Source organism: Heterodontus francisci, chromosome 35 (genome assembly GCF_036365525.1).
Source record: "Heterodontus francisci isolate sHetFra1 chromosome 35, sHetFra1.hap1, whole genome shotgun sequence".
Lineage (NCBI taxonomy): Eukaryota > Metazoa > Chordata > Chondrichthyes > Heterodontiformes > Heterodontidae > Heterodontus > Heterodontus francisci.
In genome coordinates, this window is record NC_090405.1 from 4,811,820 (window position 1) to 4,883,908 (window position 72,089).

Sequence of the window (72,089 nt, forward strand, 5' to 3'; positions counted from 1 at the left end):
CACACACACTGAAACCCTTCCCCACACACTGAAACACCTTCCCAACACTCTGAAAGCAACTTCCCACACATTGAAACCCCTTCCGCACACTCTGAAACACCTTCCCCACACACTAAAACAACTTCCCCACACACTAAAATACTTCCCCACACACTGAAACACCTTCCCCACACAATGAAACCCATCCCCACACACAATGAAACACCGTCCCCACACAATGAAACCCCTTCCCCGCACACAGAAACCCATTCCTCATACACTGAACCACCTTCCCCGCACACTGAAACCCCTTCCCCACACACTGAAACCCCTTCCGCACACACTGAAACACCTTCCCCAATCACTGAAACCCATCCCCACACACACTGAAACACCTTCGCAACACACTGAAACCCATTCCCTACAGACTGAAACCCCTTCCCCACACACTGAAACACTTCCCCACACACTGAAACCCTTCCCCACTCACTGAAACCCATACCCACAAACTGAAACACCTTCCCCACACACTGAAACCCATACCCACACACTGAAACACCTTCCCCACACACTGAAACCCTTCCCCACACACTGAAACCCTTCCCCACACACTGAAACACATCCCCACACACTGAAAGCCTTCCCCACACACTGAAACACCTTCCCCACACACTGAAACACCTTCCCCACACACTGAAACCCCTAATCCACGCACTGAAACACTTCCCCACACACTGAAGCACCTTCTCCATTCACTGAAAACCGTCCCCTCACACTGAAACCATTCCCCACACAATGAAACGCATCACCACACACTGAAACCTCTTCCCCACACACTGAAACCCCTTCTCCACACACTGAAACCTTTTCCCCACACACTGAAACCACTTCTCCACATACTGAAACCCCTTCCCCACACTCTGCAACCTCTTCCCCACACACTGAAACCTCTTCACCACTACTGAAACCACTTCCCCACACACTGAAACCCCTTCCCCAAACACTGAAACCTCTTCCCCACACACTGAAACCCCTTCCCCACAGACTGAATCCCCTTAACCACACACTGAAACCCATCCCCACACACAGAAATCTCTTCCCCACACACTGAAACCCCTTCCCCACACACTGAAACCCCTTCCCCACACACTGAAACACATCCCCAAACACTGAAACATTTTCCCCACACACTGAAACCTCTTCCCCACACACTGAAACCCCTTCCGCAATCACTGAAACCCTTCCCCACACTCTGAAACCCATCCCCACACACTGGAACCTCTTCCCCACACACTGAAAGCTCTTCCCCAAAGACTGAAACACTTCCCCACACACTGAAACCTCTTCCCCACACACTGAAACCCCTTCCCCACGCAATGAAACCTCTTCCACACATACTGAAACCTCTTCCCCACACACTGAAACTCCTTCCACACGCACCGAAACCTCTTCTACACACACTGAAACCTCTTCCCCACACACTGAAAACTCTTCCCCACACGCTTAAACTTATTCCACACGCACTGAAACCCATCCCCACACAGTGAAACCTCTTCCACACACACTGAAACCTCTTCCCCACACAATGAAACACCTTCCCCGCACACAGAAACCCATTCCCCATACACTGAACCACCTTCCCCCGACACTGAAACCCCTTCCCCACACACTGAAATCCTTCCCCACACACTGAAACACCTTCCCCACACACTGAAACCCCTTCCCCACATACTGAAACACCTTCCCCACACACTGAAACACCTTCACCACACACTGAAACACATTCCCCACACACTGACACCCATTCCGCACACACTGAAACACATTCCCCACACACTGAAACAACATCCCCACACACTGAAACACCTTCCACACACACTGAAAAACGTTCCCCAAACACTGAAACCCCTTCCTCACACACTGAAACCCCTTCCCCACACACTGAAACACCTTCCCCACACATTGAAACACCTTCCCCACACTCTGAAACCCTTCCCCAAACACTGAAACACCTTCCCCACACACTGAAACCCATCCCCACACACTGAAACCCCTTCCCCACACACTGAAACAACTTCCCCACACACTGAAACACCTTCCACACACACTGAAAAACGTTCCCCAAACATTGAAACCCCTTCCTCACACACTGAAACCCCTTCCCCACACACTGAAACACCTTCCCCACACATTGAAACACCTTCCCCACACAGTGAAACCCATTCCCTACACACTGAAACACCTTCCCCACACACTGAAACCCTTCCCCACACACTGAAACACATCCCCACACACTGAAACACCTTCCCCACACAGTGAAACCCATTCCCTACACACTGAAACACATTCCCCACACACTGAAACCCTTCCCCAAACAATGAAACACCTTCCCCACACACTGAATCCCCTTCCCCACACACTGAAACCACTTGCCCACACACTGAAACACCTTCCCAACACACTGAAACACATCCCCACACACTGAAGCACCTTACCCACACACTGAAACCCAATCCCCACACACTGAAACACCTTCCCCACACACTGAAACACCTTCCCCACACACTGAAACACATCCCCACACACTGGGACACCTTCCCCACACACTGAAACCCCTTCCCCACACACTGAAACCCTTCCCCACACACACTGAAACCGTTCCCCACACACTGAAACACCTTCCCCACACTCTGAAACCCACTTCCCACACACTGAAACCCCTTCCGCAAACTCTGAAACACCTTCCCCACACACTGAAAGCCATCCCCACACACACTGAAACAACATCCCACACACTGAAACACCTTCCCCACACACTGAAACCCATCCCCACACACACTGAAACCCATCCCCACACACACTGAAACACCGTCCCCACACAATGAAACCCCTTCCCCGCACACAGAAACCCATTTCCCACACTCTGAAAAACGTTCCCCAAACACTGAAACCCCTTCCTCACACACTGAAACCCCTTCACCACACACTGAAACACCTTCCCCACACATTGAAGCACCTTCCCCATACACTGAAACCCATCCCCACACACACTGAAGCACCTTCCCCACACTCTGAAAAACGTTCCCCAAACACTGAAACCCCTTCCTCACACACTGAAACCCCTTCTCCACACACTGAAACACCTTCCCCATACATTGAAACACCTTCCCCACACACTGAAACCCATCCCCACACACACTGAAGCACCTTCCCCACACACTGAAACCCATTCCCTGCACACTGAAACACCTTCCCCACACACTGAAACCCTTCCCCACACACTGAAACACATCCCCACATACTGAAACAACTTCGCCACACACTGAATCACATTCCCCACACACTGAAGCAACATCCCCACACACTGAAACACCTTCCACACACACTGAAAAACGTTCCCCAAACACTGAAACCCCTTCCTCACACACTGAAACCCATTCCCCACACACTGAAACACCTTCCCCACACATTGAAACACCTTCCCCACACACTGAAACCCTTCCCCAAACACTGAAACACCTTCCCCACACACTGAAACCCATCCCCACACACTGAAACCCCTTCCCCACACACTGAAACAACTTCCCCACACACTGAAACACCTTCCACACACACTGAAAAACGTTCCCCAAACATTGAAACCCCTTCCTCACACACTGAAACCCCTTCCCCACACACTGGAACACCTTCCCCACACATTGAAACACCTTCCCCACACACTGAAACCCATTCCCTACACACTGAAACACCTTCCCCACACACTGAAACCCTTCCCCACACACTGAAACACATCCCCACACACTGAAACACCTTCCCCACACACTGAAACACATTCCCCACACACTGAAACCCTTCCCCAAACACTGAAACACCTTCCCCACACACTGAATCCCCTTCCCCACACACTGAAACCACTTGCCCACACACTGAAACACCTCCCCACACACTGAAGCACCTTCCCCACACACTGTAACCCCTTCCCCACACACTGAAACACCTTCCCCACACACTGAAACACCTTCCCCACACACTGAAACACATCCCCACACACTGGGACACCTTCCCCACACACTGAAACCCCTTCCCCACACACTGAAACCCTTCCCCACACACACTGAAACCGTTCCCCACACACTGAAACACCTTCCCCACACTCTGAAACCCACTTCCCACACACTGAAACCCCTTCCGCAAACTCTGAAACACCTTCCCCACACACTGAAAGCCATCCCCACACACACTGAAACAACTTCCCACACACTGAAACACCTTCCCCACACACTGAAACCCATCCCCACACACACTGAAACCCATCCCCACACACACTGAAACACCGTCCCCACACAATGAAACCCCTTCCCCAAACACTGAAACCCCTTCCTCACACACTGAAACCCCTTCTCCACACACTGAAACACCTTCCCCACACATTGAAACACCTTCCCCATACACTGAAACCCATCCCCACACACACTGAAGCACCTTCCCCACACTCTGAAAAACGTTCCCCAAACACTGAAACCCCTTCCTCGCACACTGAAACCCCTTCTCCACACACTGAAACACCTTCCCCATACATTGAAACACCTTCCCCACACACTGAAACCCATCCCCACACACACTGAAGCACCTTCCCCACACACTGAAACCCATTCCCTACACACTGAAACACCTTCCCCACACACTGAAACCCTTCCCCACACACTGAAACACATCCCCACATACTGAAACACCTTCGCCACACACTGAAACACATTCCCCACACACTGAAACCCTTCCCCAAACACTGAAACACCTTCCCCACACACTGAATCCCCTTCCCCACACACTGAAACTCCTTCCCAACACACTGAAAGACATCCCCACACACTGAAGCACCTTCCCCACACACTGAAACACCTTCCCCACACACTGAAACACCTTCCCCACACACTGAAACACATCCCCACACACTGGGACACCTTCCCCACACACTGAAACCCCTTCCCCACGCACTGAAACCCTTCCCCACACACTGAAACCCTTCCCAACACACTGAAACACCTTCCCCACACTCTGAAAGCAACTTCCCACACACTGAAACCCCTTCCGCACACTCTGAAACACCTTCCCCACATACTAAAACAACTTCCCCACACTCACTAAAACAACTTCCCCACACACTGAAACATTGGGCGGCACAGTGGCGCAGTGGTTAGCACCGCAGCCTCACAGCTCCAGGGACCCGGGTTCGATTCCGGGTATTGTCTGTGTGGAGTTTGCAAGTTCTCCCTATGTCTGCGTGGGTTTTCTCCGGGTGCTCCGGTTTCCTCCCACAAGACAAAAGACTTGCAGGTTGATAGGTAAATTGGCCATTATAAACTGTCACTAGTATAGGTAGGTGGTAGGGAAATATAGGGACAGGTGGGGATGTTTGGTAGGAATATGGGATTAGTGTAGGATTAGTATAAATGGGTGGTTGATGTTCGGCACAGACTCGGTGGGCTGAAGGGCCTGTTTCAGTGCTGTATCTCTAATCTAAACCTCCCACACACAATGAAACACCGTCCCCACACAATGAAACCCCTTCCCCGCACACAGAAACCCATTCCCCATACACTGAACCACCTTCCCCGCACACTGAAACCCTTTCCCCACACACTGAAACCCCTTCCGCACACACTGAAACACCTTCCCCACTCACTGAAACACCTTCGCCACGCACTGAAACCCATTCCCTACAGACTGAAACCCATTCCCTACAGACAGAAACCCCTTCCCCACACACTGAAACACTTCCCCACACACTGAAACCCTTCCCCACTCACTGAAACCCATACCCACAAACTGAAACACCTTCCCCACACACTGAAACCCATACCCACACACTGAAACACCTTCCCCACACACTTAAGCCCTTCCCCACACACTGAAACACATCCCCACACACTGAAAGCCTTCCCCACACACTGAAACACCTTCCCCACACACTGAAACACCTTCCCCATACACTGAAAACCATCCCCTCACACTGAAACCATTCCCCAGACAATGAAACGCATCACCACACACTCAAACCCCTTCTCCACACACTGAAACACCTTCCCCACTCACTGAAACCCATCCCCACACACACTGAAACACCTTCGCAACATACTGAAACCCATTCCCTACAGACTGAAACCCCTTCCCCACACACTGAAACCCTTCCCCACACACTGAAACCCATACCCACACACTGAAACACTTTCCCAACTCACTGAAACCCTTCCCCACAAACTGAAACCCTTCCCCACACACTGAAACACATCCCCACACACTGAAAGCCTTCCCCACACACTGAAACACCTTCCCCACACACTGAAACACCATCCCCACACACTGAAACCCCTAATCCACGCACTGAAAACACTTCCCCACATACTGAAACCCCTTCCCCACACTCTGCAACCTCTTCCCCACACACTGAAACCTCTTCACCACGACTGAAACCACTTCCCCACACACTGAAACCCCTTCCCCAAACACTGAAACCTCTTCCCCAAACACTGAAACCCCTTCCCCACAGACTGAAACCCCTTAACCACACACTGAAACCCATTCCCACACACAGAAATCTCTTCCCCACACACTGAAACCCCTTCCCCACACACTGAAACCCCTTCCCCACACACTGAAACAAATCCCCAAACACTGAAACATTTTCCCCACACACTGAAACCTCTTCCCCACACACTGAAACCCCTTCCGCAATCACTGAAACCCTTCCCCACACTCTGAAACCCATCCCCACACACTGGAACCTCTTCCCCAAACACTGAAAGCTCTTCCCAAAAGACTGAAACCCTTCCCCACACACTGAAACCTCTTCCCCACACACTGAAACCCCTTCCCCACACACTGAAACCCTTCCCCACACACACTGAAACCGTTCCCCACACACTGAAACACCTTCCCCACACTCTGAAACCCACTTCCCACACACTGAAACCCCTTCCGCAAACTCTGAAACACCTTCCCCACACACTGAAAGCCATCCCCACACACACTGAAACAACTTCCCACACACTGAAACACCTTCCCCACACACTGAAACACATCCCCACACACACTGAAACCCATCCCCACACACACTGAAACACCGTCCCCACACAATGAAACCCCTTCCCCAAACACTGAAACCCCTTCCTCACACACTGAAACCCCTTCTCCACACACTGAAACACCTTCCCCACACATTGAAACACCTTCCCCATACACTGAAACCCATCCCCACACACACTGAAGCACCTTCCCCACACTCTGAAAAACGTTCCCCAAACACTGAAACCCCTTCCTCGCACACTGAAACCCCTTCTCCGCACACTGAAACACCTTCCCCATACATTGAAACACCTTCCCCACACACTGAAACCCATCCCCACACACACTGAAGCACCTTCCCCACACACTGAAACCCATTCCCTACACACTGAAACACCTTCCCCACACACTGAAACCCTTCCCCACACACTGAAACACATCCCCACATACTGAAACACCTTCGCCACACACTGAAACACATTCCCCACACACTGAAACCCTTCCCCAAACACTGAAACACCTTCCCCACACACTGAATCCCCTTCCCCACACACTGAAACTCCTTCCCAACACACTGAAAGACATCCCCACACACTGAAGCACCTTCCCCACACACTGAAACACCTTCCCCACACACTGAAACACCTTCCCCACACACTGAAACACATCCCCACACACTGGGACACCTTCCCCACACACTGAAACCCCTTCCCCACGCACTGAAACCCTTCCCCACACACTGAAACCCTTCCCCACACACTGAAACACCTTCCCCACACTCTGAAAGCAACTTCCCACACACTGAAACCCCTTCCGCACACTCTGAAACACCTTCCCCACATACTAAAACAACTTCCCCACACTCACTAAAACAACTTCCCCACACACTGAAACATTGGGCGGCACAGTGGCGCAGTGGTTAGCACCGCAGCCTCACAGCTCCAGGGACCCGGGTTCGATTCCGGGTATTGTCTGTGTGGAGTTTGCAAGTTCTCCCTGTGTCTGCGTGGGTTTTCTCCGGGTGCTCCGGTTTCCTCCCACAAGCCAAAAGACTTGCAGGTTGATAGGTAAATTGGCCATTATAAACTGTCACTAGTATAGGTAGGTGGTAGGGAAATATAGGGACAGGTGGGGATGTTTGGTAGGAATATGGGATTAGTGTAGGATTAGTATAAATGGGTGGTTGATGTTCAGCACAGACTCGGTGGGCTGAAGGGCCTGTTTCAGTGCTGTATCTCTAATCTAAACCTCCCACACACAATGAAACACCGTCCCCACACAATGAAACCCATTCCCCATACACTGAACCACCTTCCCCGCACACTGAAACCCTTTCCCCACACACTGAAACCCCTTCCGCACACACTGAAACACCTTCCCCACTCACTGAAACCCATCCCCACACACACTGAAACACCTTCGCCACGCACTGAAACCCATTCCCTACAGACTGAAACCCATTCCCTACAGACAGAAACACCTTCCCCACACACTTAAACCCTTCCCCACACACTTAAACCCTTCCCCACACACTGAAACACATCCCCACACACTGAAAGCCTTCCCCACACACTGAAACACCTTCCCCACACACTGAAACACATTCCCCATACACTGAAAACCATCCCCTCACACTGAAACCATTCCCCAGACAATGAAACGCATCACCACACACTCAAACCCCTTCTCCACACACTGAAACACCTTCCCCACTCACTGAAACCCATCCCCACACACACTGAAACACCTTCGCAACATACTGAAACCCATTCCCTACAGACTGAAACCCCTTCCCCACACACTGAAACCCTTCCCCACACACTGAAACCCATACCCACACACTGAAACACCTTCCCCACTCACTGAAACCCTTCCCCACAAACTGAAACCCTTCCCCACACACTGAAACACATCCCCACACACTGAAAGCCTTCCCCACACACTGAAACACCTTCCCCACACACTGAAACACCTTCCCCACACACTGAAACACCATCCCCACACACTGAAACCCCTAATCCACGCACTGAAACACTTCCCCACACACTGAAACACCTTCCCCATACACTGAAAACCATCCCCTCACACTGAAACCCCTTCCGCACACACTGAAACACCTTCCCCACTCACTGAAACCCATCCCCACACACACTGAAACACCTTCGCCACGCACTGAAACCCATTCCCTACAGACTGAAACCCATTCCCTACAGACAGAAACACCTTCCCCACACACTTAAACCCTTCCCCACACACTGAAACACATCCCCACACACTGAAAGCCTTCCCCACACACTGAAACACCTTCCCCACACACTGAAACACATTCCCCATACACTGAAAACCATCCCCTCACACTGAAACCATTCCCCAGACAATGAAACGCATCACCACACACTCAAACCCCTTCTCCACACACTGAAACACCTTCCCCACTCACTGAAACCCATCCCCACACACACTGAAACACCTTCGCAACATACTGAAACCCATTCCCTACAGACTGAAACCCCTTCCCCACACACTGAAACCCTTCCCCACACACTGAAACCCATACCCACACACTGAAACACCTTCCCCACTCACTGAAACCCTTCCCCACAAACTGAAACCCTTCCCCACACACTGAAACACATCCCCACACACTGAAAGCCTTCCCCACACACTGAAACACCTTCCCCACACACTGAAACACCTTCCCCACACACTGAAACACCTTCCCCATACACTGAAAACCATCCCCTCACACTGAAACCATTCCCCAGACAATGAAACGCATCACCACACACTCAAACCCCTTCTCCACACACTGAAACACCTTCCCCACTCACTGAAACCCATCCCCACACACACTGAAACACCTTCGCAACATACTGAAACCCATTCCCTACAGACTGAAACCCCTTCCCCACACACTGAAACCCTTCCCCACACACTGAAACCCATACCCACACACTGAAACACTTTCCCAACTCACTGAAACCCTTCCCCACAAACTGAAACCCTTCCCCACACACTGAAACACATCCCCACACACTGAAAGCCTTCCCCACACACTGAAACACCTTCCCCACACACTGAAACACCATCCCCACACACTGAAACCCCTAATCCACGCACTGAAAACACTTCCCCACATACTGAAACCCCTTCCCCACACTCTGCAACCTCTTCCCCACACACTGAAACCTCTTCACCACGACTGAAACCACTTCCCCACACACTGAAACCCCTTCCCCAAACACTGAAACCTCTTCCCCAAACACTGAAACCCCTTCCCCACAGACTGAAACCCCTTAACCACACACTGAAACCCATTCCCACACACAGAAATCTCTTCCCCACACACTGAAACCCCTTCCCCACACACTGAAACCCCTTCCGCAATCACTGAAACCCTTCCCCACACTCTGAAACCCATCCCCACACACTGGAACCTCTTCCCCAAACACTGAAAGCTCTTCCCAAAAGACTGAAACCCTTCCCCACACACTGAAACCTCTTCCCCACACACTGAAACCCCTTCCCCACACACTGAAACCCTTCCCCACACACACTGAAACCGTTCCCCACACACTGAAACACCTTCCCCACACTCTGAAACCCACTTCCCACACACTGAAACCCCTTCCGCAAACTCTGAAACACCTTCCCCACACACTGAAAGCCATCCCCACACACACTGAAACAACTTCCCACACACTGAAACACCTTCCCCACACACTGAAACCCATCCCCACACACACTGAAACCCATCCCCACACACACTGAAACACCGTCCCCACACAATGAAACCCCTTCCCCAAACACTGAAACCCCTTCCTCACACACTGAAACCCCTTCTCCACACACTGAAACACCTTCCCCACACATTGAAACACCTTCCCCATACACTGAAACCCATCCCCACACACACTGAAGCACCTTCCCCACACTCTGAAAAACGTTCCCCAAACACTGAAACCCCTTCCTCGCACACTGAAACCCCTTCTCCACACACTGAAACACCTTCCCCATACATTGAAACACCTTCCCCACACACTGAAACCCATCCCCACACACACTGAAGCACCTTCCCCACACACTGAAACCCATTCCCTACACACTGAAACACCTTCCCCACACACTGAAACCCTTCCCCACACACTGAAACACATCCCCACATACTGAAACACCTTCGCCACACACTGAAACACATTCCCCACACACTGAAACCCTTCCCCAAACACTGAAACACCTTCCCCACACACTGAATCCCCTTCCCCACACACTGAAACTCCTTCCCAACACACTGAAAGACATCCCCACACACTGAAGCACCTTCCCCACACACTGAAACCCCTTCCCCACACACTGAAACACCTTCCCCACACACTGAAACACATCCCCACACACTGGGACACCTTCCCCACACACTGAAACCCCTTCCCCACGCACTGAAACCCTTCCCCACACACTGAAACCCTTCCCCACACACTGAAACACCTTCCCCACACTCTGAAAGCAACTTCCCACACACTGAAACCCCTTCCGCACACTCTGAAACACCTTCCCCACATACTAAAACAACTTCCCCACACTCACTAAAACAACTTCCCCACACACTGAAACATTGGGCGGCACAGTGGCGCAGTGGTTAGCACCGCAGCCTCACAGCTCCAGGGACCCGGGTTCGATTCCGGGTATTGTCTGTGTGGAGTTTGCAAGTTCTCCCTGTGTCTGCGTGGGTTTTCTCCGGGTGCTCCGGTTTCCTCCCACAAGCCAAAAGACTTGCAGGTTGATAGGTAAATTGGCCATTATAAACTGTCACTAGTATAGGTAGGTGGTAGGGAAATATAGGGACAGGTGGGGATGTTTGGTAGGAATATGGGATTAGTGTAGGATTAGTATAAATGGGTGGTTGATGTTCGGCACAGACTCGGTGGGCTGAAGGGCCTGTTTCAGTGCTGTATCTCTAATCTAAACCTCCCACACACAATGAAACACCGTCCCCACACAATGAAACCCCTTCCCCGCACACAGAAACCTATTCCCCATACACTGAACCACCTTCCCCGCACACTGAAACCCTTTCCCCACACACTGAAACCCCTTCCGCACACACTGAAACACCTTCCCCACTCACTGAAACCCATCCCCACACACACTGAAACACCTTCGCCACGCACTGAAACCCATTCCCTACAGACTGAAACCCATTCCCTACAGACAGAAACCCCTTCCCCACACACTGAAACACTTCCCCACACACTGAAACCCTTCCCCACTCACTGAAACCCATACCCACAAACTGAAACACCTTCCCCACACACTGAAACCCATACCCACACACTGAAACACCTTCCCCACACACTTAAACCCTTCCCCACACACTGAAACACATCCCCACACACTGAAAGCCTTCCCCACACACTGAAACACCTTCCCCACACACTGAAACACCTTCCCCATACACTGAAAACCATCCCCTCACACTGAAACCATTCCCCAGACAATGAAACGCATCACCACACACTCAAACCCCTTCTCCACACACTGAAACACCTTCCCCACTCACTGAAACCCATCCCCACACACACTGAAACACCTTCGCAACATACTGAAACCCATTCCCTACAGACTGAAACCCCTTCCCCACACACTGAAACCCTTCCCCACACACTGAAACCCATACCCACACACTGAAACACTTTCCCAACTCACTGAAACCCTTCCCCACAAACTGAAACCCTTCCCCACACACTGAAGCACATCCCCACACACTGAAAGACTTCCCCACACACTGAAACACCTTCCCCACACACTGAAACACCATCCCCACACACTGAAACCCCTAATCCACGCACTGAAAACACTTCCCCACATACTGAAACCCCTTCCCCACACTCTGCAACCTCTTCCCCACACACTGAAACCTCTTCACCACGACTGAAACCACTTCCCCACACACTGAAACCCCTTCCCCAAACACTGAAACCTCTTCCCCAAACACTGAAACCCCTTCCCCACAGACTGAAACCCCTTAACCACACACTGAAACCCATTCCCACACACAGAAATCTCTTCCCCACACACTGAAACCCCTTCCCCACACACTGAAACCCCTTCCCCACACACTGAAACAAATCCCCAAACACTGAAACATTTTCCCCACACACTGAAACCTCTTCCCCACACACTGAAACCCCTTCCGCAATCACTGAAACCCTTCCCCACACTCTGAAACCCATCCCCACACACTGGAACCTCTTCCCCACACACTGAAAGCTCTTCCCAAAAGACTGAAACCCTTCCCCACACACTGAAACCTCTTCCCCACACACTGAAATCCCTTCCCCACACACTGAAACCCTTCCCCACACACACTGAAACCGTTCCCCACACACTGAAACACCTTCCCCACACTCTGAAACCCACTTCCCACACACTGAAACCCCTTCCGCAAACTCTGAAACACCTTCCCCACACACTGAAAGCCATCCCCACACACACTGAAACAACTTCCCACACACTGAAACACCTTCCCCACACACTGAAACCCATCCCCACACACACTGAAACCCATCCCCACACACACTGAAACACCGTCCCCACACAATGAAACCCCTTCCCCAAACACTGAAACCCCTTCCTCACACACTGAAACCCCTTCTCCACACACTGAAACACCTTCCCCACACATTGAAACACCTTCCCCATACACTGAAACCCATCCCCACACACACTGAAGCACCTTCCCCACACTCTGAAAAACGTTCCCCAAACACTGAAACCCCTTCCTCACACACTGAAACCCCTTCTCCACACACTGAAACACCTTCCCCATACATTGAAACACCTTCCCCACACACTGAAACCCATCCCCACACACACTGAAGCACCTTCCCCACACACTGAAACCCATTCCCTACACACTGAAACACCTTCCCCACACACTGAAACCCTTCCCCACACACTGAAACACATCCCCACATACTGAAACACCTTCGCCACACACTGAAACACATTCCCCACACACTGAAACCCTTCCCCAAACACTGAAACACCTTCCCAACACACTGAAAGACATCCCCACACACTGAAGCACCTTCCCCACACACTGAAACCCCTTCCCCACACACTGAAACACCTTCCCCACACACTGAAACACATCCCCACACACTGGGACACCTTCCCCACACACTGAAACCCCTTCCCCACGCACTGAAACCCTTCCCCACACACTGAAACCCTTCCCCACACACTGAAACACCTTCCCCACACTCTGAAAGCAACTTCCCACACACTGAAACCCCTTCCGCACACTCTGAAACACCTTCCCCACATACTAAAACAACTTCCCCACACTCACTAAAACAACTTCCCCACACACTGAAACTTTGGGCGGCACAGTGGCGCAGTGGTTAGCACCGCAGCCTCACAGCTCCAGGGACCCGGGTTCGATTCCGGGTATTGTCTGTGTGGAGTTTGCAAGTTCTCCCTGTGTCTGCGTGGGTTTTCTCCGGGTGCTCCGGTTTCCTCCCACAAGCCAAAAGACTTGCAGGTTGATAGGTAAATTGGCCATTATAAATTGTCACTAGTATAGGTAGGTGGTAGGGAAATATAGGGACAGGTGGGGATGTTTGGTAGGAATATGGGATTAGTGTAGGATTAGTATAAATGGGTGGTTGATGTTCGGCACAGACTCGGTGGGCTGAAGGGCCTGTTTCAGTGCTGTATCTCTAATCTAAACCTTCCCCACACACTGAAACCCATCCCCACACACAATGAAACCCCTTCCCCGCACACAGAAACCCATTCCCCATACACTGAACCACCTTCCCCGCACACTGAAACCCCTTCCGCACACACTGAAACACCTTCCCCACTCACTGAAACCCATCCCCACACACACTGAAACACCTTCGCCACGCACTGAAACCCATTCCCTACAGACAGAAACCCCTTCCCCACACACTGAAACACTTCCCCACACACTGAAACCCTTCCCCACTCACTGAAACACCTTCCCCACACACTGAAACCCATACCCACACACTGAAACACCTTCCCCACACACTTAAACCCTTCCCCACACACTTAAACCCTTCCCCACACACTGAAACACATCCCCACACACTGAAAGCCTTCCCCACACACTGAAACACCTTCCCCACACACTGAAAACCATCCCCTCACACTGAAACCATTCCCCAGACAATGAAACGTATCACCACACACTCAAACCCCTTCTCCACACACTGAAACACCTTCCCCACTCACTGAAACCCATCCCCACACACACTGAAACACCTTCGCAACATACTGAAACCCATTCCCTACAGACTGAAACCCCTTCCCCACACACTGAAACCCTTCCCCACACACTGAAACCCATACCCACACACTGAAACACCTTCCCCACTCACTGAAACCCTTCCCCACACACTGAAACACATCCCCACACACTGAAAGCCTTCCCCACACACTGAAACACCTTCCCCACACACTGAAACACCATCCCCACACACTGAAACCCCTAATCCACGCACTGAAACACTTCCCCACACACTGAAACACCTTCCCCACACAATGAAACCCCTTCCCCAAACACTGAAACCCCTTCCTCACACACTGAAACCCCTTCTCCACACACTGAAACACCTTCCCCACACATTGAAACACCTTCCCCATACACTGAAACCCATCCCCACACACACTGAAGCACCTTCCCCACACTCTGAAAAACGTTCCCCAAACACTGAAACCCCTTCCTCGCACACTGAAACCCCTTCTCCACACACTGAAACACCTTCCCCATACATTGAAACACCTTCCCCACACACTGAAACCCATCCCCACACACACTGAAGCACCTTCCCCACACACTGAAACCCATTCCCTACACACTGAAACACCTTCCCCACACACTGAAACCCTTCCCCACACACTGAAACACATCCCCACATACTGAAACACCTTCGCCACACACTGAAACACATTCCCCACACACTGAAACCCTTCCCCAAACACTGAAACACCTTCCCCACACACTGAATCCCCTTCCCCACACACTGAAACTCCTTCCCAACACACTGAAAGACATCCCCACACACTGAAGCACCTTCCCCACACACTGAAACCCCTTCCCCACACACTGAAACACCTTCCCCACACACTGAAACACATCCCCACACACTGGGACACCTTCCCCACACACTGAAACCCCTTCCCCACGCACTGAAACCCTTCCCCACACACTGAAACCCTTCCCCACACACTGAAACACCTTCCCCACACTCTGAAAGCAACTTCCCACACACTGAAACCCCTTCCGCACACTCTGAAACACCTTCCCCACATACTAAAACAACTTCCCCACACTCACTAAAACAACTTCCCCACACACTGAAACATTGGGCGGCACAGTGGCGCAGTGGTTAGCACCGCAGCCTCACAGCTCCAGGGACCCGGGTTCGATTCCGGGTATTGTCTGTGTGGAGTTTGCAAGTTCTCCCTGTGTCTGCGTGGGTTTTCTCCGGGTGCTCCGGTTTCCTCCCACAAGCCAAAAGACTTGCAGGTTGATAGGTAAATTGGCCATTATAAACTGTCACTAGTATAGGTAGGTGGTAGGGAAATATAGGGACAGGTGGGGATGTTTGGTAGGAATATGGGATTAGTGTAGGATTAGTATAAATGGGTGGTTGATGTTCGGCACAGACTCGGTGGGCTGAAGGGCCTGTTTCAGTGCTGTATCTCTAATCTAAACCTCCCACACACAATGAAACACCGTCCCCACACAATGAAACCCATTCCCCATACACTGAACCACCTTCCCCGCACACTGAAACCCTTTCCCCACACACTGAAACCCCTTCCGCACACACTGAAACACCTTCCCCACTCACTGAAACCCATCCCCACACACACTGAAACACCTTCGCCACGCACTGAAACCCATTCCCTACAGACTGAAACCCATTCCCTACAGACAGAAACCCCTTCCCCACACACTGAAACACTTCCCCACACACTGAAACCCTTCCCCACTCACTGAAACCCATACCCACAAACTGAAACACCTTCCCCACACACTGAAACCCATACCCACACACTGAAACACCTTCCCCACACACTTAAACCCTTCCCCACACACTGAAACACATCCCCACAAACTGAAAGCCTTCCCCACACACTGAAACACCTTCCCCACACACTGAAACACCTTCCCCATACACTGAAAACCATCCCCTCACACTGAAACCATTCCCCAGACAATGAAACGCATCACCACACACTCAAACCCCTTCTCCACACACTGAAACACCTTCCCCACTCACTGAAACCCATTCCCTACAGACTGAAACCCCTTCCCCACACACTGAAACCCTTCCCCACACACTGAAACCCATACCCACACACTGAAACACTTTCCCAACTCACTGAAACCCTTCCCCACAAACTGAAACCCTTCCCCACACACTGAAACACATCCCCACACACTGAAAGCCTTCCCCACACACTGAAACACCTTCCCCACACACTGAAACACCATCCCCACACACTGAAACCCCTAATCCACGCACTGAAAACACTTCCCCACATACTGAAACCCCTTCCCCACACTCTGCAACCTCTTCCCCACACACTAAAACCTCTTCACCACGACTGAAACCACTTCCCCACACACTGAAACCCCTTCCCCAAACACTGAAACCTCTTCCCCAAACACTGAAACCCCTTCCCCACAGACTGAAACCCCTTAACCACACACTGAAACCCATTCCCACACACAGAAATCTCTTCCCCACACACTAAAACAACTTCCCCACACACTGAAACATTGGGCGGCACAGTGGCGCAGTGGTTAGCACCGCAGCCTCACAGCTCCAGGGACCCGGGTTCGATTCCGGGTATTGTCTGTGTGGAGTTTGCAAGTTCTCCCTGTGTCTGCGTGGGTTTTCTCCGGGTGCTCCGGTTTCCTCCCACAAGCCAAAAGACTTGCAGGTTGATAGGTAAATTGGCCATTATAAACTGTCACTAGTATAGGTAGGTGGTAGGGAAATATAGGGACAGGTGGGGATGTTTGGTAGGAATATGGGATTAGTGTAGGATTAGTATAAATGGGTGGTTGATGTTCGGCACAGACTCGGTGGGCTGAAGGGCCTGTTTCAGTGCTGTATCTCTAATCTAAACCTCCCACACACAATGAAACACCGTCCCCACACAATGAAACCCCTTCCCCGCACACAGAAACCCATTCCCCATACACTGAACCACCTTCCCCGCACACTGAAACCCTTTCCCCACACACTGAAACCCCTTCCGCACACACTGAAACACCTTCCCCACTCACTGAAACCCATCCCCACACACACTGAAACACCTTCGCCACGCACTGAAACCCATTCCCTACAGACTGAAACCCATTCCCTACAGACAGAAACCCCTTCCCCACACACTGAAACACTTCCCCACACACTGAAACCCTTCCCCACTCACTGAAACCCATACCCACAAACTGAAACACCTTCCCCACACACTGAAACCCATACCCACACACTGAAACACCTTCCCCACACACTTAAACCCTTCCCCACACACTGAAACACATCCCCACAAACTGAAAGCCTTCCCCACACACTGAAACACCTTCCCCACACACTGAAACACCTTCCCCATACACTGAAAACCATCCCCTCACACTGAAACCATTCCCCAGACAATGAAACGCATCACCACACACTCAAACCCCTTCTCCACACACTGAAACACCTTCCCCACTCACTGAAACCCATTCCCTACAGACTGAAACCCCTTCCCCACACACTGAAACCCTTCCCCACACACTGAAACCCATACCCACACACTGAAACACTTTCCCAACTCACTGAAACCCTTCCCCACAAACTGAAACCCTTCCCCACACACTGAAACACATCCCCACACACTGAAAGCCTTCCCCACACACTGAAACACCTTCCCCACACACTGAAACACCATCCCCACACACTGAAACCCCTAATCCACGCACTGAAAACACTTCCCCACATACTGAAACCCCTTCCCCACACTCTGCAACCTCTTCCCCACACACTGAAACCTCTTCACCACGACTGAAACCACTTCCCCACACACTGAAACCCCTTCCCCAAACACTGAAACCTCTTCCCCAAACACTGAAACCCCTTCCCCACAGACTGAAACCCCTTAACCACACACTGAAACCCATTCCCACACACAGAAATCTCTTCCCCACACACTGAAACCCCTTCCCCACACACTGAAACCCCTTCCCCACACACTGAAACAAATCCCCAAACACTGAAACATTTTCCCCACACACTGAAACCTCTTCCCCACACACTGAAACCCCTTCCGCAATCACTGAAACCCTTCCCCACACTCTGAAACCCATCCCCACACACTGGAACCTCTTCCCCACACACTGAAAGCTCTTCCCAAAAGACTGAAACCCTTCCCCACACACTGAAACACATCCCCACACACTGGGACACCTTCCCCACACACTGAAACCCCTTCCCCACGCACTGAAACCCTTCCCCACACACACTGAAACCCTTCCCCACACACTGAAACACCTTCCCCACACTCTGAAAGCAACTTCCCACACACTGAAACCCCTTCCGCACACTCTGAAACACCTTCCCCACATACTAAAACAACTTCCCCACACTCACTAAAACAACTTCCCCACACACTGAAACATTGGGCGGCACAGTGGCGCAGTGGTTAGCACCGCAGCCTCACAGCTCCAGGGACCCGGGTTCGATTCCGGGTATTGTCTGTGTGGAGTTTGCAAGTTCTCCCTGTGTCTGCGTGGGTTTTCTCCGGGTGCTCCGGTTTCCTCCCACAAGCCAAAAGACTTGCAGGTTGATAGGTAAATTGGCCATTATAAATTGTCACTAGTATAGGTAGGTGGTAGGGAAATATAGGGACAGGTGGGGATGTTTGGTAGGAATATGGGATTAGTGTAGGATTAGTATAAATGGGTGGTTGATGTTCGGCACAGACTCGGTGGGCTGAAGGGCCTGTTTCAGTGCTGTATCTCTAATCTAAACCTTCCCCACACACTGAAACCCATCCCCACACACAATGAAACACCGTCCCCACACAATGAACCCCTTCCCCGCACACAGAAACCCATTCCCCATACACTGAACCACCTTCCCCGCACACTGAAACCCTTTCCCCACACACTGAAACCCCTTCGCCACGCACTGAAACCCATTCCCTACAGACAGAAACCCCTTCCCCACACACTGAAACACTTCCCCACACACTGAAACCCTTCCCCACTCACTGAAACCCATACCCACAAACTGAAACACCTTCCCCACACACTGAAACCCATACCCACACACTGAAACACCTTCCCCACACACTTAAACCCTTCCCCACACACCTAAACCCTTCCCCACACACTGAAACACATCCCCACACACTGAAAGCCTTCCCCACACTCTGAAACACCTTCCCCACATACTAAAACAACTTCCCCACACTCACTAAAACAACTTCCCCACACACTGAAACACCTTCCCCACACACTGAAACCCATCCCCACACACAATGAAACACCGTCCCCACACAATGAAACCCCTTCCCCGCACACAGAAACCCCTTCCCCACACACTGAAACACTTCCCCACACACTGAAACCCTTCCCCACTCACTGAAACCCATACCCACAAACTGAAACACCTTCCCCACACACTGAAACCCCTTCCCCAAACACTGAAACCTCTTCCCCAAACACTGAAACCCCTTCCCCACAGACTGAAACCCCTTAACCACACACTGAAACCCATTCCCACACACAGAAATCTCTTCCCCACACACTGAAACCCCTTCCCCACACACTGAAACAAATCCCGAAACACTGAAACATTTTCCCCACACACTGAAACCCCTTCCCCACACACTGAAACAAATCCCCAAACACTGAAACATTTTCCCCACACACTGAAAGCCTTCCCCACACACTGAAACACCTTCCCCACACACTGAAACACCTTCCCCATACACTGAAAACCATCCCCTCACACTGAAACCATTCCCCACACACTGAAACCCCTTCCGCACACACTGAAACACCTTCCCCACTCACTGAAACCCATCCCCACACACACTGAAACACCTTCGCCACGCACTGAAACCCATTCCCTACAGACAGAAACCCCTTCCCCACACACTGAAACACTTCCCCACACACTGAAACCCTTCCCCACTCACTGAAACCCATACCCACAAACTGAAACACCTTCCCCACACACTGAAACCCATACCCACACACTGAAACACCTTCCCCACACACTTAAACCCTTCCCCACACACTTAAACCCTTCCCCACACACTGAAACACATCCCCACACACTGAAAGCCTTCCCCACACACTGAAACACCTTCCCCACACACTGAAACACCTTCCCCATACACTGAAAACCATCCCCTCACACTGAAACCATTCCCCAGACAATGAAACGCATCACCACACACTCAAACCCCTTCTCCACACACTGAAACACCTTCCCCACTCACTGAAACCCATCCCCACACACACTGAATCACCTTCGCAACATACTGTAACCCATTCCCTACAGACTGAAACCCCTTCCCCACACACTGAAACCCTTCCCCACACACTGAAACCCATACCCACACACTGAAACACCTTCCCCACTCACTGAAACCCTTCCCCACAAACTGAAACCCTTCCCCACACACTGAAACACATCCCCACACACTGAAAGCCTTCCCCACACACTGAAACACCTTCCCCACACACTGAAACACCTTCCCCACACACTGAAACACCATCCCCACACACTGAAACCCCTAATCCACGCACTGAAACACTTCCCCACACACTGAAACACCTTCCCCATACACTGAAAACCATCCCCTCACACTGAAACCATTCCCCACACAATGAAACGCATCACCACACACTGAAGCCCCTTCTCCACACACTGAAACATTTTCCCCACACACTGAAAACACTTCCCCACATACTGAAACCCCTTCCCCACACTCTGCAACCTCTTCCCCACACACTGAAACCTCTTCACCACGACTGAAACCACTTCCCCACACACTGAAACCCCTTCCCCAAACACTGAAACCTCTTCCCCAAACACTGAAACCCCTTCCCCACAGACTGAAACCCCTTAACCACACACTGAAACCCATTCCCACACACAGAAATCTCTTCCCCACACACTGAAACCCCTTCCCCACACACTGAAACCCCTTCCCCACACACTGAAACAAATCCCCAAACACTGAAACATTTTCCCCACACACTGAAACCTCTTCCCCACACACTGAAACCCCTTCCGCAATCACTGAAACCCTTCCCCACACTCTGAAACCCATCCCCACACACTGGAACCTCTTCCCCACACACTGAAAGCTCTTCCCAAAAGACTGAAACCCTTCCCCACACACTGAAACCTCTTCCCCACACACTGAAACCCCTTCCCCACACACTGAAACCCTTCCCCACACACACTGAAACCGTTCCCCACACACTGAAACACCTTCCCCACACTCTGAAACCCACTTCCCACACACTGAAACCCCTTCCGCAAACTCTGAAACACCTTCCCCACACACTGAAAGCCATCCCCACACACACTGAAACAACTTCCCACACACTGAAACACCTTCCCCACACACTGAAACCCATCCCCACACACACTGAAACCCATCCCCACACACACTGAAACACCGTCCCCACACAATGAAACCCCTTCCCCAAACACTGAAACCCCTTCCTCACACACTGAAACCCCTTCTCCACACACTGAAACACCTTCCCCACACATTGAAACACCTTCCCCATACACTGAAACCCATCCCCACACACACTGAAGCACCTTCCCCACACTCTGAAAAACGTTCCCCAAACACTGAAACCCCTTCCTCACACACTGAAACCCCTTCTCCACACACTGAAACACCTTCCCCATACATTGAAACACCTTCCCCACACACTGAAACCCATCCCCACACACACTGAAGCACCTTCCCCACACACTGAAACCCATTCCCTACACACTGAAACACCTTCCCCACACACTGAAACCCTTCCCCACACACTGAAACACATCCCCACATACTGAAACACCTTCGCCACACACTGAAACACATTCCCCACACACTGAAACCCTTCCCCAAACACTGAAACACCTTCCCCACACACTGAATCCCCTTCCCCACACACTGAAACTCCTTCCCAACACACTGAAAGACATCCCCACACACTGAAGCACCTTCCCCACACACTGAAACCCCTTCCCCACACACTGAAACACCTTCCCCACACACTGAAACACATCCCCACACACTGGGACACCTTCCCCACAGACTGAAACCCCTTCCCCACGCACTGAAACCCTTCCCCACACACACTGAAACCCTTCCCCACACACTGAAACACCTTCCCCACACTCTGAAAGCAACTTCCCACACACTGAAACCCCTTCCGCACACTCTGAAACACCTTCCCCACATACTAAAACAACTTCCCCACACTCACTAAAACAACTTCCCCACACACTGAAACATTGGGCGGCACAGTGGCGCAGTGGTTAGCACCGCAGCCTCACAGCTCCAGGGACCCGGGTTCGATTCCGGGTATTGTCTGTGTGGAGTTTGCAAGTTCTCCCTGTGTCTGCGTGGGTTTTCTCCGGGTGCTCCGGTTTCCTCCCACAAGCCAAAAGACTTGCAGGTTGATAGGTAAATTGGCCATTATAAATTGTCACTAGTATAGGCAGGTGGTAGGGAAATATAGGGACAGGTGGGGATGTTTGGTAGGAATATGGGATTAGTGTAGGATTAGTATAAATGGGTGGTTGATGTTCGGCACAGACTCGGTGGGCTGAAGGGCCTGTTTCAGTGCTGTATCTCTAATCTAAACCTTCCCCACACACTGAAACCCATCCCCACACACAATGAAACACCGTCCCCACACAATGAACCCCTTCCCCGCACACAGAAACCCATTCCCCATACACTGAACCACCTTCCCCGCACACTGAAACCCTTTCCCCACACACTGAAACCCCTTCCGCACACACTGAAACACCTTCCCCACTCACTGAAACACATCCCCACACACACTGAAACACCTTCGCCACGCACTGAAACCCATTCCCTACAGACAGAAACCCCTTCCCCACACACTGAAACACTTCCCCACACACTGAAACCCTTCCCCACTCACTGAAACCCATACCCACAAACTGAAACACCTTCCCCACACACTGAAACCCATACCCACACACTGAAACACCTTCCCCACACACTTAAACCCTTCCCCACACACCTAAACCCTTCCCCACACACTGAAACACTTCCCCACACTCTGAAACACCTTCCCCACATACTAAAACAACTTCCCCACACTCACTAAAACAACTTCCCCACACACTGAAACACCTTCCCCACACACTGAAACCCATCCCCACACACAATGAAACACCGTCCCCACACAATGAAACCCCTTCCCCGCACACAGAAACCCCTTCCCCACACACTGAAACACTTCCCCACACACTGAAACCCTTCCCCACTCACTGAAACCCATACCCACAAACTGAAACACCTTCCCCACACACTGAAACCCCTTCCCCAAACACTGAAACCTCTTCCCCAAACACTGAAACCCCTTCCCCACAGACTGAAACCCCTTAACCACACACTGAAACCCATTCCCACACACAGAAATCTCTTCCCCACACACTGAAACCCCTTCCCCACACACTGAAACAAATCCCCAAACACTGAAACATTTTCCCCACACACTGAAACCCCTTCCCCACACACTGAAACAAATCCCCAAACACTGAAACATTTTCCCCACACACTGAAAGCCTTCCCCACACACTGAAACACCTTCCCCACACACTGAAACACCTTCCCCATACACTGAAAACCATCCCCTCACACTGAAACCATTCCCCACACACTGAAACCCCTTCCGCACACACTGAAACACCTTCCCCACTCACTGAAACCCATCCCCACACACACTGAAACACCTTCGCCACGCACTGAAACCCATTCCCTACAGACAGAAACCCCTTCCCCACACACTGAAACACTTCCCCACACACTGAAACCCTTCCCCACTCACTGAAACCCATACCCACAAACTGAAACACCTTCCCCACACACTGAAACCCATACCCACACACTGAAACACCTTCCCCACACACTTAAACCCTTCCCCACACACTTAAACCCTTCCCCACACACTGAAACACATCCCCACACACTGAAAGCCTTCCCCACACACTGAAACACCTTCCCCACACACTGAAACACCTTCCCCATACACTGAAAACCATCCCCTCACACTGAAACCATTCCCCAGACAATGAAACGCATCACCACACACTCAAACCCCTTCTCCACACACTGAAACACCTTCCCCACTCACTGAAACCCATCCCCACACACACTGAAACACCTTCGCAACATACTGTAACCCATTCCCTACAGACTGAAACCCCTTCCCCACACACTGAAACCCTTCCCCACACACTGAAACCCATACCCACACACTGAAACACCTTCCCCACTCACTGAAACCCTTCCCCACACACTGAAACACATCCCCACACACTGAAAGCCTTCCCCACACACTGAAACACCTTCCCCACACACTGAAACACCTTCCCCACACACTGAAACACCATCCCCACACACTGAAACCCCTAATCCACGCACTGAAACACTTCCCCACACACTGAAACACCTTCCCCATACACTGAAAACCATCCCCTCACACTGAAACCATTCCCCACACAATGAAACGCATCACCACACACTGAAGCCCCTTCTCCACACACTGAAACATTTTCCCCACACACTGAAAACACTTCCCCACAGACTGAAACCCCTTCCCCACACTCTGCAACCTCTTCCCCACACACTGAAACCTCTTCACCACGACTGAAACCACTTCCCCACACACTGAAACCCCTTCCCCAAACACTGAAACCTCTTCCCCAAACACTGAAACCCCTTCCCCACAGACTGAAACCCCTTAACCACACACTGAAACCCATTCCCACACACAGAAATCTCTTCCCCACACACTGAAACCCCTTCCCCACACACTGAAACCCCTTCCCCACACACTGAAACAAATCCCCAAACACTGAAACATTTTCCCCACACACTGAAACCTCTTCCCCACACACTGAAACCCCTTCCGCAATCACTGAAACCCTTCCCCACACTCTGAAACCCATCCCCACACACTGGAACCTCTTCCCCACACACTGAAAGCTCTTCCCAAAAGACTGAAACCCTTCCCCACACACTGAAACCTCTTCCCCACACACTGAAACCCCTTCCCCACACACTGAAACCCTTCCCCACACACACTGAAACCGTTCCCCACACACTGAAACACCTTCCCCACACTCTGAAACCCACTTCCCACACACTGAAACCCCTTCCGCAAACTCTGAAACACCTTCCCCACACACTGAAAGCCATCCCCACACACACTGAAACAACTTCCCACACACTGAAACACCTTCCCCACACACTGAAACCCATCCCCACACACACTGAAACCCATCCCCACACACACTGAAACACCGTCCCCACACAATGAAACCCCTTCCCCAAACACTGAAACCCCTTCCTCACACACTGAAACCCCTTCTCCACACACTGAAACACCTTCCCCACACATTGAAACACCTTCCCCATACACTGAAACCCATCCCCACACACACTGAAGCACCTTCCCCACACTCTGAAAAACGTTCCCCAAACACTGAAACCCCTTCCTCACACACTGAAACCCCTTCTCCACACACTGAAACACCTTCCCCATACATTGAAACACCTTCCCCACACACTGAAACCCATCCCCACACACACTGAAGCACCTTCCCCACACACTGAAACCCATTCCCTACACACTGAAACACCTTCCCCACACACTGAAACCCTTCCCCACACACTGAAACACATCCCCACATACTGAAACACCTTCGCCACACACTGAAACACATTCCCCACACACTGAAACCCTTCCCCAAACACTGAAACACCTTCCCCACACACTGAATCCCCTTCCCCACACACTGAAACTCCTTCCCAACACACTGAAAGACATCCCCACACACTGAAGCACCTTCCCCACACACTGAAACCCCTTCCCCACACACTGAAACACCTTCCCCACACACTGAAACACATCCCCACACACTGGGACACCTTCCCCACAGACTGAAACCCCTTCCCCACGCACTGAAACCCTTCCCCACACACACTGAAACCCTTCCCCACACACTGAAACACCTTCCCCACACTCTGAAAGCAACTTCCCACACACTGAAACCCCTTCCGCACACTCTGAAACACCTTCCCCACATACTAAAACAACTTCCCCACACTCACTAAAACAACTTCCCCACACACTGAAACATTGGGCGGCACAGTGGCGCAGTGGTTAGCACCGCAGCCTCACAGCTCCAGGGACCCGGGTTCGATTCCGGGTATTGTCTGTGTGGAGTTTGCAAGTTCTCCCTGTGTCTGCGTGGGTTTTCTCCGGGTGCTCCGGTTTCCTCCCACAAGCCAAAAGACTTGCAGGTTGATAGGTAAATTGGCCATTATAAATTGTCACTAGTATAGGCAGGTGGTAGGGAAATATAGGGACAGGTGGGGATGTTTGGTAGGAATATGGGATTAGTGTAGGATTAGTATAAATGGGTGGTTGATGTTCGGCACAGACTCGGTGGGCTGAAGGGCCTGCTTCAGTGCTGTATCTCTAATCTAAACCTTCCCCACACACTGAAACCCATCCCCACACACAATGAAACAACGTCCCCACACAATGAAACCCCTTCCCCGCACACAGAAACCCATTCCCCATACACTGAACCACCTTCCCCGCACACTGAAACCCTTTCCCCACACACTGAAACCCCTTCCGCACACACTGAAACACCTTCCCCACTCACTGAAACCCATCCCCACACACACTGAAACACCTTCGCCACGCACTGAAACCCATTCCCTACAGACAGAAACCCCTTCCCCACACACTGAAACACTTCCCCACACACTGAAACCCATACCCACAAACTGAAACACCTTCCCCACACACTGAAACCCATACCCACACACTGAAACACCTTCCCCACACACTTAAACCCTTCCCCACACACTTAAACCCTTCCCCACACACTGAAACACATCCCCACACACTGAAAGCCTTCCCCACACACTGAAACACCTTCCCCACACACTGAAACACCTTCCCCATACACTGAAAACCATCCCCTCACACTGAAACCATTCCCCAGACAATGAAACGCATCACCACACACTCAAACCCCTTCTCCACACACTGAAACACCTTCCCCACTGACTGAAACCCATCCCCACACACACTGAAACACCTTCGCAACATACTGAAACCCATTCCCTACAGACAGAAACCCCTTCCCCACACACTGAAACACTTCCCCACACACTGAAACCCTTCCCCACTCACTGAAACCCATACCCACAAACTGAAACACCTTCCCCACACACTGAAACCCATACCCACACACTGAAACACCTTCCCCACACACTTAAACCCTTCCCCACACACCTAAACCCTTCCCCACACACTGAAACACTTCCCCACACACTGAAACCCTTCCCCACTCACTGAAACCCATACCCACAAACTGAAACACCTTCCCCACACACTGAAACCCCTTCCCCAAACACTGAAACCTCTTCCCCAAACACTGAAACCCCTTCCCCACAGACTGAAACCCCTTAACCACACACTGAAACCCATTCCCACACACAGAAATCTCTTCCCCACACACTGAAACCCCTTCCCCACACACTGAAACAAATCCCCAAACACTGAAACATTTTCCCCACACACTGAAACCCCTTCCCCACACACTGAAACAAATCCCCAAACACTGAAACATTTTCCCCACACACTGAAAGCCTTCCCCACACACTGAAACACCTTCCCCACACACTGAAACACCTTCCCCATACACTGAAAACCATCCCCTCACACTGAAACCATTCCCCACACACTGAAACCCCTTCCGCACACACTGAAACACCTTCCCCACTCACTGAAACCCATCCCCACACACACTGAAACACCTTCGCCACGCACTGAAACCCATTCCCTACAGACAGAAACCCCTTCCCCACACACTGAAACACTTCCCCACACACTGAAACCCTTCCCCACTCACTGAAACCCATACCCACAAACTGAAACACCTTCCCCACACACTGAAACCCATACCCACACACTGAAACACCTTCCCCACACACTTAAACCCTTCCCCACACACTTAAACCCTTCCCCACACACTGAAACACATCCCCACACACTGAAAGCCTTCCCCACACACTGAAACACCTTCCCCACACACTGAAACACCTTCCCCATACACTGAAAACCATCCCCTCACACTGAAACCATTCCCCAGACAATGAAACGCATCACCACACACTCAAACCCCTTCTCCACACACTGAAACACCTTCCCCACTCACTGAAACCCATCCCCACACACACTGAAACACCTTCGCAACATACTGTAACCCATTCCCTACAGACTGAAACCCCTTCCCCACACACTGAAACCCTTCCCCACACACTGAAACCCATACCCACACACTGAAACACCTTCCCCACTCACTGAAACCCTTCCCCACAAACTGAAACCCTTCCCCACACACTGAAACACATCCCCACACACTGAAAGCCTTCCCCACACACTGAAACACCTTCCCCACACACTGAAACACCTTCCCCACACACTGAAACACCATCCCCACACACTGAAACCCCTAATCCACGCACTGAAACACTTCCCCACACACTGAAACACCTTCCCCATACACTGAAAACCATCCCCTCACACTGAAACCATTCCCCACACAATGAAACGCATCACCACACACTGAAGCCCCTTCTCCACACACTGAAACATTTTCCCCACACACTGAAAACACTTCCCCACATACTGAAACCCCTTCCCCACACTCTGCAACCTCTTCCCCACACACTGAAACCTCTTCACCACGACTGAAACCACTTCCCCACACACTGAAACCCCTTCCCCAAACACTGAAACCTCTTCCCCAAACACTGAAACCCCTTCCCCACAGACTGAAACCCCTTAACCACACACTGAAACCCATTCCCACACACAGAAATCTCTTCCCCACACACTGAAACCCCTTCCCCACACACTGAAACCCCTTCCCCACACACTGAAACAAATCCCCAAACACTGAAACATTTTCCCCACACACTGAAACCTCTTCCCCACACACTGAAACCCCTTCCGCAATCACTGAAACCCTTCCCCACACTCTGAAACCCATCCCCACACACTGGAACCTCTTCCCCACACACTGAAAGCTCTTCCCAAAAGACTGAAACCCTTCCCCACACACTGGAACCTCTTCCCCACACACTGAAACCCCTTCCCCACACACTGAAACCCTTCCCCACACACACTGAAACCGTTCCCCACACACTGAAACACCTTCCCCACACTCTGAAACCCACTTCCCACACACTGAAACCCCTTCCGCAAACTCTGAAACACCTTCCCCACACACTGAAAGCCATCCCCACACACACTGAAACAACTTCCCACACACTGAAACACCTTCCCCACACACTGAAACCCATCCCCACACACACTGAAACCCATCCCCACACACACTGAAACACCGTCCCCACACAATGAAACCCCTTCCCCAAACACTGAAACCCCTTCCTCACACACTGAAACCCCTTCTCCACACACTGAAACACCTTCCCCACACATTGAAACACCTTCCCCATACACTGAAACCCATCCCCACACACACTGAAGCACCTTCCCCACACTCTGAAAAACGTTCCCCAAACACTGAAACCCCTTCCTCACACACTGAAACCCCTTCTCCACACACTGAAACACCTTCCCCATACATTGAAACACCTTCCCCACACACTGAAACCCATCCCCACACACACTGAAGCACCTTCCCCACACACTGAAACCCATTCCCTACACACTGAAACACCTTCCCCACACACTGAAACCCTTCCCCACACACTGAAACACATCCCCACATACTGAAACACCTTCGCCACACACTGAAACACATTCCCCACACACTGAAACCCTTCCCCAAACACTGAAACACCTTCCCCACACACTGAATCCCCTTCCCCACACACTGAAACTCCTTCCCAACACACTGAAAGACATCCCCACACACTGAAGCACCTTCCCCACACACTGAAACCCCTTCCCCACACACTGAAACACCTTCCCCACACACTGAAACACATCCCCACACACTGGGACACCTTCCCCACAGACTGAAACCCCTTCCCCACGCACTGAAACCCTTCCCCACACACACTGAAACCCTTCCCCACACACTGAAACACCTTCCCCACACTCTGAAAGCAACTTCCCACACACTGAAACCCCTTCCGCACACTCTGAAACACCTTCCCCACATACTAAAACAACTTCCCCACACTCACTAAAACAACTTCCCCACACACTGAAACATTGGGCGGCACAGTGGCGCAGTGGTTAGCACCGCAGCCTCACAGCTCCAGGGACCCGGGTTCGATTCCGGGTATTGTCTGTGTGGAGTTTGCAAGTTCTCCCTGTGTCTGCGTGGGTTTTCTCCGGGTGCTCCGGTTTCCTCCCACAAGCCAAAAGACTTGCAGGTTGATAGGTAAATTGGCCATTATAAATTGTCACTAGTATAGGCAGGTGGTAGGGAAATATAGGGACAGGTGGGGATGTTTGGTAGGAATATGGGATTAGTGTAGGATTAGTATAAATGGGTGGTTGATGTTCGGCACAGACTCGGTGGGCTGAAGGGCCTGCTTCAGTGCTGTATCTCTAATCTAAACCTTCCCCACACACTGAAACCCATCCCCACACACAATGAAACAACGTCCCCACACAATGAAACCCCTTCCCCGCACACAGAAACCCATTCCCCATACACTGAACCACCTTCCCCGCACACTGAAACCCTTTCCCCACACACTGAAACCCCTTCCGCACACACTGAAACACCTTCCCCACTCACTGAAACCCATCCCCACACACACTGAAACACCTTCGCCACGCACTGAAACCCATTCCCTACAGACAGAAACCCCTTCCCCACACACTGAAACACTTCCCCACACACTGAAACCCATACCCACAAACTGAAACACCTTCCCCACACACTGAAACCCATACCCACACACTGAAACACCTTCCCCACACACTTAAACCCTTCCCCACACACTGAAACACATCCCCACACACTTAAACCCTTCCCCACACACTGAAACACATCCCCACACACTGAAAGCCTTCCCCACACACTGAAACACCTTCCCCACACACTGAAACACCTTCCCCATACACTGAAAACCATCCCCTCACACTGAAACCATTCCCCAGACAATGAAACGCATCACCACACACTCAAACCCCTTCTCCACACACTGAAACACCTTCCCCACTGACTGAAACCCATCCCCACACACACTGAAACACCTTCGCAACATACTGAAACCCATTCCCTCCAGACTGAAACCCCTTCCCCACTCACTGAAACCCTTCCCCACAAACTGAAACCCTTCCCCACACACTGAAACACATCCCCACACACTGAAAGCCTTCCCCACACACTGAAACACCTTCCCCACACACTGAAACACCTTCCCCACACACTGAAACACCATCCCCACACACTGAAACCCCTAATCCACGCACTGAAACACTTCCCCACACACTGAAACACCTTCCCCATACACTGAAAACCATCCCCTCACACTGAAACCATTCCCCACACAATGAAACGCATCACCACACACTGAAACCCCTTCTCCACACACTGAAACATTTTCCCCACACACTGAAAACACTTCCCCACATACTGAAACCCCTTCCCCACACTCTGCAACCTCTTCCCCACACACTGAAACCTCTTCACCACGACTGAAACCACTTCCCCACACACTGAAACCCCTTCCCCAAACACTGAAACCTCTTCCCCAAACACTGAAACCCCTTCCCCACAGACTGAAACCCCTTAACCACACACTGAAACCCATTCCCACACACAGAAATCTCTTCCCCACACACTGAAACCCCTTCCCCACACACTGAAACCCCTTCCCCACACACTGAAACAAATCCCCAAACACTGAAACATTTTCCCCACACACTGAAACCTCTTCCCCACACACTGAAACCCCTTCCGCAATCACTGAAACCCTTCCCCACACTCTGAAACCCATCCCCACACACTGGAACCTCTTCCCCACACACTGAAAGCTCTTCCCAAAAGACTGAAACCCTTCCCCACACACTGAAACCTCTTCCCCACACACTGAAACCCCTTCCCCACACACTGAAACCCTTCCCCACACACACTGAAACCGTTCCCCACACACTGAAACACCTTCCCCACACTCTGAAACCCACTTCCCACACACTGAAACCCCTTCCGCAAACTCTGAAACACCTTCCCCACACACTGAAAGCCATCCCCACACACACTGAAACAACTTCCCACACACTGAAACACCTTCCCCACACACTGAAACCCATCCCCACACACACTGAAACCCATCCCCACACACACTGAAGCACCTTCCCCACACTCTGAAAAACGTTCCCCAAACACTGAAACCCCTTCCTCACACACTGAAACCCCTTCTCCACACACTGAAACACCTTCCCCATACATTGAAACACCTTCCCCACACACTGAAACCCATCCCCACACACACTGAAGCACCTTCCCCACACACTGAAACCCATTCCCTACACACTGAAACACCTTCCCCACACACTGAAACCCTTCCCCACACACTGAAACACATCCCCACATACTGAAACACCTTCGCCACACACTGAAACACATTCCCCACACACTGAAACCCTTCCCCAAACACTGAAACACCTTCCCCACACACTGGAACCTCTTCCCCACACACTGAAAGCTCTTCCCAAAAGACTGAAACCCTTCCCCACACACTGAAACCTCTTCCCCACACACTGAAACCCCTTCCCCACACACTGAAACCCTTCCCCACACACACTGAAACCGTTCCCCACACACTGAAACACCTTCCCCACACTCTGAAACCCACTTCCCACACACTGAAACCCCTTCCGCAAACTCTGAAACACCTTCCCCACACACTGAAAGCCATCCCCACACACACTGAAACAACTTCCCACACACTGAAACACCTTCCCCACACACTGAAACCCATCCCCACACACACTGAAACCCATCCCCACACACACTGAAGCACCTTCCCCACACTCTGAAAAACGTTCCCCAAACACTGAAACCCCTTCCTCACACACTGAAACCCCTTCTCCACACACTGAAACACCTTCCCCATACATTGAAACACCTTCCCCACACACTGAAACCCATCCCCACACACACTGAAGCACCTTCCCCACACACTGAAACCCATTCCCTACACACTGAAACACCTTCCCCACACACTGAAACCCTTCCCCACACACTGAAACACATCCCCACATACTGAAACACCTTCGCCACACACTGAAACACATTCCCCACACACTGAAACCCTTCCCCAAACACTGAAACACCTTCCCCACACACTGAATCCCCTTCCCCACACACTGAAACTCCTTCCCAACACACTGAAAGACATCCCCACACACTGAAGCACCTTCCCCACACACTGAAACCCCTTCCCCACACACTGAAACACCTTCCCCACACACTGAAACACATCCCCACACACTGGGACACCTTCCCCACACACTGAAACCCCTTCCGCACACTCTGAAACACCTTCCCCACATACTAAAACAACTTCCCCACACTCACTAAAACAACTTCCCCACACACTGAAACATTGGGCGGCACAGTGGCGCAGTGGTTAGCACCGCAGCCTCACAGCTCCAGGGACCCGGGTTCGATTCCGGGTATTGTCTGTGTGGAGTTTGCAAGTTCTCCCTGTGTCTGCGTGGGTTTTCTCCGGGTGCTCCGGTTTCCTCCCACAAGCCAAAAGACTTGCAGGTTGATAGGTAAATTGGCCATTATAAATTGTCACTAGTATAGGTAGGTGGTAGGGAAATATAGGGACAGGTGGGGATGTTTGGTAGGAATATGGGATTAGTGTAGGATTAGTATAAATGGGTGGTTGATGTTCGGCACAGACTCGGTGGGCTGAAGGGCCTGTTTCAGTGCTGTATCTCTAATCTAACCCATCCCCACACACAATGAAACACCGTCCCCACACAATGAAACCCCTTCCCCGCACACAGAAACCCATTCCCCATACACTGAACCACCTTCCCCACACACTGAAACCCCTTCCGCACACACTGAAACACCTTCCCCACTCACTGAAACCCATCCCCACACACACTGAAACACCTTCGCCACGCACTGAAACCCATTCCCTACAGACAGAAACCCCTTCCCCACACACTGAAACACTTCCCCACACACTGAAACCCTTCCCCACTCACTGAAACCCATACCCACAAACTGAAACACCTTCCCCACACACTGAAACCCATACCCACACACTGAAACACCTTCCCCACACACTTAAACCCTTCCCCACACACTGAAACACATCCCCACACACTGAAAGCCTTCCCCACACACTGAAACACCTTCCCCACACACTGAAACACCTTCCCCATACACTGAAAACCATCCCCTCACACTGAAACCATTCCCCAGACAATGAAACGCATCACCACACACTCAAACCCCTTCTCCACACACTGAAACACCTTCCCCACTCACTGAAACCCATCCCCACACACACTGAAACACCTTCGCAACATACTGAAACCCATTCCCTCCAGACTGAAACCCCTTCCCCACTCACTGAAACCCTTCCCCACACACTGAAACACCTTCCCCACACACTGAAACACCATCCCCACACACTGAAACCCCTAATCCACGCACTGAAACACTTCCCCACACACTGAAACACCTTCCCCATACACTGAAAACCATCCCCTCACACTGAAACCATTCCCCACACAATGAAACGCATCACCACACACTGAAACCCCTTCTCCACACACTGAAACATTTTCCCCACACACTGAAAACACTTCCCCACATACTGAAACCCCTTCCCCACACTCTGCAACCTCTTCCCCACACACTGAAACCTCTTCACCACGACTGAAACCACTTCCCCACACACTGAAACCCCTTCCCCAAACACTGAAACCTCTTCCCCAAACACTGAAACCCCTTCCCCACAGACTGAAACCCCTTAACCACACACTGAAACCCATTCCCACACACAGAAATCTCTTCCCCACACACTGAAACCCCTTCCCCACACACTGAAACAAATCCCCAAACACTGAAACATTTTCCCCACACACTGAAACCTCTTCCCCACACACTGAAACCCCTTCCGCAATCACTGAAACCCTTCCCCACACTCTGAAACCCATCCCCACACACTGGAACCTCTTCCCCACACACTGAAAGCTCTTCCCAAAAGACTGAAACCCTTCCCCACACACTGAAACCTCTTCCCCACACACTGAAACCCCTTCCCCACACACTGAAACCCTTCCCCACACACACTGAAACCGTTCCCCACACACTGAAACACCTTCCCCACACTCTGAAACCCACTTCCCACACACTGAAACCCCTTCCGCAAACTCTGAAACACCTTCCCCACACACTGAAAGCCATCCCCACACACACTGAAACAACTTCCCACACACTGAAACACCTTCCCCACACACTGAAACCCATCCCCACACACACTGAAACCCATCCCCACACACACTGAAACACCGTCCCCACACAATGAAACCCCTTCCCCAAACACTGAAACCCCTTCCTCACACACAGAAACCCCTTCTCCACACACTGAAACACCTTCCCCACACATTGAAACACCTTCCCCATACACTGAAACCCATCCCCACACACACTGAAGCACCTTCCCCACACTCTGAAAAACGTTCCCCAAACACTGAAACCCCTTCCTCACACACTGAAACCCCTTCTCCACACACTGAAACACCTTCCCCATACATTGAAACACCTTCCCCACACACTGAAACCCATCCCCACACACACTGAAGCACCTTCCCCACACACTGAAACCCATTCCCTACACACTGAAACACCTTCCCCACACACTGAAACCCTTCCCCACACACTGAAACACATCCCCACATACTGAAACACCTTCGCCACACACTGAAACACATTCCCCACACACTGAAACCCTTCCCCAAACACTGAAACACCTTCCCCACACACTGAATCCCCTTCCCCACACACTGAAACTCCTTCCCAACACACTGAAAGACATCCCCACACACTGAAGCACCTTCCCCACACACTGAAACCCCTTCCCCACACACTGAAACCCCTTCCCCACTCACTGAAACCCTTCCCCACACACTGAAAGCCTTCCCCACACACTGAAACACCTTCCCCACACACTGAAACACCTTCCCCACACACTGAAACACCATCCCCACACACTGAAACCCCTAATCCACGCACTGAAACACTTCCCCACACACTGAAACACCTTCCCCATACACTGAAAACCATCCCCTCACACTGAAACCATTCCCCACACAATGAAACGCATCACCACACACTGAAACCCCTTCTCCACACACTGAAACATTTTCCCCACACACTGAAAACACTTCCCCACATACTGAAACCCCTTCCCCACACTCTGCAACCTCTTCCCCACACACTGAAACCTCTTCACCACGACTGAAACCACTTCCCCACACACTGAAACCCCTTCCCCAAACACTGAAACCTCTTCCCCAAACACTGAAACCCCTTCCCCACAGACTGAAACCCCTTAACCACACACTGAAACCCATTCCCACACACAGAAATCTCTTCCCCACACACTGAAACCCCTTCCCCACACACTGAAACCCCTTCCCCACACACTGAAACAAATCCCCAAACACTGAAACATTTTCCCCACACACTGAAACCTCTTCCCCACACACTGAAACCCCTTCCGCAATCACTGAAACCCTTCCCCACACTCTGAAACCCATCCCCACACACTGGAACCTCTTCCCCACACACTGAAAGCTCTTCCCAAAAGACTGAAACCCTTCCCCACACACTGAAACCTCTTCCCCACACACTGAAACCCCTTCCCCACACACTGAAACCCTTCCCCACACACACTGAAACCGTTCCCCACACACTGAAACACCTTCCCCACACTCTGAAACCCACTTCCCACACACTGAAACCCCTTCCGCAAACTCTGAAACACCTTCCCCACACACTGAAAGCCATCCCCACACACACTGAAACAACTTCCCACACACTGAAACACCATCCCCACACACTGAAACCCATCCCCACACACACTGAAACCCATCCCCACACACACTGAAACACCGTCCCCACACAATGAAACCCCTTCCCCAAACACTGAAACCCCTTCCTCACACACTGAAACCCCTTCTCCACACACTGAAACACCTTCCCCACACATTGAAACACCTTCCCCATACACTGAAACCCATCCCCACACACACTGAAGCACCTTCCCCACACTCTGAAAAACGTTCCCCAAACACTGAAACCCCTTCCTCACACACTGAAACCCCTTCTCCACACACTGAAACACCTTCCCCATACATTGAAACACCTTCCCCACACACTGAAACCCATCCCCACACACACTGAAGCACCTTCCCCACACACTGAAACCCATTCCCTACACACTGAAACACCTTCCCCACACACTGAAACCCTTCCCCACACACTGAAACACATCCCCACATACTGAAACACCTTCGCCACACACTGAAACACATTCCCCACACACTGAAACCCTTCCCCAAACACTGAAACACCTTCCCCACACACTGAATCCCCTTCCCCACACACTGAAACTCCTTCCCAACACACTGAAAGACATCCCCACACACTGAAGCACCTTCCCCACACACTGAAACCCCTTCCCCACACACTGAAACACCTTCCCCACACACTGAAACACATCCCCACACACTGGGACACCTTCCCCACACACTGAAACCCCTTCCCCACGCACTGAAACCCTTCCCCACACACACTGAAACCCTTCCCCACACACTGAAACACCTTCCCCACACTCTGAAAGCAACTTCCCACACACTGAAACCCCTTCCGCACACTCTGAAACACCTTCCCCACATACTAAAACAACTTCCCCACACTCACTAAAACAACTTCCCCACACACTGAAACATTGGGCGGCACAGTGGCGCAGTGGTTAGCACCGCAGCCTCACAGCTCCAGGGACCCGGGTTCGATTCCGGGTATTGTCTGTGTGGAGTTTGCAAGTTCTCCCTGTGTCTGCGTGGGTTTTCTCCGGGTGCTCCGGTTTCCTCCCACAAGCCAAAAGACTTGCAGGTTGATAGGTAAATTGGCCATTATAAATTGTCACTAGTATAGGTAGGTGGTAGGGAAATATAGGGACAGGTGGGGATGTTTGGTAGGAATATGGGATTAGTGTAGGATTAGTATAAATGGGTGGTTGATGTTCGGCACAGACTCGGTGGGCTGAAGGGCCTGTTTCAGTGCTGTATCTCTAATCTAAACCTTCCCCACACACTGAAACCCATCCCCACACACAATGAAACACCGTCCCCACACAATGAAACCCCTTCCCCGCACACAGAAACCTATTCCCCATACACTGAACCACCTTCCCCGCACACTGAAACCCTTTCCCCACACACTGAAACCCCTTCCGCACACACTGAAACACCTTCCCCACTCACTGAAACCCATCCCCACACACACTGAAACACCTTCGCCACGCACTGAAACCCATTCCCTACAGACAGAAACCCCTTCCCCACACACTGAAACACTTCCCCACACACTGAAACCCTTCCCCACTCACTGAAACCCATACCCACAAACTGAAACACCTTCCCCACACACTGAAACCCATACCCACACACTGAAACACCTTCCCCACACACTTAAACCCTTCCCCACACACCTAAACCCTTCCCCACACACTGAAACACATCCCCACACACTGAAAGCCTTCCCCACACTCTGAAACACCTTCCCCACATACTACAACAACTTCCCCACACTCACTAAAACAACTTCCCCACACACTGAAACACCTTCCCCACACACTGAAACCCATCCCCACACACAATGAAACACCGTCCCCACACAATGAAACCCCTTCCCCGCACACAGAAACCCCTTCCCCACACACTGAAACCCATCCCCACACACTGAAACCCTTCCCCACTCACTGAAACCCATACCCACAAACTGAAACACCTTCCCCACACACTGAAACCCCTTCCCCAAACACTGAAACCTCTTCCCCAAACACTGAAACCCCTTCCCCACAGACTGAAACACCTTCCCCACTCACTGAAACCCCTTCTCCACACACTGAAACACCTTCGCCACGCACTGAAACCACTTCCCCACATACTGAAACCCCTTCCCCACACACTGAAACACTTCCCCACACACTGAAACCCTTCCCCACGACTGAAACCACTTCCCCACACACTGAAACACCTTCCCCACACACTGAAACCCATACCTACACACTGAAACACCTTCCCCACAGACTGAAACCCCTTAACCACACACTGAAACCCCTTCCCCAAAAACTGAAACCCCTTCCTCACACACTGAAACCCCTTCTCCACACACTGAAACACCTTCCCCACACATTGAAACACCTTCCCCATACACTGAAACCCATCCCCACACACACTGAAGCACCTTCCCCACACTCTGAAAAACGTTCCCCAAACACTGAAACCCCTTCCTCACACACTGAAACCCCTTCTCCACACACTGAAACACCTTCCCCATACATTGAAACACCTTCCCCACACACTGAAACCCATCCCCACACACACTGAAGCACCTTCCCCACACACTGAAACCCATTCCCTACACACTGAAACACCTTCCCCACACACTGAAACCCTTCCCCACACACTGAAAGCCTTCCCCACATACTGAAACACCTTCCCCACACACTGAAACACCATCCCCACACACTGAAACCCCTAATCCACGCACTGAAACACTTCCCCACACACTGAAACACCTTCCCCATACACTGAAAACCATCCCCTCACACTGAAACCATTCCCCACACAATGAAACGCATCACCACACACTGAAACCCCTTCTCCACACACTGAAACATTTTCCCCACACACTGAAAACACTTCCCCACATACTGAAACCCCTTCCCCACACTCTGCAACCTCTTCCCCACACACTGAAACCTCTTCACCACGACTGAAACCACTTCCCCACACACTGAAACCCCTTCCCCAAACACTGAAACCTCTTCCCCAAACACTGAAACCCCTTCCCCACAGACTGAAACCCCTTAACCACACACTGAAACCCATTCCCACACACAGAAATCTCTTCCCCACACACTGAAACCCCTTCCCCACACACTGAAACCCCTTCCCCACACACTGAAACAAATCCCCAAACACTGAAACATTTTCCCCACACACTGAAACCTCTTCCCCACACACTGAAACCCCTTCCGCAATCACTGAAAGCTCTTCCCAAAAGACTGAAACCCTTCCCCACACACTGAAACCTCTTCCCCACACACTGAAACCCCTTCCCCACACACTGAAACCCTTCCCCACACACACTGAAACCGTTCCCCACACACTGAAACACCTTCCCCACACTCTGAAACCCACTTCCCACACACTGAAACCCCTTCCGCAAACTCTGAAACACCTTCCCCACACACTGAAAGCCATCCCCACACACACTGAAACAACTTCCCACACACTGAAACACCTTCCCCACACACTGAAACCCATCCCCACACACACTGAAACCCATCCCCACACACACTGAAACACCGTCCCCACACAATGAAACCCCTTCCCCAAACACTGAAACCCCTTCCTCACACACTGAAACCCCTTCTCCACACACTGAAACACCTTCCCCACACATTGAAACACCTTCCCCATACACTGAAACCCATCCCCACACACACTGAAGCACCTTCCCCACACTCTGAAAAACGTTCCCCAAACACTGAAACCCCTTCCTCACACACTGAAACCCCTTCTCCACACACTGAAACACCTTCCCCATACATTGAAACACCTTCCCCACACACTGAAACCCATCCCCACACACACTGAAGCACCTTCCCCACACACTGAAACCCATTCCCTACACACTGAAACACCTTCCCCACACACTGAAACCCTTCCCCACACACTGAAACACATCCCCACATACTGAAACACCTTCGCCACACACTGAAACACATTCCCCACACACTGAAACCCTTCCCCAAACACTGAAACACCTTCCCCACACACTGAATCCCCTTCCCCACACACTGAAACTCCTTCCCAACACACTGAAAGACATCCCCACACACTGAAGCACCTTCCCCACACACTGAAACCCCTTCCCCACACACTGAAACACCGTCCCCACACACTGAAACACATCCCCACACACTGGGACACCTTCCCCACACACTGAAACCCTTCCCCACACACACTGAAACCCTTCCCCACACACTGAAACACCTTCCCCACACTCTGAAAGCAACTTCCCACACACTGAAACCCCTTCCGCACACTCTGAAACACCTTCCCCACATACTAAAACAACTTCCCCACACTCACTAAAACAACTTCCCCACACACTGAAACATTGGGCGGCACAGTGGCGCAGTGGTTAGCACCGCAGCCTCACAGCTCCAGGGACCCGGGTTCGATTCCGGGTATTGTCTGTGTGGAGTTTGCAAGTTCTCCCTGTGTCTGCGTGGGTTTTCTCCGGGTGCTCCGGTTTCCTCCCACAAGCCAAAAGACTTGCAGGTTGATAGGTAAATTGGCCATTATAAATTGTCACTAGTATAGGTAGGTGGTAGGGAAATATAGGGACAGGTGGGGATGTTTGGTAGGAATATGGGATTAGTGTAGGATTAGTATAAATGGGTGGTTGATGTTCGGCACAGACTCGGTGGGCTGAAGGGCCTGTTTCAGTGCTGTATCTCTAATCTAAACCTTCCCCACACACTGAAACCCATCCCCACACACAATGAAACACCGTCCCCACACAATGAAACCCCTTCCCCGCACACAGAAACCCATTCCCCATACACTGAACCACCTTCCCCGCACACTGAAACCCTTTCCCCACACACTGAAACCCCTTCCGCACACACTGAAACACCTTCCCCACTCACTGAAACCCATCCCCACACACACTGAAACACCTTCGCCACGCACTGAAACCCATTCCCTACAGACAGAAACCCCTTCCCCACACACTGAAACACTTCCCCACACACTGAAACCCTTCCCCACTCACTGAAACCCATACCCACAAACTGAAACACCTTCCCCACACACTGAAACCCATACCCACACACACTGAAACACCTTCCCCACACACTTAAACCCTTCCCCACTCACTGAAACCCATACCCACAAACTGAAACACATCCCCACACACTGAAACCCATACCCACACACTGAAACACCTTCCCCACACACTTAAACCCTTCCCCACACACTGAAACACATCCCCACACACTGAAAGCCTTCCCCACACACTGAAACACCTTCCCCATACACTGAAAACCATCCCCTCACACTGAAACCATTCCCCAGACAATGAAACGCATCACCACACACTCAAACCCCTTCTCCACACACTGAAACCTCTTCCCCACACACTGAAACCCCTTCCCCACGCAATGAAACCTCTTCCACACATACTGAAATCTCTTCCCCACACACTGAAACTCCTTCCACACGCACCGAAACCTCTTCTACACACACTGAAACCTCTTCCCCACACACTGAAAACTCTTCCCCACACGCTTAAACTTATTCCACACGCACTGAAACCCATCCCCACACAATGAAACACCTTCCCCGCACACAGAAACCCTTTCTCCATACACTGAACCACCTTCCCCGCACACTGAAACCCCTTCCCCACACACTGAAATCCTTCCCCACACACTGAAACACCTTCCCCACACACTGAAACCCCTTCCCCACATACTGAAACACCTTCCCCACACACTGAAACACCTTCACCACACACTGAAACACATTCCCCACACACTGACACCCATTCCGCACACACTGAAACACATTCCCCACACACTGAAACAACTTCCCCATACACTGAAACACCTTCCACACACACTGAAAAACGTTCCCCAAACACTGAAACCCCTTCCTCACACACTGAAACCCCTTCCCCACACACTGAAAACCTTCCCCATACACTGAAACACCTTCCCCATACAATGAAACCCATCCCCACACACTGAAACCCCTTCCCCACACACTGAAACAACTTCCCCACACACTGAAACACCTTCCACACACACTGAAAAACGTTCCCCAAACATTGAAACCCCTTCCTCACACACTGAAACCCCTTCCCCACACACTGAAACACCTTCCCCACACATTGAAAAACCTTCCCAACACACTGAAACCCATCCCCACACACACTGAAACACCTTCCCCACACACTGAAACCCATTCCCTACACACTGAAACACCTTCCCCACACACTGAAATCCTTCCCACACACTGAAACACATCCCCACACACTGAAACACCTTCCCCACACACTGAAACACATTCCCCACACACTGAAACCCTTCCCCAAACACTGAAACACCTTCCCCACACACTGAATCCCCTTCCCCACACACTGAAACCACTTGCCCACACACTGAAACACCTTCCCAACACACTGAAACACATCCCCACACACTGAGGCACCTTCCCCACACACTGAAACCCCTTCCCCACACACTGAAACACCTTCCCCACACACTGAAACACCTTCCCCACACACTGAAACACATCCCCACACACTGGGACACCTTCCCCACTCACTGAAACCCCTTCCCCACACACTGAAACCCTTCCCCACACACACTGAAACCGTTCCCCACACACTGAAACACCTTCCCCACACTCTGAAACCCACATCACACACACTGAAACCCCTTCCGCAAACACTGAAACACCTTCCCCACACACTGAAAGCCATCCCCACACACACTGAAACAACTTCCCACACACTGAAACACCTTCCCCACACTCTGAAACCCATCCCCACACACACTGAAACCCATCCCCACACACACTGAAACACCGTCCCCACACAATGAAACCCCTTCCCCGCACACAGAAACCCATTCCCCACACTCTGAAAAACGTTCCCCAAACACTGAAACCCCTTCCTCACACACTGAAACCCCTTCTCCACACACTGAAACACCTTCCCCACACATTGAAACACCTTCCCCATACACTGAAACCCATCCCCACACACACTGAAGCACCTTCCCCACACTCTGAAAAACGTTCCCCAAACACTGAAACCCCTTCCTCACACACTGAAACCCCTTCTCCACACACTGAAACACCTTCCCCATACATTGAAACACCTTCCCCACACACTGAAACCCATCCCCACACACACTGAAGCACCTTCCCCACACACTGAAACCCATTCCCGACACACTGAAACACCTTCCCCACACGCTGAAACCCTTCCCCACACACTGAAACACATCCCCACATACTGAAACACCTTCGCCACACACTGAAACACATTCCCTACACACTGAAACCCTTCCCCAAACACTGAAACACCTTCCCCACACACTGAATCCCCTTCCCCACACACTGAAATTCCTTCCCAACACACTGAAAGACATCCCCACACACTGAAGCACCTTCCCCACTCACTGAAACCCCTTCCCCACACACTGAAACACCTTCCCCACACACTGAAACACATCCCCACACACTGGGACACCTGCCCCACACACTGAAACCCCTTCCCCACGCACTGAAACCCTTCCCCACACACACTGAAACCCTTCCCCACACACTGAAACACCTTCCCCACACTCTGAAAGCAACTTCCCACACACTGAAACCCCTTCCGCACACTCTGAAACACCTTCCCCACACACTAAAACAACTTCCCCACACACACTAATACAACTTCCCCACACACTGAAACACCTTCCCCACACACTGAAACCCATCCCCACACACAATGAAACACTGTCCCCACACAATGAAACCCCTTCCCCGCACACAGAAACCCATTCCCCATACACTGAACCACCTTCCCCGCACACTGAAACCCCTTCCCCACACACTGAAACCCCTTCCGCACACACTGAAACACCTTCCCCACTCACTGAAACCCATCCCCACACACACTGAAACACCTTCGCAACACACTGAAACCCATTCCCTACAGACTGAAACCCCTTCCCCACACACTGAAACACTTCCCCACACACTGAAACCCTTCCCCACTCACTGAAACCCATACCCACAAACTGAAACACCTTCCCCACACACTGAAACCCATACCCACACACTGAAACACCTTCCCCACACACTGAGACCCTTCCCCACACACTGAAACCCTTCCCCACACACTGAAACACATCCCCACACACTGAAAGCCTTCCCCACACACTGAAACACCTTCCCCACACACTGAAAGACCTTCCCCACACACTGAAAACCCTAATCCACGCACTGAAACACTTCCCCACACACTGAAGCACCTTCTCCATTCACTGAAAACCATCCCCTCACACTGAAACCATTCCCCACACAATGAAACGCATCACCACACACTGAAACCTCTTCCCCACACACTGAAACCCCTTCTCCACACACTGAAACCTTTTCCCCACACACTGAAACCCCTTCTCCACACACTGAAACACCTTCCCCACACATTGAAACACCTTCCCCATACACTGAAACCCATCCCCACACACACTGAAGCACCTTCCCCACACTCTGAAAAACGTTCCCCAAACACTGAAACCCCTTCCTCACACACTGAAACCCCTTCTCCACACACTGAAACACCTTCCCCATACATTGAAACACCTTCCCCACACACTGAAACCCATCCCCACACACACTGAAGCACCTTCCCCACACACTGAAACCCATTCCCGACACACTGAAACACCTTCCCCACACGCTGAAACCCTTCCCCACACACTGAAACACATCCCCACATACTGAAACACCTTCGCCACACACTGAAACACATTCCCCACACACTGAAACACTTCCCCAAACACTGAAACACCTTCCCCACACACTGAATCCCCTTCCCCACACACTGAAACTCCTTCCCAACACACTGAAAGACATCCCCACACACTGAAGCACCTTCCCCACACACTGAAACCCCTTCCCCACACACTGAAACACCTTCCCCACACACTGAAACACATCCCCACACACTGGGACACCTTCCCCACACACTGAAACCCCTTCCCCACGCACTGAAACCCTTCCCCACACACACTGAAACCCTTCCCCACACACTGAAACACCTTCCCCACACTCTGAAAGCAACTTCCCACACACTGAAACCCCTTCCGCATACTCTGAAAAACCTTCCCCACACACTAAAACAACTTCCCCACACACACTAATACAACTTCCCCACACACTGAAACACCTTCCCCACACACTGAAACCCATCCCCACACACAATGAAACACCGTCCCCACACAATGAAACCCCTTCCCCGCACACAGAAACCCATTCCCCATACACTGAACCACCTTCCCCGCACACTGAAACCCCTTCCCCACACACTGAAACCCCTTCCGCACACACTGAAACACCTTCCCCACTCACTGAAACCCATCCCCACACACACTGAAACACCTTCGCAACACACTGAAACACATTCCCTACAGACTGAAACCCCTTCCCCACACACTGAAACACTTCCCCACACACTGAAACCCTTCCCCACTCACTGAAACCCATACCCACAAACTGAAACACCTTCCCCACACACTGAAACCCATACCCACACACTGAAACACCTTCCCCACAGACTGAAACCCTTCCCCACACACTGAAACCCTTCCCCACACACTGAAACACATCCCCACACACTGAAAGCCTTCCCCACACACTGAAACACCTTCCCCACACACTGAAACACCTTCCCCACGCACTGAAACCCCTAATCCACGCACTGAAACACTTCCCCACACACTGAAGCACCTTCTCCATTCACTGAAAACCATCCCCACACACACTGAAACACCTTCGCAACACACTGAAACACATTCCCTACAGACTGAAACCCCTTCCCCACACACTGAAACCCTTCCCCACACACTGAAACACATCCCCACACACTGAAAGCCTTCCCCACACACTGAAACACCTTCCCCACACACTGAAACACCTTCCCCACAGACTGAAACCCTTCCCCACACACTGAAACCCTTCCCCACACACTGAAACACATCCCCACACACTGAAAGCCTTCCCCACACACTGAAACACCTTCCCCACACACTGAAACACCTTCCCCACGCACTGAAACCCCTAATCCACGCACTGAAACACTTCCCCACACACTGAAGCACCTTCTCCATTCACTGAAAACCATCCCCTCACACTGAAACCATTCCCCACACAATGAAACGCATCACCACACACTGAAACCTCTTCCCCACACACTGAAACCCCTTCTCCACACTCTGCAACCTCTTCCCCACACACTGAAACCTCTTCACCACTACTGAAACCACTTCCCCACACACTGAAACCCCTTCCCCAAACACTGAAACCTCTTCCCCACACACTGAAACCCCTTCCGCAATCACTGAAACCCTTCCCCACACACTGGAACCTCTTCCCCACACACTGAAAGCTCTTCCCCACACACTGAAACCCCTTCCCCACACACTGAAACCCCTTTCCCACACACTGAAACACATCCCCAAACACTGAAACATCTTCCCCACACACTGAAACCTCTTCCCCACACACTGAAACCCCTTCCGCAATCACTGAAACCCTTCCCCACACACTGGAACCTCTTCCCCACACACTGAATGCTCTTCCCCAAAGACTGAAACCCTTCCCCACACACTGAAACCTCTTCCCCACACACTGAAACCCCTTCCCCACGCAATGAAACCTCTTCCACACATACTGAAACCTCTTCCCCACACACTGAAACTCCTTCCCCACGCACCGAAACCTCTTCTACACACACTGAAACCTCTTCCCCACACACTGAAAACTCTTTCCCACACGCTTAAACTTATTCCACACGCACTAAAATCCATCCCCACACACTGAAACCTCTTCCACACACACTGAAACCTCTTCCACACACAAAAAAACCCATTCCCCACACACTCAATCCCCTTCCACACACACGGAAACCCCTTCCCTGCACACTGAAACCCTTTCCCCGCACACTAAAACCCTTCCCCACACGCTGAAACCCATTACCCACTCGCTGACACTCCTTCCACATACACTGAAACCTCTTCCACATGCACTGAAACCCATGCCGCACACACTGAAACACATCCCCACAAACTGAAACCCATCCCCTCACACTGAAACCATTCCCCACACAATGAAACCCATCCCCACATACTGAAACCTCTTCCCCACACACTGAAACCCCTTATCCACACACTGAAACCCCTTCCCTACAGACTGAAACTTCTTCCCCACACACTGAAACCTCTTCCGCACAGACTGTAAACCCTTCCCCAGACATTGAAACCCATCCCCACACTCTGAAACCTCATGCCCACACACTGAAACCCCTTCCCCACACAATGAAACCCCTTCCCCACACACTGAAACCCATCCCCACACACTGAAACCTCTTCCCCACACACTGAAACACATTCCCCAAACACTGAAACCAATCCCCACACACTGAAACCCATCCCCACACACAGAAATCCTTCCCCACACACTGAAACCTCTTCCCACACACTGAAACCTCTTCGCCACAGACTGAAACCCTTCCCCACACACTGAAACCTCTTCGCCACACACTGAAACCTCTTACCCACACACTGAAACCCATTCCCTACACACTGAAACACCTTCCCCACACACTGAAACCCTTCCCCACACACTGAAACACATCCCCACACACTGAAACACCTTCGCCACACACTGAAACACATTCCCCACACACTGAAACCCTTCCCCAAACACTGAAACACCTTCCCCACACACTGAATCCCCTTCCCCACACACTGAAACTCCTTCCCAACACACTGAAAGAAATCCCCACACACTGAAGCACCTTCCCCACACACTGAAACCCCTTCCCCACACACTGAAACACCTTCCCCACACACTGAAACACATCCCCACACACTGGGACACCTTCCCCACACACTGAAACCCCTTCCCCACGCACTGAAACCCTTCCCCACACACACTGAAACCCTTCCCCACACACTGAAACACCTTCCGCACACTCTGAAACACCTTCCCCACACTCTGAAACCCATCCCCACACACACTGAAACCCATCCCCACACACAATGAAACACCGTCCCCACACAATCAAACCCCTTCCCCGCACACAGAAACCCATTCCCCATACACTGAACCACCTTCCCCGCACACTGAAACCCCTTCCCCACACACTGAAACCCCTTCCGCACAGACTGAAACACCTTCCACACTCACTGAAACCCATCCCCACACACACTGAAACACCTTCGCCACACACTGAAACCCATTCCCTACAGACTGAAACCCCTTCCCCACACACTGAAACCCTTCCCCACACACTGAAACCCTTCCCCACTCACTGAAACCCATACCCACAAACTGAAACACCTTCCCCACACACTGAAACCCATACCCACACACTGAAACACCTTCCCCACACACTGAAACCCTTCCCCACACACTGAAACACATCCCCACACACTGAAAGCCTTCCCCACACACTGAAACAACTTCCCCACACACTGAAACACCTTCCCCACACACTGAAACCCCTAATCCACGCACTGAAACACTTCCCCACACACTGAAGCACCTTCTCCATACACTGAAAACCATCCCCTCACACTGAAACCATTCCCCACACAATGAAACGCTTCACCACACACTGAAACCTCTTCCCCACACACTGAAACCCCTTCTCCACACACTGAAACCTTTTCCCCACACACTGAAACCACTTCCCCACATACTGAAACCCCTTCCCCACACTCTGCAACCTCTTCCCCACACACTGAAACCTCTACACCACTACTGAAACCACTTCCCCACACACTGAAACCCCTTCCTCACACACTGAAACCTCTTCCCCACACACTGAAACCCCTTCCCCACAGACTGAATCCCCTGAACCACACACGGAAACCCATCCCCACACACAGAAATCTCTTCCCCACACACTGAAACCCCTTCCCCACACACTGAAACCCCTTTACCACACACTGAAACACATCCCCAAACACTGAAACATCTTCCCCACACACTGAAACCTCTTCCCCACACACAGAAACCCCTTCCGCAATCACTGAAACCCTTCCCCACACTCTGAAACCCATCCCCACACACTGGAACCTCTTCCCCACACACTGAAAGCTCTTCCCCAAAGACTGAAACCCTTCCCCACACACTGAAACCTCTTCCCCACACACTGAAACCCCTTCCCCACGCAATGAAACCTCTTCCACACATACTGATACCTCTTCCCCACACACTGAAACTCCTTCCCCACGCACCGAAACCTCTTCTACACACACTGAAACCTCTTCCCCACACACTGAAAACTCTTCCCCACACGCTTAAACTTATTCCACACGCACTGAAACCCATCCCCACACACTGAAACCTCTTCCACACACACTGAAACCTCTTCCACACACAAAAAAACCCATTCCCCACACACTCAATCCCCTTCCACACACACGGAAACACCTTCCCTGCACACTGAAACCCTTTCCCCGCACACTAAAACCCTTCCCCACACGCTGAAACCCATTACCCACTCGCTGACACTCCTTCCACATACACTGAAACCTCTTCCACATGCACTGAAACCCATGCCGCACACACTGAAACACATCCCCACAAACTGAAACCCATCCCCTCACACTGAAACCATTCCCCACACAATGAAACCCATCCCCACATACTGAAACCTCTTCCCCGCACACTGAAACCCCTTATCCACACACTGAAACCCCTTCCCCACAGACTGAAACTTCTTCCCCACACACTGAAACCTCTTCCGCACAGACTGTAAACCCTTCCCCAGACATTGAAACCCATCCCCACACTCTGAAACCTCATGCCCACACACTGAAACCCCTTCCCCACTCACTGAAACCCCTTCCCCACACACTGAAACCCATCCCCACACACTGAAACCTCTTCCCCACACACTGAAACACATTCCCCACACACTGAAACCAATCCCCACACACTGAAACCCATCCCCACACACTGAAATCCTTCCCCACACACTGAAACCTCTTCCCACACACTGAAACCTCTTTGCCACAGACTGAAACCCTTCCCCACACACTGAAACCTCTTCGCCACACACTGAAACCTCTTACCCACACACGGAAACCCCATCCCCGCACACTGAAACCTCTTCCCCACACACTGAATCCCCTTCACCACACACTGAAACCCCTTCACCACACACTGAAACCTCTTCCCCACAGACTGAAACCACTTCCCCACAGACTGAAACCCCTTCCCCACACTCTGAAACCTCTTCCCCACACACTGAAACCTCTTCTACACACACTGAAACAACTTCCCCATAAACTGAAACCCCTTCCCCACACACTGAAACCTCTTCCCTACACACTGAAACCCCTTGCCCACAGACTGAAACCCCTTAATCACACACTGAAACCCATTCCCACACACTGAACTCTCACCACACACACTGAGACCCCTTCCCCACTGACTGAAACCCCGTCCCCCACACACTGAAACCCATCCCCACACACTGAAACATCTTCCCCACACACTGAAACCCCTTCCCCACACACTGAAACCCATCCCCACACACTGAAACCCATCCCCACACACTGAAACCTCTTCCCCACACACTGAAAGCTCTTCCCCACAGACAGAAACCCTTCCACACACACTGAGACCTCTTCCCCACACACTGAAACCCCTTCCCCATGCACTGCAACCTCTTCCACACATGCTGAAACCTCTTCCCCACACACTGAAACCTCCTCCCCACACACTGAAACCTCTTCCCCACACACTGAAACTCCTTCCCCAAGCACTGAACCCTCTTCCACACACACTGAAACCTTTTCCACACACACTGAAACCTCTTCCCAACACAATAAAACACCTTCCCCATGCACTGAAACCCCTTCCACACACACTGTAACCCCTTCCACGGACACTGAAACCCCTTCCCCACACACTGAATCCCCTTCCACACACCCTGAAACCCCTTCCCCACTCAATGAAACCCATCCCCACACTCTGAAACCCTTCCCCACACACTGTAACCCCTTCCCCGCACTCTGAAACCCCTTACCCACTCACAGAAACCGCTTCCACCTACACTGAGATCACTTCCCCACACAATGAAACGCATCCCCACACACTGAAACCTCTTCCCCACAGACTGAAACCCCTTCCCCACACTCTGCAATCTCTTCCCCACACACTGAAACCTCTTCACCACACAGTGAAACCTCTTCCCCACACACTGAATCCCCTTCCCCACACACTGAAACCTCTTCCCCACACACTGAAACCCCTTCCCCACAGACTGAAACCCCTTAAACACACACTGAAACCCATCCCCACACACAGAAATCTCTTCGCCCCACAGTGAAACCCCTTCCCCACACACTGAAACCCCTTCCCCACACACTGAAACACATCCCCAAACACTGAAACATCTTCCCCACACACTGAAACCTCTTCCCCACACACTGGAACCCCTTCCGCAATCACTGAAACCCTTCCCCACCCTCTGAAACCCATCCCCACACACTGGAACCTCTTCCACACACACTGAAACCCCTTCCCCACGCACTGAAACCTCTTCCACACATACTGAAACCTCTTCCCCACACACTGAAACCTCTTCCCCACACACTGAAATTCCTTCCCCACGCACCGAAACCTCTTCTACATACACTGAAACCTCCTCCCCACACACTGAAAACTCTTCCCCACACGCTTAAACTTATTCCACACGCACTGAAACCCATCCCCACACATTGAAACCTCTTCCATACACACTGAAACATCTTCCACACACAATAAAACCCCTTCCCCACGCACTGAAACCCCTTCCACACACACTGTAACCCCTTCCCCGCACAATGAAACCCCTTCCCCACACACTGAATCCCCTTCCACAAACACGGAAACCCCTTCCCCGCACACTGAAACCCCTTCCCCGCACACTGAAACCCTTCCCAACACGCTGAAACCCATAACCCACTCGCTGAAACCCCTTCCACACACACTGAAACCTCTTCCACATGCACTGAAACCCATTCCGCACACACTGAAACACATCCCCTCAAACTGAAACCCATCCCCTCACACTGAAACCATTCCGCACACAATGAAACCCATCCCCACATACTGAAGCCTCTTCCCCACATACTGAAGCCCCTTATCCACACACTGAAACCCCTTCCACACACACTGAAACATCTTCCACATGCACAGAAACCCATTCCCCACACACTGAAACCAATCCCCACACACTGAAACCCATCCCCACACACTGAAATCCTTCCCCACACACTGAAACCTCTTCCCACACACTGAAACCTCTTCGCCACAGACTGAAACCCTTCCCCACACACTGAAACCTCTTCCCCACACACTGAAACCTCTTCCCCGCACACGGAAACCCCTTCTCCGCTCACTGAAACCCCTTCCCCACACACTGAAACCTCTTCCCCACAGACTGAAACCACATCCCCACAGACTGAAACCACTTCCCCACACTCTGAAACCTCTTCCCCACACATTGAAACCTCTTCCCCACACACTGAAACCACTTCCCCACAAACTGAAACCCCTTCCCCACACACTGAAACCTCTTACCCACACACTGAAACACCTTGCCCCCAGACTGAAACCCCTTAAGCACACACTGAAACCCATTCCCACACACTGAAATCTCTTCCACACACACTGAAACCCCTTCCCCACAGACTGAAACCCCGTCCCCACACACTGAAACCCATAACCACACACTGAAACCTCTTCCCCACACACTGAAACCCCTTCCCCGCACTCTGAAACCCCTTACCCACACACAGAAAACGCTTCCACCTACACTGAGATCACTTCCCCGCACACTGAAACCCCTTCCCCGCACACTGAAACCCTTCCCCACAAGCTGAAACCTCTTCCCCACACACTGAAAGCAATTCCACTCAGACTGAAACCCATCCCCACACATTGAAACCCCTTCCCCACACACTGAAACCCCATCCCCACGCACTGAAACCTCTTCCACACACACTGAAACCTCTTCCCCACACACTGAAACCTCTTCCCCACACGCTGAAACTTCTTCCACACGCACTGAAACCCATCCCCACACACTGAAACTCCTTCCACACACACTGAAACCACTTCCACACAAACTGAAACCCCTTCCCCACGCAATGAAATGCCTTCCACACACACTGTTACCACTTCCCCGCACACTGAAACCCCTTCCCCACACACTGAATATCCTCACACTCAAGGAAACCCCTTCCCCGCACACTGAAACCCCTTCCCCGCACACTGAAACCCTTCCCCACACGCTGAAACCCCTTACCCACACGCTGAAACTCCTTCCACACACATTGAAACCTCTTCCAAATGCACTGAAACCCATTCCGCACACACTGAAACGCATCCCCAAACACTGAAACCCATCCCCTCACACTGAAGCCATTCCCCACACAATGAAACACATCCCAACACGCTGAAACCTCTTCCCCACACACTGAAACCCCTTATCCAAACACTGAAACCTTTTCCCCACACACTGAAACCACTTCTCCACAGACTGAAACCCCTTCCCCACACTCTGCAACCTCTTCCCCACACACTGAAACCTCTTCACCACACACTGAAACCACTTCCCCACACATTGAAACCCCTTCCCCACACACTGAAACCTCTTCCCCACACACTGAAACCCCTTCCCCACAGACTGAAACCCCTTAACAACACACTGAAACCCATCCCCGCACACAGAAATCTCTTCCCCACACACGGAAACCCCTTCCCCACACACTGAAACCCCTTCCCCACACACTGAAACCCATCGCCACACACTGAAACCTCTTCCCCACACACTGAAAGCCCTTCTGCTATCACTGAAACCCATCCCCACACTCTGAAACCCTTCGCCACACGCTGAAACCCCTTACCCACTCGCTGAAACTCCTTCCACACACACTGAAACCTCTTCCACATGCACTGAAACCCATTCCGCACACAATGAAACACATCCCCACAAACTGAAACCCATCCCCTCACACTGAAACCATTCCCCACACAATGAAAACCATCCCCACATACTGAAACCTCTTCCCCACACACTGAAACCCTTATTCACACACTGAAACCAATTCCCCACAGACTGAAACTTCTTCCCCACACACTGAAACCTCTTCCGCACAGACTGTAAACCCTTCCCCAGACATTGAAACCCATCCCCACACTCTGAAATCTCATGCCCACACACTGAAACCCCTTCCCCACACACTGAAACCTCTTCCACATACACTGAAACCCCTTCCGCACACACTGAATCCATCCCCACACAGTGAAACCCATCCCCACATACTGAAACCCTTCTCCACACACTGAAACCTCTTCCCCATACACTGAAACATCTTTCACACACACTAAAACACATCCCCACACTGAAACCACTTACACACACACTGAAAACCCTTCCACACACACTTAAACCTCTTCCACACACACTGAAACCCCTTCCGCACACACTGAAACCTCTTCCCACACACTGAAACCTCTTCGCCACAGACTGAAACCCTTCCCCACACACTGAAACCTCTTCCCCACACACTGAAACCCCTTCCCCAAGCACTGAAACATCTTCCAGACACACTGAAACCTCTTCCCCTCACACTGAAACCTCTCCCCCACACACTGAAACCTCTTCCCCACACACTGAAACCCCTTCCCCACACACAGAAAACTCTTCCCCACACACTGAAACCCCTTCCACACACACTGAAACCACTTCCCCACACACTGAAACCACATCCCCACAGACAGAAACCCCTTCCCCACACTCTGAAACCTCTTCCCCACACATTGAAACCTCTTCCCCACACAATGAAACCACTTCCCCACACTCTGAAACCCCTTCCCCACTCACTTAAAACATGTTCACCACACTCTTAAACCTCCTCCCCACACACTGAAACCCCTTCCCCACACACTGAAACCCATCCCTACAGACTGAAACCCTTCCCCACACACTGTAACCCCTTCCCCGCACACTGAAACCCCTTCCCCACACACTGAAACCGCTTCTACACACACAGAAATCCCTTCCCCGCACACTGAAACCCATTCCCCGCACACTGAAACCCTTCCCCAAACGCTGAAACCCATTACCCGCACGCTGAAACTCCTTCCACACACACTGAAACCTCTTCCACATGCACTGAAACCCCTTACGCACACACTGAATCCCATCCCCAAACACGGAAACCCATCCCCTCACACTGAAACTATTCCCCACACAATGAAACGCATCCCCACACACTGAAACCTCTTCCCCACAGACTGAAACCCCTTCCCCACACTCTGCAACCTCTTCCCCACACACTGAAACCTCTTCACCACACAGTGAAACCACTTCCCCACACACTGAATCCCCTTCCCCACACACTGAAACCTCTTCCCCACACACTGAAACACCTTCCCCACAGACTTAAACCCCTTAAACACACACTGAAACCCATCCCCACACACAGAAATCTCTTCGCCCCACAGTGAAACCCCTTCCCCACACACTGAAACCCCTTCCCCACACACTGAAACACATCCCCAAACACTGAAACATCTTCCCCACACACTGTAACCTCTTCCCCACACACTGGAACCCCTTCCGCAATCACTGAAACCCTTCCCCACCCTCTGAAACCCATCCCCACACACTGGAACCTCTTCCCCACACACTGAAAGCTTTTCCCCACAGACTGAAACCCTTCCCCGCACACTGAAACCTGTTCCACACACACTGAAACCCCTTCCCCACGCACTGAAACCTCTTCCACACATACTGAAACCTCTTCCCCACACACTGAAACCTCTTCCCCACACACTGAAATTCCTTCCCCACGCACCGAAACCTCTTCTACATACACTGAAACCTCCTCCCCACACACTGAAAACTCTTCCCCACACGCTTAAACTTATTCCACACGCACTGAAACCCATCCCCACACATTGAAACCTCTTCCATACACACTGAAACATCTTCCACACACAATAAAACCCCTTCCCCACGCACTGAAACCCCTTCCACACACACTGTAACCCCTTCCCCGCACAATGAAACCCCTTCCCCACACACTGAATCCCCTTCCACAAACACGGAAACCCCTTCCCCGCACACTGAAACCCCTTCCCCGCACACTGAAACCCTTCCCAACACGCTGAAACCCATAACCCACTCGCTGAAACCCCTTCCACACACACTGAAACCTCTTCCACATGCACTGAAACCCATTCCGCACACACTGAAACACATCCCCACAAACTGAAACCCATCCCCTCACACTGAAACCATTCCGCACACAATGAAACCCATCCCCACATACTGAAACCTCTTCCCCACACACTGAAGCCCCTTATCCACACACTGAAACCCCTTCGTCACACACTGAAACATCTTCCACATGCACAGAAACCCATTCCCCACACACTGAAACCAATCCCCACACACTGAAACCCATCCCCACACACTGAAATCCTTCCCCACACACTGAAACCTCTTCCCACACACTGAAACCTCTTCGCAACAGACTGAAACCCTTCCCCACACACTGAAACCTCTTCCCCACACACTGAAACCTCTTCCCCGCACACGGAAACCCCTTCTCCGCTCACTGAAACCCCTTCCCCACACACTGAAACCTCTTCCCCACAGACTGAAACCACATCCCCACAGACTGAAACCCCTTCCCCACACTCTGAAACCTCTTCCCCACACATTGAAACCTCTTCCCCACACACTGAAACCACTTCCCCACAAACTGAAACCCCTTCCCCACACACTGAAACCTCTTCCCCACACACTGAAACACCTTGCCCCCAGACTGAAACCCCTTAAGCACACACTGAAACCCATTCCCACACACTGAAATCTCTTCCACACACACTGAAACCCCTTCCCCACAGACTGAAACCCCGTCCCCACACACTGAAACCCATAACCACACACTGAAACCTCTTCCCCACACACTGAAACCCCTTCCACACACACTGAAACCTCTTCCACACAAACTGAAACCCCTTCCCCACGCAATGAAAAGCCTTACACACACACTGTTACCCCTTCCCCGCACTCTAAAACCCCTTCCCCACACACTGAATACCCTCACACACACGGAAACCCCTTCCCCGCACACTGAAACCCCTTCCCCGCAGACTGAAAACCTTCCCCTCACGCTGAAACCCCTTACCCACACGCTGAAACTCCTCCCACACACACTGAAACCTCTTCCAAATGCACTAAAACCCATTCCGCACACACTGAAACCCATCCCCAAACACTGAAACCCATCCCCTCACACTGAAGCCATTCCCCACACAATGAAACGCATCCCCACACACTGAAACCTCTTCCCCACACACTGAAACCCCTTATCCACACACTGAAACCTTTTCCCCACACACTGAAACCACTTCACCACAGACTGAAACCCCTTCCCCACACTCTGCAACCTCTTCCCCACACACTGAAACCTCTTCACCACACACTGAAACCAGTTCCCCACACACTGAAACCCCTTCCCCACACACTGAAACCTCTTCCCCACACATTGAAACCCCTTCCCCACAGACTGAAACCCCTTAACAACACACTGAAACCCATCCCCGCACACAGAAATCTCTTCCCCACACACTGAAACCCCTTCCCCACACACTGAAACCCCTTCCCCACACACTGAAACCCATCGCCACACACTGAAACCTCTTCCCCACACATCTGAAACCTCTTCCCCACACACTGAAAGCCCTTCTGCAATCACTGAAACCCATCCCCACACTCTGAAACCCTTCCCCACACGCTGAAACCCCGTACCCACTCGCTGAAACTCCTTCCACACACACTGAAACCTCTTCCACATGCACTGAAACCCATTCCGCACACAATGAAACACATCCCCACAAACTGAAACCCTTCCCCTCACACTGAAACCATTCCCAACACAATGAAAACCATCCCCACATACTGAAACCTCTTCCCCACACACTGAAACCCCTTATCCACATACTGAAACCCCTTCCCCACAGACTGAAACTTCTTCCCCACACACTGAAACCTCTTCCGCACAGACTGTAAACCCTTCCCCAGACATTGAAACCCATCCCCACACTCTGAAATCTCATGCCCACACACTGAAACCCCTTCCCCACACACTGAAACCTCTTCCACATGCACTGAAACCCCTTCCGCACACACTGAAACCCATCCCCACACACTGAAACACATCCCCACACACTGAAACCCTTCTCCACACACTGAAACCTCTTCCCCACACACTGAAACATCTTTCACACACACTAAAACACATCCCCACACTGAAACCACTTACACACACACTGAAAACCCTTCCACACACACTTAAACCTCTTCCACACACACTGAAACCCCTTCCGCACACACTGAAACCTCTTCCCACACACTGAAACCTCTTTGCCACAGACTGAAACCCTTCCCCACACACTGAAACCTCTTCCCCACACACTGAAACCCCTTCCCCAAGCACTGAAACATCTTCCAGACACACTGAAACCTCTTCCCCGCACACTGAAACCTCTTCCCCACACACTGAAACCTCTTCCCCACACACTGAAACCCCTTCCCCGCACACTGAAAACTCTTCCCCACACACTGAATCCCCTTCACCACACACTGAGACCCCTTCCTCACACACTGAAACCACTTCCCCACACACTGAAACCACATCCCCACAGACTGAAACCTCTTCCCCACACACTGAAACCCAACCCCACACCCTGAAACACCTTCCCCACACACTGAAACCCATCCCTACACACTGAAACCCTTCCCCACACACTGTAACCCCTTCCCCGCACACTGAAACCCCTTCCCCACACACTGAAACCGCTTCCACACACACTGAAATCCCTTCCCCGCACACTGAAACCCCTTCCCCGCGCACTGAAACCCTTCCCCACACGCTGAAACCTCTTGCCCTCACACTGAAAGCACTTCCACTCAGACTGAAACCCATCCCCACACACTGAAACCCCTTCCCCACACACTCAAACCCCATCCCCACACACTGAAACCTCTTCCACACACACTGAAACCTCTTCCCCACAGGCTGAAACCTCTTCCCCTCACGCTGAAACTACTTCCACAAGCACTGAAACCCATCCCCACACACTGAAACACCTTCCACACACACTGAAACCTCTTCCACACAAACTGAAACCCCTACCCCACGCACTGAAACCCCTTCCACACACACTGTCACCCCTTCCCCACACACGTAATCCCCTCACACACACGGAAACCCCTTCCCCGCACACTGAAACCCCTTCCCCGCACACTGAAACCCTTCCCCACAGACTGAAACCCATCCCCACACACAGAAACCTCTTCCCCACACACTGAAACCCTTCCCCACACGCTGAAACCCAATACCCACACGCTGAAACTCCTTCCCCTCACACTGAAACCATTCCACACAATATGAAACGCATCCCCACACACTGAAGCCTCTTCCCCACAAACTGAAACCCCTTATGCACACACTGAAAACATTTCCCCACAAACTGAAACCAATTCCCCACAGACTGAAACCTCTTCCCCACAAACTGAAACCCCTTATGCACACACTGAAACCATTTCCCCACACACTGAAACCAATTCCCCACAGACTGAAACCCCTTCCCCACACTCTGCAACCTCTTCCCCACACACTGAAACCTCTTCACCATACAGTGAAACCACTTCCCCACACACTGAAACCCCTTCCCCACACACTGAAACCTCTTCCCCACACACTGAAACCCCTTCCCCACAGACTGAAACCCCTTAACCACTCACTGAAACCCATCCCCACACACAGAAACCTCTTCCCCACACACTGAAACCCCTTCCCCACACACTGAAACCCCTTCCCCACAAACTGAAACACATCCCCAAACACTGAAACCTCTTCCCCACACACTGAAACCTCTTCCCCACACACTGGAACCCCTTCCGCAATCACTGAAACCCTTCCCCACACTCTGAAACCCATCCCCACACACTGGAACCTCTTCCCCACACACTGAAAGCTCTTCCCCACAGACTGAAACCCTTCCCCGCACACTGAAACCTGTTCCACACACACTGAAACCCCTTCCCCACGCACTGAAACCTCTTCCACACATACTGAAACCTCTTCCCCACACACTGAAACCTCTTCCCCACACACTGAAACTCCTTCCCCACGCACCGAAACCTCTTCTACACACACTGAAACCTCCTCCCCACACACTGAAAACTCTTCCCCACACGCTTAAACTTATTCCACACGTACTGAAACCCATCCCCACACACTGAAACCTCTTCCACACACACTGAAACCTCTTCCACACACAATAAAACCCCTTCCCCACGCACTGAAACCCCTTCCCCGCACAATGAATCCCCTTCCCCACACACTGAATCCCCTTCCACACACACGGAAACCCCTTCCCCGCACACTGAAACCCCTTCCCCGCACACTGAAACCCTTCCCCACACGCTGAAACCCCTTAGCCACTCGCTGAAAACCCTTCCACAAACACTGAAACCTCTTCCACATGCACTGAAACCCATTCCGCACACACTGAAACACATCCCCACAAACTGAAACCCATCCCCTCACACTGAATCCATTCCGCACACAATGAAACCCATCCCCACATACTGAAACCTCTTCCCCACACACTGAAACCCCTTATCCACACACTAGAAACACCTTCCACACACACTGAAACCTCTTCCACATGCACTGAAACCCATTCCCCACACACTGAAACCAATCCCCACACACTGAAACCCATCCCCACACACTGAAATCCTTCCCCACACACTGAAACCTCTTCCCACACACTGAAACCTCTTCGCCACAGACTGAAAACCTTCCCCACACACTGAAACCTCTTCCCCACACACTGAAACCCATTCCCCACACACTGAAACCACTTCCCCACAAACTGAAACCCCTTCCCCACACACTAAAACCTCTTCCCCACACACTGAAACCCCTTGCCCACAGACTGAAACCCCTTATCCACACACTGAGACCCATTCCCACACACTGAAATCTCTTCCACACACACTGAAACCCCATCCCCACAGACTTAAACCCCGTCCCCACACACTGAAACCCATAACCACACACTGAAACCTCTTCCCCACACACTGAAACCCCTTCCCCACACACTGAAACCCATCCCCACTCACTGAAACCCATCCCCACACACTGAAAGCTCTTCCCCACAGACTGAAACGCTTCCACACACACTGAAACCTCTTCCCCACACACTGAAACCCCTTCCCCACGCACTGCAGCCTCTTCCACACATACCAAAACCTCTTCCCCACGCACTGAACCATCTTCCACACACACTGAAACCTCTTCCACACACACTGAAACAACTTCCCCACACAATAAAACACCTTCCCCAAGCACTGAAACCCCTTCCACAGGCACTGTAACCCCTTCCCCGCCTACTGAAACCCCTTCCCCACACACTTAGTCCCCTTCCACACACACTGACACCCCTTCCCCACACACTGAAACCCATCCCCACACACTGAAACCCTTCCCCGCACACTGTAACCCCTTCCCCGCACACTGAAACACCTTACCCACACACTGAAACCGCTTCCACACACTCTGAAATCCCTTCCCCGCACACTGAAACCCCTTCCCCGCACACTGAAACCCTTCCCCACACGCTGAAACCTCTTCCCCACACACTGAAAGCTCTTCCACTCAGACTGAAACCCATCCCCACACACTGAAACCCCTTCCCCACACACTTAAACCCCATCCCCACGCACTGAAACCTCTTCCACACACACTAAAACCTCTTCCCCACACACTGAAACCTCTTCCCCACACGCTGAAACTTCTTCCACACGCACTGAATCCCATCCCCACACACTGAAACCCCTTCCACACACACTGAAACCATTTCCACACAAACTGAAACCCCTTCCCCACGCACTGAAACCCCTTCCACACACACTGGTACCCCTTCCCCGCACACTGAAACACCTTCCCCACACACTGAATACCCTCACACACACGGAAACCCCTTCCCCGCACACTGAAACCTCTTCCCCGCACACTGAAACCCTTCCCCTCACGCTGAAACCCCTTACCCACACGCTGAAACTCCTTCCACACACACTGAAACATCTTCCAAATGCACTGAAACCCATTCCGCACACACTGAAACCCATCCCCCAACACTGAAACCCATCCCCTCACACTGAAACCATTCCCCACACAATGCAACGCATCCCCACACACTGAAACCTCTTCCCCACTCACTGAAACCCCTTATCCACACACTGAAACCTTTTCCCCACACACTGAAACCACTTCACCACAGACTGAAACCCCTTCCCCACACTCTGCAACCGCTTCCCCACACACTGAAACCTCTTCACCACACACTGAAACCACTTCCCCACACATTGAAACCCCTTCCCCACACACTGAAACCTCTTCCCCACACACTGAAACCCCTTCCCCACAGACTGAAACCCCTTAACCACACACTGAAACCCATCCCCGCACACAGAAATCTCTTCCCAATCACTGAAACCCATCCCCACACACTGAAACCTCTTCCCCACACACTGAAAGCTCTTCCCCACAGACTGAAACCCTTCCACACACACTGAAACCTCTTCCCCACACACTGAAACCCCTTCCCACGCACTGCAACCTCTTCCACACATACTGAAACCTCTTCCCCACACACTGAAACCTCTTCCCCACACACTGAAACTCCTTCCCCACGCACTGAACCCTCTTCCACACACACTGAAACCTCTTCCACACACACTGAAACCACTTCCCCACACAATAAAACACCTTCCCCACGCACTGAAACCCCTTCCCCGCATACTGAAACCCCTTCCCCACACACTTAATCCCCGTCCACACACCCTGACACCCCTTCCCCACACACTGAAACCCATCCCTACACACTGAAACCCTTTCCCGCACACTGTAACCCCTTCCCCGCACACTGAAACCCCTTACCCACTCACTGAAACCGCTTCCACACACTCTGAAATCCCTTCCCCGCACACTGAAACCCTTTCCTCGCACACTGAAACCCTTCCCCACACGCTGAAACCTCTACCCCACACACTGAAAGCTCTTCCACTCAGACTGAAACCCATCCCCACACACTGAAACCCCTTCCCCACACACTGAAACCCCATCCCCACGCACTGAAACCTCTTCCACACACAGTGAAACCTCTTCCACACACACTGAAACCACTTCCCCACACACTGAAACCTCTTCCCCACACGCTGAAACTTCTTCCACACGCACTGAAACCCATCCCCGTACGCTGAAACCCCTTCCACACACACTGAAACCTCTTCCACACAAACTGAAACCCCTTCCCCACGCACTGAAACCCCTTCCACACACACTGTTACCCCTTCCCCGCACACTGAAACCCCTTCCCCACACACTGAATACCCTCACACACACGGAAACCACTTCCCCGCACACTGAAACCCCTTCCCCGCACACTGAAACCCTTCCCCTCACGCTGAAACCCCTTACCCACACGCTGAAACTCCTTCCACACACACTGAAACATCTTCCAAATGCACTGAAACCCATACCGCACACACTGAAACCCATCCCCTTACACTGAAACCCATCCCCTCGCACTGAAACCATTCCCCACACAATGCAACGCATCCCCACACACTGAAACCTCTTCCCCACACACTGAAACCCCTTATCCACACACTGAAACCTTTTCCCCACACACTGAAACCACTTCACCACAGACTGAAACCCCTTCCCCAGACTCTGCAACCGCTTCCCCACACACTGAAACCTCTTCACCACACACTGAAACCCCTTCCCCACACACTGAAACCTCTTCCCCGCACACAGAAACCCCTTCCCCACAGACTGAAACCCCTTACCCACACACTGAAACCTCTTCCCCGCACACAGAATCCCATTCCCCACACACTGAAACCAATCCCCACACACTGAAACCCATCCCCACACACTGAAATCCTTCCCCACACACTGAAACCTCTTCCCACACACTGAAACCTCTTCGCCACAGACTGAAACCCTTCCCCACACACTGAAACCTCTTCCCCACAGACTGAAACCACATCCCCACAGACTGAAACCCCTTCCCCACACTCTGAAACCTCTTCCTCACACATTGAAACCTCTTCCCCACACACTGAAACCACTTCCCCACAAACTGAAACCCCTTCCCCACACACTGAAACCTCTTCCCCACACACTGAAACACCTTGCCCACAGACTGAAACCCCTTAAGCACACACTGAAAACCATTCCCACACACTGAAATCTCTTCCACACACACTGAAACCCCTTCCCCACAGACTGAAACCCCGTCCCCACACACTGAAACCCATAACCACACACTGAAACCTCTTCCCCACACACTGAAACCCCTTCCACACACACTGAAACCTCTTGCACACAAACTGAAACCCCTTCCCCACGCAATGAAAAGCCTTCCACACACACTGTTACCCCTTCCCCGCACTCTAAAACCCCTTCCCCACACACTGAATACCCTCACACACACGGAAACACCTTCCCCGCACACTGAAACCCCTTCCCCGCACACTGAAACCCTTCCCTACACGCTGAAACCCCTTACCCACACGCTGAAACTCCTTCCACACACACTGAAACCTCTTCCAAATGCACTAAAACCCATTCCACACACACTGAAACCCATCCCAAAACACTGAAACCCATCCCCTCACACTGAAGCCATTCCCCACACAATGAAACGCATCCCCACACACTGAAACCTCTTCCCCACACACTAAAACCCCTTATCCACACACTGAAACCTTTTCCCCACACACTGAAACCACTTCACCACAGACTGAAACCCCTTCCCCACACTCTGCAACCTCTTCCCCACACACTGAAACCTCTTCACCACACACTGAAACCACTTCCCCACGCATTGAAACCCCTTCCCCACACACTGAAACCTCTTCCCCACACATTGAAACCCCTTCCCCACAGACTGAAACCCCTTAACAACACACTGAAACCCATCCCCGCACACAGAAATCTCTTCCCCACACACTGAAACCCCTTCCCCACACACTGAAACCCCTTCCCCACACACTGAAACCCATCGCCACACACTGAAACCTCTTCCCCACACATCTGAAACCTCTTCCCCACACACTGAAAGCCGTTCTGCAATCACTGAAACCCATCCCCACACTCTGAAACCCTTCCCCACACGCTGAAACCCCGTACCCACTCGCTGAAACTCCTTCCACACACACTGAAACCTCTTCCACATGCACTGAAACCCATTCCGCACACAATGAAACACATCCCCACAAACTGAAACCCTTCCCCTCACACTGAAACCATTCCCAACACAATGAAACCCATCCCCACATACTGAAACCTCTTCCCCACACACTGAAACCCCTTATCCACATACTGAAACCCCTACCCCACAGACTGAAACTTCTTCCCCACACACTGAAACCTCTTCCGCACAGACTGTAAACCCTTCCCCAGACATTGAAACCCATCCCCACACTCTGAAATCTCATGCCCACACACTGAAACCCCTTCCCCACACACTGAAACCTCTTCCACATGCACTGAAACCCCTTCCGCACACACTGAAACCCATCCCCACACGCTGAAACACATCCCCACACACTGAAACCCTTCTCCACACACTGAAACCTCTTCCCCACACACTGAAACATCTTTCACACACACTAAAACACATCCCCACACTGAAACCACTTACACACACACTGAAAACCCTTCCACACACACTTAAACCACTTACACACACACTGGAACCCCTTCCGCACACACTGAAACCTCTTCCCACACACTGAAACCTCTTCGCCACAGACTGAAACCCTTCCCCACACACTGAAACCTCTTCCCCACACACTGAAACCCCTTCCCCAAGCACTGAAACATCTTCCAGACACACTGAAACCTCTTCCCCGCACACTGAAACCTCTTCCCCACACACTGAAACCTCTTCCCCACACACTGAAACCACTTCCCCGCACACTGAAAACTCTTCCCCACACACTGAATCCCCTTCACCACACACTGAGACCCCTTCCTCACACACTGAAACCACTTCCCCACACACTGAAACCACATCCCCACAGACTGAAACCTCTTCCCCACACACTGAAACCCAACCCCACACCCTGAAACCCCTTCCCCACACACTGAAACCCATCCCTACACACTGAAACCCTTCCCCACACACTGTAACCCCTTCCCCGCACACTGAAACCCCTTCCCCACACACTGAAACCGCTTCCACACACACTGAAATCCCTTCCCCGCACACTGAAACCCCTTCCCCGCGCACTGAAACCCTTCCCCACACGCTGAAACCTCTTCCCCTCACACTGAAAGCACTTCCACTCAGACTGAAACCCATCCCCACACACTGAAACCCCTTCCCCACACACTCAAACCCCATCCCCACGCACTGAAACCTCTTCCACACATACTGAAACCTCTTCCCCAAAAACTGAAGCCTGTTCCCCACACACTGAAACCTCTTCCACACACACTGAAACCTCTTCCCCACACGCTGAAACCTCTTCCCCTCACGCTGAAACTACTTCCACAAGCACTGAAACCCATCCCCACACACTGAAACACCTTCCACACACACTGAAACCTCTTCCACACAAACTGAAACCCCATCCCCACGCACTGAAACCCCTTCCACACACACTGTTACCCCCTTCCCCGCACACTGAAACCCCTTCCCCACACACGTAATCCCCTCACACACACGGAAACCCCTTCCCCGCACACTGAAACCTTTTCCCCGCACACTGAAACCCTTCCCCACACGCTGAAACCCATTACCCACACGCTGAAACTCCTTCCCCTCACACTGAAACCATTCCACACAATATGAAACGCATCCCCACACACTGAAACCTCTTCCCCACAAACTGAAACCCCTTATGCACACACTGAAACCATTTCCCCACACACTGAAACCAATTCCCCATAGACTGAAACCCCTTCCCCACAGACTGAAACCCATCCCCACACACAGAAACCTCTTCCCCACACACTGAAACCCTTCCCCACACGCTGAAACCCATTACCCACACGCTGAAACTCCTTCCCCTCACACTGAAACCATTCCACGCAATATGAAACGCATCCCCACACACTGAAGCCTCTTCCCCACAAACTGAAACCCCTTATGCACACACTGAAACCATTTCCCCACACACTGAAACCAATTCCCCACAGACTGAAACCTCTTCCCCACAAACTGAAACCCCTTATGCACACACTGAAACCATTTCCCCACACACTGAAACCAATTCCCCACAGACTGAAACCCCTTCCCCACACTCTGCAACCTCTTCCCCACACACTGAAACCTCTTCACCATACAGTGAAACCACTTCCCCACACACTGAAACCCCTTCCCCACACACTGAAACCTCTTCCCCACACACTGAAACCCCTTCCCCACAGACTGAAACCCCTTAACCACACACTGAAACCCATCCCCACACACAGAAACCTCTTCCCCACACACTGAAACCCCTTCCCCACACACTGAAACCCCTTCCCCACAAACTGAAACACATCCCCAAACACTGAAACCTCTTCCCCACACACTGAAACCTCTTCCCCACACACTGGAACCCCTTCCGCAATCACTGAAACCCTTCCCCACACTCTGAAACCCATCCCCACACACTGGAACCTCTTCCCCACACACTGAAAGTTCTTCCCCAGAGACTGAAACCCATCCCCGCACACTGAAACCTGTTCCACACACACTGAAACCCCTTCCCCACGCACTGAAACCTCTTCCACACATACTGAAACCTCTTCCCCACACACTGAAACCTCTTCCCCACACACTGAAACTCCTTCCCCACGCACCGAAACCTCTTCTACACACACTGAAACCTCCTCCCCACACACTGAAACCTCTTCCACACACACTGAAACCTCTTCCACACACAATAAAACCCCTTCCCCACGCACTGAAACCCCTTCCCCGACAATGAATCCCCTTCCCCACACACTGAATCCCCTTCCACACACACGGAAACCCCTTCCCCGCACACTGAAACCCCTTCCCCGCACACTGAAACCCTTCCCCACACGCTGAAACCCCTTACCCACTCGCTGAAACCCCTTCCACAAACACTGAAACCTCTTCCACATGCACTGAAACCCATTCCGCACACACTGAAACACATCCCCACAAACTGAAACCCATCCCCTCACACTGAAACCATTCCGCACACAATGAAACCCATCCCCACATACTGAAACTTCTTCCCCACACACTGAAACCCCTTATCCACACACTAGAAACACCTTCCACACACACTGAAACCTCTTCCACATGCACTGAAACCCATTCCCCACACACTGAAACCAATCCCCACACACTGAAACCCATCCCCACACACTGAAATCCTTCCCCACACACTGAAACCTCTTCCCACACACTGAAACCTCTTCGCCACAGACTGAAAACCTTCCCCACACACTGAATCCTCTTCCCCACACACTGAAACATCTTCCCCACACACTGAAACCATTTCCCCGCACACGGAAACCCCTTCCCCGCACACTGAAACCTCTTCCCCACACACTGAATCCCCTTCACTACACACTGAAACCCCTTCCACAGACACTGAAACCTCTTCCATATGCACTGAAACCCATTCTCCACACACTGAAACCTCTTCCCCACACTCTGAAACCTCTTCACCACACACTGAAACCTATTCCCCACACACTGAAACCACTTCCCCACAAACTGAAACCCCTTCCCCACACACTAAAACCTCTTCCCCACACACTGAAACCCCTTGCCCACAGACTGAAACCCCTTAACCACACACTGAGACCCATTCCCACACACTGAAATCTCTTCCACACTCACTGAAACCCCACCCCCACAGACTGAAACCCCGTCCCCACACACTGAAACCCATAACCACACACTGAAACCTCTTCCCCACACACTGAAACCCCTTCCCCACACACTGCAACCCATCCCCACTCACTGAAACCCATCCCCACACACTGAAACCTCTTCCCCACACACTGAAAGCTCATCCCCACAGACTGAAACGCTTCCACACACACTGAAACCTCTTCCCCACACACTGAAACCCCTTCCCCACGCACTGCAGCCTCTTCCACACATACCGAAACCTCTGCCCCACACACTGAAACCTCTTCCCCACACACTGAAACTCCTTCCCCACGCACTGAACCCACTTCCACACACACTGAAACCTCTTCCACACACACTGAAACAACTTCCCCACACAATAAAACACCTTCCCCACGCACTGAAACCCCTTCCACAGGCACTGTAACCCCTTCCCCGCCGACTGAAACCCCTTCCCCACACACTTAGTCCCCTTCCACACACACAGACACCCCTTCCCCACACACTGAAACCCATCCCCACACACTGAAACCCTTCCCCACACACTGAAACCCTTCCCCGCACACTGTAACCCCTTCCCCGCACACTGAAACACCTTACCCAC